The sequence below is a fragment of the Humulus lupulus genome, chromosome 9, assembly GCF_963169125.1.
Source record: "Humulus lupulus chromosome 9, drHumLupu1.1, whole genome shotgun sequence".
Lineage (NCBI taxonomy): Eukaryota > Viridiplantae > Streptophyta > Magnoliopsida > Rosales > Cannabaceae > Humulus > Humulus lupulus.
The window spans coordinates 147,212,830-147,284,918 of NC_084801.1; the positions used below are offsets into that span (position 1 = coordinate 147,212,830).

The window sequence follows — 72,089 nt, forward strand, 5'->3', positions numbered from 1 at the left end:
GGGTGGCTACGTCACGGATGACAATCTTCGACTGGTCGGGATGCTCGCGGCCACCCAAACCATCGTCATCCGAACCTTCGGGGCATTGCTTGCGAGAAGAACGTCGCCATCCAGGAGCATCTGGCCTTGGACCACATTGCCAGAGTGGAGAAAGCGGCGCGAGCCGACGCGGCCTAGCGCAAGAAAGACCAGGCCCCGACGGAGGCGGCCACTTCGGGGGAGCTGGAGGAGCTCTTCGAGGACGCTCTACCAAACACTGGGACTCCCGGGGCTAGCGTATCGGGGTGAGGTAACTCCCCTTTAATCTTAACTTATGCTCCCCGAGTCGGGGACTTAGCTAGGGATAGGCTAGTACCCCCGGGCCCCGCGTTCGGGGCCGACGGGGAGATGAGACCTTCTACCCCCGTCCCCGTAGGCTCGGAGGTCCTTATGTTCTTATCCGAGTTCCTCCAGTATGGGAATTTCCTGAACCCGGACGGCATGGGGGATCGAGTCCATTCATTTGCTTTAGAGGAGTTGAGTCGCGCCCGGGGCATAGATGAGAGTTCGTCCCGGGTCATTATTAGCTCTGACATGTGTTTTTGTTTCTGTTTGGTTTGCTGTACTAATTCCCTTTATTGTGCTTTTGCAGGAGACTCCGGCATGTCTACTCCCGCCAGCGAGATGAGGTAACGCCTCAAGGAAAGGGCGGCCAGGAAGGCAAACGAGGCGACGGGCCTGGAGCCCAACCTCAACAAGGAGGTGTCCGGGACGGAGCTTCGTCCCGGTGGGGGAGCCCTTGCCGCAGTCCCCGTTCAAGCGGTGGAGCAGGCTGTGGTCTCCGCCCCCGCCCAACACTCGGTAATCTACTTGGAGGCGGGTGCAGCGGCTAGCCGAAGCTCCGGAAAAAGGGGCCTGGACGCTGGTGCCGAAGAAGCCGACACCGGGAAGAGGCCCTGGACGAGGCGGGGTGTTTCGGCCGACGAGTCGTATGGTGAGAGTCGGCTCGCCGCGAAGGAGGTCCCTGCACTGCCCGTTCTCCCCATACGTCCGACTCTTCTCGAGGAGGGGGAGTCCGCTTTGCGGGATGAGTAGTCCCGGCTGATCAATCGGACCTGGGAAAACGGTCGGGGCTGGAGGGACGAAACTTACAGGGCCCTGACGATCCGCCGTCAGGTGGAATTCGTGGAGCGTCCGGCCGCGTTCAGCGCTTCTCAGCCGATCGTGGACAGGCCAGCCGCCGAAACGGGCTTGCGCCCCAAACTCGGACAGGACACGGCCCCCCTGGCGGCTGACCTACAAGACCAGGTGGGGAACACCATGTCCAACCTCCAGCTCAAGAGGTATGCCACGATAGCCAACCCGGACATGTTGTTCATTTCCCAGGCGCTCTGCCACCAGGCCACTGCGGTAACTTTTCTTATCTCTTACTTCCCCCCTCTTATTTGTTGATGAGGATTTTTCCTAACTTTTCTTTGCTTCTGGTTGATCTGTTGTCCCATCGAAGTGCTGATCTGGTGGTCGAGCTGGCCATGAAGATGGAGACGGCCGTGAATCAGAGGGAGGCCGCCAAGGAGGCCCTTGGCCGGGAGACTACCCACGCCTAGACGGAGCGCGAGGAGTTCGACCGTGCCAAGGCTGGACTGGAAGAGGCGTTGTCCCGGAAGTCAAAGGAGGCCGATGAGCGGGCAACACTCTTGGAGGCGGCCGCGGCTCAGTCCGTCCTGGACAAGGAGGAGATCCAGGCCTTGAAGGTTCGGGTTTGTGAACTAGGCGACTCTCTCCTTGAAGAGAAGGCGGCGCTCGAAACATCCCGCCGGGAAAAGGAGGAGGCCGAGGGCATGCTGGAGGTCACCTTCGACGAGGCCATTTACATGGCCTGGTGCAAGGACAAGAATATGAACCTCCTTGTCTTCCCTGATCCGGAGTCAAAGCGGGCCGAGTTCGAGGCCAAGGAGAAAGAGGACGCGGAGCTCCGGGCGGATGAAGTCTAGGCCCGAATCCAAGCCTTATATATATTTATTTTCTATATCTTCTTTGTAATTTTGACTTGTAACTAAGTTCAAAACACTGTCGTTTTCTCCGGTTTTTATATAAGTTTCTTTTCGTTATCTCGAGTGGAAATTTCACCTTATTGCCGCGCCTAACTGATTCTGAGGGTTTGGTCCCGGTTCCAATGGCCTGGGCTAGATCCACTGACTTAACTTGCCGAGTTTTCAGATCTAACCGCCAAGTTTTTAATCCTGGCTCCCAAGGCCAGGGCCAATGGGGCTAAGTTTAACTTGGAACCTTGTTCTCCTTTTATCAGCTTTAGGCCATGGCTTTGCCCTGGGGCAAACCAGATGCATCTATCTCCCAGACATCACTCGTCCGGAGCGGGACGAGCCTTGGGCTCGGTCCTCTTTATTTTTATACCCCCGGACATCGTTCGTCCGGGGTGGGACTGGCCTTGGGCTCGGTCCTCTTTATTTTTATACCCCCGGACATCGTTCGTCCGGGGTGGGACCGGCCTTGAGCTCGGTCCTCTTTATTTTTTTTATCCCCGGACATCGCTCGTCCGGGGTGGGACCGGCCTTGGGCTCGGTCCTCTTTATATTTTTATCCCCGGACATCGCTCGTCCGGGGCGGGATCGGCCTTGAGCTCGGTCCTCTTTATTTTTTTATCCCCGAACATCGCTCGTCCGGGGCGGGACCGGCCTTGAGCTCGGTCCTATTTATTTTTATACCCCCGGACATCATTCGTCCGGGGTGGGACCGACCTTGGGCTCGGTCCTCTTTATATTTATACCCCCGGACATCGTTTGTCCGGGGTGGGACCGGCCTTGGGCTCGGTCCTCTTTATATTTTTATCCCCGGACATCGCTCGTTTGGGGCAGGACCGGCCTTGAGCTCGGTCCTCTTTATTTTTATACCCCCGGACATTATTCGTCTGGGGTGGGATCGGCCTTGGGCTCGGTCCTCTTTATATTTATACCCCCGGACATCGTTCGTCCGGGGTGGGACCGGCCTTGGGCTCAGTCCTCTTTATATTTATATCCCGGACATCGTTCGTCCGGGGTGGGACCGGCCTTGGGCTCGGTCCTCTTTATATTTTTATCCCCGGACATCGCTCGTCCGGGGCGGGACCGGCCTTGAGCTCGGTCCTCTTTATTTTTTTATATCCCCGGACATCGTTCGTCCGGGGTGGGACCGGCCTTGGGCTCGGTCCTCTTTATATTTATACCCCCGGACATCGATCGTCCGGGGTGGGACCGGCCTTGGGCTCGGTCCTCTTTATATTTTTTTCCCCGGACATCGCTCATCCAGGGCGGGACCGGCCTTGAGCTTGGTCCTCTTATGAACCGGGGCTAGCCTAAGCTTGCGTCCCGCTGGGTAATCGCTTATACCCGGTATACCCCCCGCAAGTGAGCGGAGACTGGTCTGGGGTCACTTGAGAAAGATTAACATTGTTTTACAATATTCCTTTATGACGTTTTGCACACGCCATTTTCATTATTTGAAAAAGGGTCGCCCTGAGGCGTACATTGTTTACAACGAAAATATTAAACTGGGAACCGCTCTCCTGACTACTGATAGTATTTACGGAGATGCTCCGCATTCCAGGCTCGCGGGACTTTCGAGCCATCGAGCCGCTTTAAGCGGTATGTCCCGGGGCACACCTCGTGCTGGATCTCGTACGGCCCCTCCCAATTTGGGCCCAGAACCCCCACTCCCGGGTCTTGTCGGGTAGCTTAGGGGACACGCTTCACAGGCGGTTTTGCACCTCTTGCCTACTGAAACTTTCCTTCCAAGGCAAATTTCTATCCTGACCCTCCTGACACACGAATTCCGAGTAATCAGGGATCTGTTGGGAGCACAGGCGCGTGTTCATAGAACCGCGTGGTCTCACTCTCCACGGGCTGAGATTACCTCAGCTCGTGCAAAGGAAACACCCCTTTTGATTCTTCCTTATGCTCAGGTCACCTTTTCTGAAAATTTCTTCTTTTGTACGCTAGGTGACCAGATGGGACCCAAGAAGAACGCTCCAAAGAGGATCGCCGGCAGCTCGTCCTCCCAACAATCCAAGGGAAAAGAGGTGATGACGGACTCCCCAATTCCTGTCTTCAGGCCGGCCGTGGAGCAGGAGCTCGAGGTGGCGCCCGATGCTTTCTTCGAGGCCGAGAGGATCATCTCAAAGATCACTGACCAGGGGAAAGTGAATAAGATATTCCTTTCCCATCACATCGAACTGGGGAGGGGTGCCCTGATCGCCCGACCTCCCGCAGAAGGTAAGCGGAGCTGCGTGCCGCTCGACGAGGAGTTCGCGGCCTGGAGTGACGAGCACTTCAAGGCTGGGGCTTTCCTCCCGCTGGATCAATACTTCGCCGACTTCCTCAACTACGTGAGGTTGGCTCCTTTCCAGCTCCCCCCCAACTCCTATTGTTTGTTGGCGGGGTTGAGATATCTGTTCTTGAAACAGGAGTGGGAGGTCCCCACTCCGGCAGATATCTTATACTTTTTCTGCCTCAAGGCCAGCCCGGAGCAGCGGGGGCGAGGCGACGGGTTCTATTACTTAACCCGGTTTCCAAATACGGTTGCGGTCATCGAGCTGCCCAGCCACCCCAACGACTTCAAAGACCAGTTCTTTATGTCCAAGGGGTTTCGCAACTGCGACCTGCACTACTTCAACCGTCCTCGTAAGTACCTTTCATCCTTAGCTCATAAGTTAAGTATCGTTAGCTCCCCCCTGTATCCATTTCTGACTTAGAATAATTCTGCAGCTATCTTCGCGAGGACAGAAAAGTCTGTGATCCTCAGGAGCCAGTACGAGACACTGGTGGGCTTGCCCCCCACTGAAAAGGACTATCGCCAGCTCGTGACAGACGAGACGATGCTGGCCTGCAAGCTGATCTCCCCAGGCTAGACTTTGAATCTGAGGAGACCCCGGGTGCCTCCCCTAGCTCACGAGATGAGGGCCATCCCCGAGGAGGAGGTCGCGGGGGATGAGGACGAGGAGGACGGGGTGCCCCTTGTGAGGAGGAAGCGGGCGCTGGAGGTCGCCCAAAGGATGGACGAGGAGAGGATCCGGTCTGGAGCAGCTGCAGGTCCCTCCGGCCAAGGTAACCCATATCTGTTTAGGAACTTAGATAGGGCCACTGCAGACCCCCAGCTAGCTAGGTTCAATCCTAAACAGCTCGTCCAATGCCATCGAAGTGACCCAGACCTTGATATAACCTTGCTCCATTGTGTCGACCGGCTCGTGTTGGATTATGAAGATAGCCGCCCTAGGGGTACCATAGTCGTAGACAACACCCTAGCTTTTTAGGTCGGCCCTATTTGAGGAGTATGGGACCAACCTTCGGTCATGGCCATCACTCCGGGAGGGTACCGTAGCTCGAGGTCTTAGGCAGTATGTAGAGGAGTCTAGTCCTGAGCCAAATTCGGACCCAGAGCTCGAGCTAGCTCGCGTAATTATTGACTTAGATTCCCCAGCAGAAGCTCCGGGGTCGATGGTCGTGACCATAGATTCCTCTCCTAGCTCGGGGGGTAGGATCCCTTACGATACATGTTTTTGGATTCTGTTCCCCTTATCTTTGTTGTGTTTGCATAAATGCTAACTTGTGTACTAACAATATCTTTGTTTTGACAGAGGAGATGTCTCAGCTCGGAAACCTGCGAGCTAAGTTCACTGGAGGGAACTCCTCCGCTGGGGCTTCTGGGCCCATGGTGAAGAAGCTCCGGATGACCAAGAAGGCCATCGGGACAACATCCAAATCCACCGCCAAAGGGAAGGATCAGAGCCCTACTGCCTAGGCCAAGGTACCTTCGCCTCCGCCAGTGGAGAAGATGCCCCCGCCCCCTCCACAAGTTCTGTCCCCTGCTCGAGACATGGAGGCAAAGGCCAGGACTATGATGGTCGTAGTCTCGGAGGTGCGCATCCCTGTGGATCCCTGGGCCCTGAAGAAGATTCCTGATGTCTTCCGGGGGACGGTGTATGAGACGGCGAGCTACGCCGTCGACCACTTCTACCGCGCCACCGAGAAAGACCTACGGGCTATCGAAACATGGAGCCCGGAGAATGTAATGGATTCTTCATTGGGAATGGCTCTGACGGTAAGCTGACTTTACCCTTTTATGATCTTTGAGTACCATGCCTTGTTTTTCTCTTCTCTTTTTTTTTTTTTTTTTTTATCTAAGGCAGTTGCCTCTTTGTTTTTGTAGAGTGTCTTGGCCCTTCACCGGAGCATATCCAGGTCCAAGGCCCGGCTCGAGGACATGAGGGGCGAGCATCAAAAGGTTTTGGCTGCCCATCAAACTGCCCTGGCCGCCTTGCAGACGGCCCAACAGAAGGAAAAAGAAGCCACGGATGCCCTGGCAGCTGCGCGAGCTGAGCTGGAGGTAGCTCGTCCTAAACTTCAAGAGACCGAGGCCGCCCTTGCCGCCACGCTGGCTGAGAGAGATTCGGCGAAGACTGGGGCCGAGGATGCTAAGGTCGCCCTGGAAACGGAGAAAGCAGCTTCCAGCTCCGCCATGGAGGACATGCTCTATCATTGCTGGGTCTTCAACTAAGATGGCGACTTCTCCTTCTTAGGAGCGGACTGGGAGGCCCTTCGGGAAGGATTCAAAGCCCGCCTCCAGCAAGAGGCACCTTCTGAGATCGGGGAGGCATCCGTCGTAGCCAAGCAGGAGGGCGAGACATCGACCTCCACGGGGCTGCCCGGTGGAGCCTAGGGCCTTTCTTTTTTGCACCCACTCCTTTATTATTATCATTTTTTGTGTAACTTTGCATGAGGTCTTTCCACCTCGAGACAATTGGTTTTATCAATTTTTTCTTTTAATTGGTTTATTTCCTTTTTTGACTAATATTCTGTGCTTTTTAAGAAAAACACCGATTAATCAATTTAAATTAACATCTAAGTTTTATGACCTGGTTATGTCCAGGACCTTAGTTTGAAAACTTAGTTCGCGTTAATTTTGATCAATATCTCGTGCTCTTTATGAAAAGCAACGATCAATCAATTTGAATTAACTTCTAAGTTTTATGACCTGGTTATGTCCAGGACCTTATTTTGAAAACTTAGTTCGTGTTAATTCTTTGACTAATATCCTGTGCTTTTTAAGAAAAACACCGATCAATAAATTTGAACCAACTTCTAAGTTTTAGAACCTAGTTACATCCAGGACATTATTTTGAAAACTTAGTTCGTGTTAATTCTTTGACTAATATTCTGTGCTTTTTAAGAAAAACACCGATCAATCAATTTGAACCAACTTCTAAGTTTTAGAACCTAGTTACATCCAGGACATTATTTTGAAAACTTAGTTCGTGTTAATTTTTTGACTAATATCTTGTGCTTTTTAAGAAAAACACCGATCAATCAATTTGAACCAACTTCTAAGTTTTAGAACCTGGTTATATCCAGGGTAGAGCTTAGTTCGCGTTAATCCTTTATCAATATCTCGCATTTTTTAAGAAAAACAACGATTAATCGATTTGAATTAACTTCTAAGTCTTTAAGGCGACCTGGTTATATCCAGGCGCCATATGCCCCCCAAGTAACTAGGAAAGGGTCTTTCGTGGTTACTTTAGATTACACTTGCAAATATATTCAGTCATGCACGAAAAGTTAATTCTCATTGCTCAATACATAAAAAATGGCCCTTAGGCCTTACAAGGGTGTCATTGATAATATCTCTTCAAATGGATGGCGTTCCAAGTTCGTGGGACGGCCCCTCCATTGAGCCGAGCTAATTTGTAAGTTCCTTCTTTAATGACCTCGATGATTTGATATGGCCCTTCCCAGTTCAGTCCCAATACTCCATCTTTGGGATCCTTACCGGCTAAGAAAACCCTCCTGAGGACCAGGTCGCCAATGCTAAAGGCGCGCTTTTTGACTTTTGAGTTGAAATAACGAGTGATTTTTTGCTGGTAATGTGCGAGCTGAAGTTGTGAATCTTCTCGTCTTTCATCAACCAAGTCAAGGGAAGCGCAAAGTAGTTTGTGGTTGCGGTCCTGATCATATGCCTGGAATCTATGCGAAGGTACCTTAATCTCCACGGGGAGGACCGCCTCACTCCCAAAAGTCAGGGAGAAAGGAGTATGACCCGTGGGAGTCCGATGCGAGGTCCGGTATGCCCACAGAACCTGGGGGAGCTGTTCTGTCCAGACCCCTTTTGCTTCGTCTAGTCTCTTCTTAAGGCTCGCCTTTAGGGTCTTATTGACGGCCTCGACCTGGCCATTTGCTTGAGGATAGGCCACGGACAAGAAGCTTTTCACAATCCCGTACCTTTCGCAAAATTCGGTGAATAGGTCGCTGTCGAACTGAGTCCCATTGTCGGAAACGATTTTCTTGGGCAGTCCGAATCGGCAGATAATGCTCTTAACCACGAAGTAGAGGACTTTTTTGGAAGTTATAGTCGCCAAAGGTTCTGCCTCAGCCCACTTCGTAAAGTAGTCGATGGCCACCACGGCGTAGCAGACCCCGTTTTTTCCAGTAGGGAGGGCGCCAACCAAGTCGATCCCCCAAACTGCAAATGGCCATGGGGAAGAGATCATCTTCAGCTCGACTGGGGGAGCTCGGGCAACTGTGGCGAATCGCTGGCACTTGTCGCACTTCTTGACATACGAGATCGAGTCCTTGGACAGAGTGGGCCAGTAATATCCTTGCCTTAAGACCTTTAGGGCCAAGCTTTGCCCCCCAGTGTGATCCCCGCAAAAACCCTCATGCACTTCCTGCAGGATGGCCTTTGCTTCGCCTGGAAGAACACATTGTAGGAGAGGTAGGGAGTGCCCACGTCGGTATAGCATCCCATCTACCATCGTATACCTTGGGGCCTGGTACAGTACCCGCCGCGCATCATTACGCCCTTCAGGTAACTTCCCCTCGGTGAGATACTCGAGGATGGGGGTCATCCAGGTCGGCCTAGCGTCGATCATCTCGACCTCCGCCCTGACTTCTTCTATACTTGGTTTTTCCAAGAACTCTACTGGTACTAACCCCAAAGCCTCCGTCTCCCCGGAGGTGGCGAGCTTGGCAAGAGCGTCTGCATTAGCGTTCTGCTCCTTAGGTATCTACTCGATCGAGCCTCGCCCAAACGCGGACAGTTCGACTTTTACCTTTTCCAGGTAAGCAGTCATCTTGGTTCCTCGTGCCTGATATTCGCCCAACACCTGGTTTACCACGAGCTGGGAGTCACTGAAGCACTGAACGGAGCTCACCTTCAGCTCCTGGGCTATTCTCAGTCCGGCCAGCAAAGCTTCGTATTCGACCTCGTTGTTGGAGGCATTGAATCCGAATCTCAGCACCGAGTGGAATCTATGTCCCTCAGGGGATATCAAAATGATTCCAGCCCTGGAGCCGTTCTCATTGGATGAGCCATCCACGAAGATCTTCCACGACGCCTGGGCCGAGGTGACCTGGGGTGAGTCTTCTGCAGGATCCTCCCGGAATCCTGTGCATTCTGCCACAAAATCGACCAGGACCTGAATTTTTATAGTAGTTCGTGGGGTGTACAAAATCTCGAACTGACTGAGCTCGACAGCCCACTTTAACAGGCGTCCCGATGCTTCAGGTTTTTGCAAAACTTGCCTTAAAGGCTGATCGGTCATGACGTGTATTGAGTGGGACTGGAAGTACGGCCTGAGCTTTCGGGAGGCCGTGATAAGGAAGAACACCAATTTTTCCATCAATGGGTATCGGGATTCGGCCCCGAGAAGTCTCTTGCTGATGTAGTAGACCGATTTCTGAACCCAGTCTTCTTCTCGGACCAATACGGCACTAGCTGCATCCTCTGTGACAGCTAGGTAGAGAAAAATGGGCTCTCCTGCCTTTGGTTTGGAAAATACGGGTGGTTCGGCAAGATGTGCCTTCAGGGCGAGGAAAGCACCTTCGCACTCCTCTGTCCATTCGAATTTCTTATTTCCTCGGAGCAGGTTGTAGAATGGCATGCACTTGTCGGTGGATTTTGAAATAAACTGATTTAGGGCTGCCACCCTTCCTGTCAGGCCTTGGACATCTTTACGCGACCTGGGTGAAGGAAGCTCGAGCAATGACTTGATCTTGTCTGGGTTTGCCTCGATTCCTCGGGTATTGACGATGAAACCCAGGAACTTTCCAGATGCGACTCCAAAGGTGCACTTCTGAGGGTTAAGCCTCATGGCGTATTCTCTTAGTATCTTGAAGTATTCTTCCAGGTCAGAAACTTGGTTATCGGAAATATTTGACTTGACCAGCATGTCGTCAACATACACTTCCATGTTCTTCCCGATCTGGTTGGCGAACATTCTATTTACTAACCTCTGGTATGTAGCACCGGCGTTCTTCAGCCCGAACGACATGACCTTGTAACAATAGACGTTAGTCGGGGTCATGAAGCTGGTGTGCTCCTGGTCCGCCGGATTCATGGCGATCTGATTGTAGCCTGAGTACGCGTCCATAAAGGACATGAGCTCGTGCCCCGCCGTAGCATCCACCAATTGGTCAATCCTTGGCAAGGGAAAACAATCTTTGGGGCAGGCTTTATTCAGGTCGGAGAAGTTGATGCAGGTCCTCCATTTCCCGTTGGGCTTCGGGACCAGCACGGGGTTGGCGACCCAAATTGGAAACTTGGCTTCACGGATAAAGCCACATTTCTTGAGCCGGGCTACTTCTTCCTCTAAGGCATTAGCTCGAGTTTTTCCCAGGCGCCTCTGCTTCTGGAACTTTGTAGGAACGCTCTTATCCAAATGAAGGGTGTGCATGATGACATTTGGACTGATTCCCACCATGTCCTCGTGTGACCACACAAACACATCCAGGTTATCCTGCAGAAATTTGATCAGCTCCGCTTTCCTCTTGTTATAGAGGTTTTTCCCGAGCTTGACCATCCGTGACGGATTCTGTGGATCGATGTTTACTTCCTCGAGCTCTTCAATGGCCTGGAGCTCGGACTTATCCTTGCCTATTTGGGGGTCAATATCCTCACTTAAGACGATATTTTCCCCTTCGGTGCTCTGAGGTTTTTCAATCTCAAGGTCAGTTAAAGGTTCCTGAGATTCCTCTCCTCCACCTTGGATGGCCATTGCTAGCTGCCCGAGTTTCGATTTTCCCTTCATGGAAATGTTGTAGCATTCCCTGGCAGCGAGCTGATCACCACGGACCATGCATATCCCCGTGGAAGAAGGGAATTTCAGCGCGAGGTGGCGAACGGAGGTGGTGGCCTCAAAAGCTATGAGTGTGGGTCGGCCCAAAATAGCATTGTACGCAGCAGGGCAGTCGATGACCACAAACTCGAGGAGTTTGGAGACTGTCCGAGGCCCTTCTCCTAAGGTGATCACCAGCTCGATAGTCCCTATAGCCACTGATCCTTCTCTCGAAAAACCATACATCATCATGGAGGTCGTCTTCAGCTCGGCGAAAGTCAAACCCATCTTCTCCAGCATGGACCGGAATAGAAGGTTTACCGAGCTCCCATCATCGATCAGCACCCTCCTGACCCTCCGATTAGCGAGCTGCACTGCTATGACCAGAGGGTCGTTATGAGGGAACTGGACATGTCCAGCATCTTCTTCCATAAAAGTGATTGGTTGCCTCTCCAATTGCTGCTGCTTTGGAAGATGCTGCTCCGGGACAAATTCTACTCCATTATGCGCCTTAAGTTCGTTTACGTACCTCTTTTGGACACCCCTGCTCGCGCCAGCTAAATGCGGACCTCCCGAGATTGTGGATATCTTTCCTCCTACCACTGGAGGAGGGACGTCTTGATCTACCCGAGACCCGGGCTGGCTGATCGAGACTTCCGGAGCAGGTCGGCTTGCTGGAACCCTATTCCGCGCGTACTGAGCCAAGGGGCCGGCTCTGATGAGAGTTTTGATCTCATCTTTCAAATGCCTACAATCATCAGTATTGTGGCCAACGTCGTCGTGAAAACGAAAAAACTTGGAGGTGTCCCTTTTCCCCTTCTGGTGCTTTAACGACTCCGGCTTCTTCCAGGGGAGGCGAGTAGAGTTCGCTAGGAAGATGTTCTCCCTAGAGTGGGTGAGCTCTGTATAAGTCACGTAGACCAGCTTAAATTTGTCTACGGACTTATTCTTCTTTGGGCCGTGCTGGTTGCCCTCGCCGTTCCCCTTTCTCTTGCCTCCGCCGAACTGGTTATTCTGTGTAACGTTCTGGGTCGCTGTCACGACCTCCGTTCCCACTCCAGCGGGCTGCTCAGGGAGCTGGCTGGTTCCTGCAGCTGAGGCTTGGGCTTCCTCCAAGTTGATCCATCCTTGGGCCCTATTCAGGAATTCATTTACTGAGTTGACTCATTTCCTTTGTATTTTGTTCCAGAGTCCCCCTCCGATGAGGATTCCAGTCCTCAAAGCCATGAGCTTGGAGCTGTCATCTGCGTCTCTGGCCCGAGCAGCGACGTTCGTGAACCTGCTCAGGTAAGCCTTCAGAGGCTCATTGGGTTGTTGCCTCACGTTAGCCAGAGAGTCGGCCTTGACGCGGGCAGCCTGGGAGGCTCGGAATGCCCTTTTGAAGTCAGTAGAGAAAGTCTTCCAAGAGCTGATTGATTGTTTCTTGCTTTGTTTGAACCACTGTCTGGCTGGTCCAGTCAGTGTGGAGGGAAATATCAGACACCTCAGCTCAGGGCCAATGTTGTGGGCCATCATCAGGGTATTGAACATCCCCAGATGATCCGATGGATCTCCGTCTCCGTTGAATTTGGACAAGTGCGGCATACGGAAACGGGGTGGGTATGCTGTTGCTGCTATGCTGGAGGCGAAGAGCTCCAGCTCGTCCCCCGAATCATATTCGTCTTTCTCTTTCTCCGATAGGAGCTTCCTCATTAGCTCCTCCATTTGAGCCAGGCGCTCAAGGGTTTTGTCCTGATTTCCTTGGTTATTCCGGGGCTGCTCGACAGCTCCGGATCCATTGTATACGTTTGGTGGGTTATTGCCCCTCCTATCTTGAGATAGGTTATTTGGGGCGTTCCCGCTGTTACGCACCTCGGACAGGTCTCCCCCTGAGCGAGCATGGCTGCCACCTCCTACTGGTTCCCCTCTATGAGAGTTAAGGCGATCTCGAAGGTCGCCCCTCTGGGTGGCTTGAGGACTTTGCGCCGAGCTTAAGCGTTGACGCAGGTCTCCGCCAGAAAGGTCGCTCCGGCTACTGCCGGTCCAGTAGCTTCCGTTAGAAAAGCTCGAAGTCCGCCTTTGGGGGTGAGGATTCGGGCTCTCTCTCGGCGCCCTGCTACGTCGGGAAGGTCCTGCGGACGGCGGGTTTCTCCTGCTGCTTCCATAAGCTGGAATATCTCGGATGGGCCAAGGAGGAGACGGATATCTTATTGGAGACGGAGGATGCTTGACCGGAGATGCAATCCTGGTTCCGTCAGGGCGGATCAAGTTAGGTGAGGGCCTTTCGGCCCTGCCAACCTGCGGGTCCCGCGCTTGGCGATCTGGACGAGGAGTAGGACGGCTGGTGGGGACGGGCTGATGCTGTGAGCCCTCCCCAGATCTTCTTCTGGAATTCCCTCGAGCTCTCCTGGGTGCGATCGAGGCTAGTTGGGAGCTGGGAGTTGAAGTTCGGACCGAGCAGCTATACTGTTGTTCGGCTCTAGGCATTTCTTCGAAGTTTGCCTCTCGATGGTGCGATGAAGTAATAGAGTTGGATGTCGGAGGTCTGTCCGAGCGGCTAGGCCTGGACCGATTACCCCGGCGGGACTTACAAGTCTCGCCTTGCCTCTTTCTGACGTTAGCGTCGGTTGTAAGAGGGGGTAGTTGGGCCAACACCTCCTTAATCTGCTGACTAGCTTTCGCTAGTTGGCTCCTCAGCTGAGCGTTCTCCATTTCTACCGCAGTGTAAAAATCTGGGTTTGGATTAGGTGGCCGGGGCGCTGAACTTCCAGTGTCATCTTGGCCAACCGGCTGCTTGCCCGGCCGCTGCTGGACTTCAGGATTTTGCTCACCAGAGATGGCGGCATGATGAGCCTCCTGCCCATCATGTTGTTCCGCCTTGTTACCGTGTCTTGATCGAGTGGTCACCATAGTTGGATGTTTGTGATAGCACCAATCTAACTAGTTCTCAATGAAAGCACCAAACTGTTGACGCGGTTATTCGCCAACAGGTAATTAAGAAAATAAGAGGAAGGGATTAGTGCTTAACTATGAACCGAAATAGATGAATGATCTTTGTAAATGGATTGGTGACACAATTACGTTTTTTAGGTGGTTCAAAGGTTAAAATCCTTCTACTCCACCAGCCAATATTATTGTTATATGCTTGGTATTCTTTTACAAGGTATTTCCTTACACAATAGAATCCAACCCTTTGTAACTCCCAGGGTCTCCATATTTATAGGAGAGGGCACCTGTGAGTTGGTAAGAAGGTCATCCCGTGACCTTCTTACCTATCATGTCACTTCTGTGACATTCATGATTAATTCTTAAAACCTGACACATGAAGTGTGGTCTAATCAATAGGTAAGGAGGATAATGGGCCGCACGACCCAACCCACTCGTGGGTGTCTGAATACGCACGTTCATGCTGCGTGTCCGAGAAGTCAGGGATATATCAGACACGTGATGTCTGATATATGCACTTTTACCTTGCGTGGTTGACTTTATAAAAGGTCTTAGCCTCCAACTCCGGCTCGTACTACGAGCTGGATGCTTCCTCGACCTGTGGTCTTCACAGTCCAGACTCAGTCCTTAAGTAATATTGGCGAACCTTTGGATACCCCGAGCTAACGAGGTAGGATCTGACGACAACAGCTCCGGTCATGGGGGATCCACGTGGCTGATATAATTTAGGCCGTATCTCAGCTTGCCAATAGCCCGTTGGAAAATCAGGGCGTACACTAAGAATTTTCACTTTTATGGGTTTAGTTTCTCATATTTTTGTATAAAAGTTGGTTTATGCTATAGTTTCCTATCTTTATTTAGTTAACAATTGTGTTTCTCATATTTTGTTTTTTTTTAATAAATTTTCTCACACAAATTAGGAAAAGTATAATCCCCATATTTTTACTCAGTAATGACATAAAAGCCATATTTATGAAAAATCCCCATATTTTATAGTACTTTAATGAAATATTATGTTTGTTCTTAGAGCACTCCCAAGAGCTCATCTACTCTATTACTAAAATTATATTTTCTCTATTTTACAGTAAATCATATATTAGCTTCTCTATATATATATTAATTAAAATAAATAAAAAACTAATAGATTTGGAGAAATAAAGAAAGAATAGTGAATTAAAAAAAAAAAGAAAAACGTTTAAAGAAGCTCTTAAAATTATATAAATGTAGAGAATGAAAAAAAAAGAGCTCCAGAATAAAGAATGAGTTTAATGGAGCTACTCTTAGAGCACTCCCAATAGGTGCTCTACTCTATCATTTAAAATACCTTCCTAAAACACACATTTTTCTATTTTACCTCTAAGTTTTACATTATACCATACATCAACTTCTTTATATATTTCTCTACATCATTTAAATATTATATCTTTAAACATATTTTATTAATTAAAGTAAAATAAAACAATTGAAAAAGAAAAAAGAAATAATAAATATATACTAAATGGGAGAGAGAAAACTTATAAAGAAAAATAATAATATTAAAATACTATATAAATAATATGTAATATTATGTAAATGTAGATATGGATTAATTGGAGTTTGTGAATAGTTATTATAAATATATGTATAAATGAGATGATGGAAGATGTTTTTGTGAGTTTTAGCTAAATATTATAGAGAAAGTGTATTAGAAAATACATCACCAAAACATATTTTTTTTATAATTTACCTCAAACTTTTACATTATATTATACATTAGCTTATCTATTTTTTCTCTACATCATTTAAATATTATATTTTTTAAAAATATTTTATTCATTTAAAAAAATAAAATAATTAAATATAATAGTATCGCACTCATACATATACAAAAGTTTATAAAAAAATAATAAAATATTTATAGCTTGATGAATAGTGTTTTGCTACATATAGAGAAATGCTATTCATTTAGGTAAAAAAATATAAGTTTACATCACCCATTGAAAGACTATTTAACCATTTTTCTCTGTATTAGAGCACTCCCAATGAAGGAGGTAAAATGTCTAATTCTTTATAATATAGAAAAAAAATTGTTAAATAGTCTTCTAATGGGTGATGTAAAGTTATATTTTTTTACCAAAATGAATAGTATTTATCTATATGTAGTGAAACACTATTCATCAAGCTATACATATTTTATTATTTTTTTTATAAACTTTTGTATATATATGAGTGTGATACTATTATATTTAATTATTTAATTTTTAAAATGAATAAAATATTTTTAAAAAATATAATATTTAAATGATGTAGAGAAAAAAATAGAAAAGCTAATGTATGATATTATATAAAAGTTTGAGGTAAATTATAAAAAAAAATGTTTTGATGATGTATTTTGTAATATACTTTCTCTATAATATTTGGCTAAAACTCACAAAAACATCTTCCATCAGCTCCTTTATACATATATTTATAATAGCTATGTACAAACTCCAATTAATCTATATATACATTATAACATTTACATATCCTTTATATAATATTGTAATAGTATTATTTTTCTTTATAAGCTTTCTCTCTCCCATTTAATATATATTTATTATTTTCTTTTTATTTTTCAATTATTTTATTTTACTTTAGTTAATAAAATATGTTTAAATATATAATATTTAAATGATGTAAAAAAATATATAGAAAAGCTGATGCATGGTATAATGTAAAACTTAAAGATAAAATAGAAAAATGTGTGTTTTGATGAGATATTTTAAAAGATAGAATAGATCATCTACTGAGAGTGTTCTTATAAAGAATAAGACATTTTAACTAATAGAACAAAGTGCTTTTATCCAAAAAAAAAAAAAAAAAAAAAAAAATTCCCAAAACCAACCGTGCCACTTGAGAAAGAATTGGGGATTTTCTTTTTTTCTTTCTTTAGTTGTATATTATAGCCTTTGCGCATATATACAATTTTACAATGCGCATTTAATAGTTGTATATTATAGGACTTGGTACTTTCAATGCGCATTTAATTAGGGGTAAGAGCGTAATTTCAAATACACACATAGATCCTTGCCAATGGATAACATAACATGATAAAATGAAAAGATAGGAAGAAGTGAAGAAAGACTGGTGAGGCCGTTTTGGTGACAATAGAGAAGATGGCAAGCGCTGTTCACTCTTCATCTTCATGCTTGGCCATGGCCATGGCCCTTCCTTCCAAGCTCAGTACCCTTTCCATCAATGCTGCTTCTTCTAATTCGAGGTCTCTCAGTTTTTCCTCTGCACTTTCCCACGATTACTTCTCCAGAGGTAAAATCACTCGCTCACTCTACTGTAACTGTAACAACTCTTGTTTGGTTGCCCAGAAAACCAAGATAGTTTTTTTCTGTAACCCTTTTTGACTCTTGGGTTGAAGATTTAAGCTTTATAGAGTAATGGGTTTACTTCGGTTGTTGTCAGGGTGCTTGTCAATGGGCTCAATTCAATACCCAATTATTCGCCGTTCTATTGTTTGTGAGGCTGCTCCAACCAAAAAAGCTGATTCTGCTGCTAAGAGAGTTCGCCAGGCCGAGAAAAGGCGCCTTTACAACAAAGCTCGCAAATCCGAAATCAGAACTCGGATGAAAAAGGTTTCTCTCTATTCCCAAATAACTTGTGTGTTTGTTAATGGATTCTTATTCATCTTATCCTCTGCCCAGATAGGTTTAGTTTATGCTGTAAGGTCATGTTTGGAAAGAAGGATTTGATTAAGAGATAGAAAGTTGTTATCTCATACCAGGTGGATTGAGTAGGTTAGATTATTTTTTTCAATATCGTAAGTGTTCATGTCAGGTCAACACTAGTAAGTAGCAGTGCTTATTGAAATATTCTTGTTGTATATTAAAATATCATTTTTCCTAGCATGCTTCAAAGGTTTAGTTGAAAGATTTTGATCATTATGATTACTAGTTTGATACATTTTCACCTTTATACTTTCTGGATTTTGTAAGTACTATGTCTACTGTGGTTTGAGGATTTTAAGGTTCTTTGGATAGGAAATCATCATGAATGTGTTTATGTTATGTAAGATATGCTCAGTTAACTTCTCATTTCTCATCCTACGAACGACTGGGCATAGTAGTTAAGATTAATATGAAGATCTATTTGCAAACCAGAGAGATGATAACTTGTCCTTAAAATGCTCTATCCGTTTCAATCTCCTGATGTTTGTGGTATTCTTCCACTTATCAATGGCGTTTTCCTTAGATTGAAGGCAGATTTAAATACAAAAATAGTTGTGCGAGATAAGAGTTTGAACACTTTGAGAAATGAGAACAGCTTTCCCATTAATCATTTGGGAAGTGGGAATGAGCTGTGTGTTCCAGCAGTCTGTGTGTATATCATAATATGTTGTGAAGACATCTTTTATGCAATCATCATCTGCTGTAATAATTATTCATGAAATACTCAAGAGGGATGGAATTTCTGATATTACATTTCCTTAGAATTGCCTTAGCAGATTGTATGGTCTTCTTTGTGATGCCTTTTCCAGGTTTTGGAAGCTTTGGAGACACTAAAAAAGAAGCCAGATGCTCAGGCAGAAGAAGTTATTACAGTTGAGAAGCTCATTGCCGACGCATACTCCATCATTGACAAAGCAGTCAAGGTAGGAACATTGCACAGAAACACCGGAGCTCGCAGAAAGTCTCGATTAGCTAGAAGAAAGAAGGCTGTGGAGATTCACCATGGCTGGTACACCCCTGCTTCTGAAGCAACTGTCTGATTCAAAGCTCAAGTTAGTTTGCACTATTAGAAGCAGAAGCAGAGGAGAATACCGAATATGAGATGATAATTGTTTGTCTTCTATTACATACATTATGTCCCTTTTAGTATTGTGCATATAGTTTGCATCCACATCTCCTTCTCTTGACATCGCACATACAAGTTGCTTTTAGTGTCTTGAAGCAAATTTTGGCGATTTTAATGTCAGCAATTTGAACGTACTGGAGACTTCCATCAATGATTTAATTTAGCTTAACTGTGCAAATCAGATGTCAACATGGGCAATGGCAACACTTGGGACTTTTGGTTTGTGATTGGTTATACAGTTTTAAAGGAATGGTCAATTATGTATTCTAATTTTAAAAGAACATATATGCATTGTCTTTTTTTTTTCTTTCTTTAGGTAAACCCCAATAATTTCCTAAAACTCTAAAGCAATCAAATTTGAAAATTACAAAAAAATCAACCAGAATCTTCCTAAGTGGAGTGGTTTGGTACGCAAACTGGGGAGGTGGCATCAAACCAGGAGAGGCTGGGGCAACAAGAGGCAACCGACGCTGGTCCCCAAGAGGAGGGCCCAGCCACTAGAGCTGCCGCTGCTGGGCCCTCCTCGAGGCCGCAAAATCTGGACCTAATTGATACTATTGGGTGCATAACATGCAGATTTCTGTGCTTCGAACAGCATTTTTTTGGCTTAAAACTGGGCTGCCTCAGTGCTATGCTGTAAAAAATACTATTGTAATGAAAAACCTTTACACCCTCCAAATCCTATCATTAGCTAGTTTTAAGGCATAGGGAGCAAGGAATATGAAATCCTTGTTTATCATTCAATCTCTCCATAATAAGCCTTAATATACCCTTTCCTCAGTTAATTGACCAACAATCAATCTTCCAAACACTTTTTCTTAAGCTAAACATGCATAAAACTAACCAGAGCAGGCAAATGTAAACAATTTTCAGAGTACAAGCTAATTCGTGTTGCATAACACTTCTTTTCCAAAAGGGTAAGTTATGAACATAAACTTTGTAAAAATTGACAAAAAATTACCAGAGGAACTAGGACAAGGCATATCAACAACTACTATGGGCGTTAATTACTTTTAATGTGTTGGTTAGCCTTTACCACAAAACTTGTTAGCTCTTTCTTTTTTTATCTCATCAATCATGTTTTCAAGCTTGCTAACCCGATCTTCAAGTGCTTTTGCTTGATCTAAATCAAACCCAGAACGTGCATTGATTTCTCCTTTCTCCATTACTATTTCTTCTCCAGTTTTCTTATTTTCCTCCAAGGCAGTCACCTCCACCACAGTAGCAATTGGCCTCGGCATAATTTCCTCAACTTGTCCCATCTTTTTAGTAACCAACAAAGGGTCATCATCCCTTGGAATCTCTCCACCATTAGTAGCATTTTCATCAATATCTACAGTTTTAAACATTTCCTTTAGTGTTACCTGGTCTTCTGAATAAGGTTCTCTACTTTTGACATTACCAGACTTGGGAGGAAAACCAGGAGGACAAGACAGATGATTCTCTTCTCTCCATTCACTTTGCCTTCCAACACTCTTCTTCACTTCATCTTCACCGTCACCGAGTTTTGATAGATCATCCCACCACTTAAAGTATCTTAAGGTAACATCTGGATTGAAAAACTTAGATGGAATATACAGATTCACAGAGCCAATTGGCTTATTATATTCTTTCCAAGCAGTAGTATGAGTAGTCTTGTTGAACCGAACAACATTACCTGGTAAATCTTGATCCATGCCAAACTGCCTAGCTACACGATGTGGAAGATACTGCTCAATACAATAGACACCAGTAGACGCTACTCCCACCAACTCAGTTGGCCTCAAACACTTAACAAGTGACACTAGTTGTTCGTTCGAATCAGAATCAACTAAAAGCCACTCAGCTTTTTCTCTATAAAACTGGCTTAGCGCACAGTTACTATCCATTGTTGTGGCATATGGACGCCATGAAAAGGACCCTCCAGCAGAATCAAAAGCAGGCTGTTCTGATTTTTTCACCTTATGCCATTGAGCCAACCTTGGCTCACCAACTTGAACCACATTTCGTTTTGGCTTAAACATTAAAAACCTCTCCCAAACCCAAACAAGGACTAGTTGAAAAGGAGCCCAGAGAGTGAGTTCTCCCTCGGGCTCACTCGAACCAACCATTTTTCTTTTCAACAAAGTAAAATCCCTATATATAGTAGCCAAAACAGCAGGAGCCAGAGCGACTCTAGTTCCTTTAGCTAGACGAATCGCAAGTGGGAAAAGGTGTTTCAATATGGTAGTTCGAGAAGGACCAGGAAAAACAAACCTCGATAGCCATAGAGAAAGAAAAGCCACATGCTCCAAATCGTTCTCTTCCTCCATGAAACGCCTCATCCATGCAAGTTGACAGGCTTTCTTAGCTTTCGATCTGACGATTTCCAAACGAGCTTCATTAAGCTTTTCCTCCGTTTCTGTCATACGTGATGACTCGAGAAGAGTGAGAAAAGTTTCAGGAGGACTGAAAACAGGGCAACCGAGAACTGAGTAACCCCCACAAAGAGCCATATCTTCTAATGTCACGGTTGCTTCAGCCCAAAGGAACAAGAAAGTGTTGGTCGCAGGGCACCAATTCTTTGCTAGCTCCAAAACCACTTCTGGGTATTTATTGATTTTGTACGTAGACCCCATAATCGCATCAAAGATTCCAGCTTTCTCCCATATGGTTCTGTGCTGGAAGCTTAACCGTTCGACCCACGTTTTCCAGTTTTCTTGAGGGAAAAGCCACCCATTGAATGCCACCTCGAATGGCAAGCTCCCCCATTTCGAATTGGTGATCGAAGAGTGACGAAGGGTGTCTCTGCGGTGGAGGACCTTAAAGGAAGGATCTTTAATGGAGGTTACAGTTGGTTTGAGAAAATGGGCTGTTTTGAGAATTGGGTCATTTCCATTGGATGGAATCATGAGCTCTTTCCTTGCTTCAACAATGGAGTCTACTTCTGGTTCATCCATTTATTGATGAAGAACAAACAATGCCACTAAACAATAATCTCATATGAAAAGATTGCAGCTTTTTTTTCTTTTTCTTTAGTTTTGGACGTGAAATCGGCTTTTGGATTTATAAAGACGACAAATCAGCTCTCTGGAATCCTTTTCAAATTTTTATAATGGCTAATTATGTAATCGCTTGATCTCTCATCAGCTTTATAGCCGTTAGATTAAATTGTGGGGTTATTTCTTTGGTATCGTACGGTTACCATTTGTCCACCAAAAAGCAGGGGTTATTTATTTATTTATTTTATAATGGCCAATGTACATTATTTATTAAAAATTAAAATTACTAAATAACACAGTGAACAATTTTTAATAAAAATAGATGTTTAAATTTAAAATATAAAATTTAATACAATCTCAAAACATAAATTTATGAAGAATTAATTTATTATTATAATAGATGACTTTTTTAGGAAGAAATTTTTATTATTGTGTTGTTACATAAAGATTAAAAACACTTAATTTAAATAAAAAAATTATAATTTTTAATTTTATTAGAAATAAAAGTATACTATATGTATACAAATTTATAAATATATTTAAAGATTTAAATTGTACGTTTTAGTTATTCTATTATATGATACATTTGTAATAACTTTTTTTAAGAAATTGAGCATATTTATCCGGTTTAAATATAACTCCCAAAAGCAAAAGGAAACCCCATAACTAAAAAATAGATTCATTTATAACTACACCTTATATATTTCCTATATTAAATTTGAATTGTATAATTTTTTTATAAAAAAAAAGAAATTAAAATAAATAAAATTATGCACCTTATTCATCAAAAAATAAAATTAATTTTTTTAAAACTATAAATTTGAATTGTTAATGATTAAATAAAAAAAAATGAAAATTCAACACAAATCTCAAATATAAATTTATGAAAATATATTATAATAAAAAGGTGAATATGAGAGTAATTTTTCTTAATTGATTTATTGGTATGAGTTGAATAAGAAGGTGAAAATTATGACATAAAATTACATATATCATCAGTTCTTTTCGCACTTGACATTTTCTTTAATATCTACGAACATATTATTGATATAAAGAGAAAAATGAACATTAAATCAGCAATTAGTAACTAAGTCCTCCATTAGTTCACAAAATGCAAATGCATTGTATTATGTATAGCTTTCTAACAGGCACAATTACACAAAGGTTCGACAAAATTCAAACTTCAAAAGAAATACAAACCTTAATTGTGCTTCTTCTTTGTCTTCCTCAATTTGAAGACCACTTTTTCCATTTAGCTAATCCAAAAGCCAAATGTAGTAATATTTTTCTTCTATCCTTCCACCGTTTATATGTCAAATATGCCCTGAAATACAGTCACTCTTAACTCATGCAGCTTTTCTTTTCATCAAAATTCAAATTCATAGAATTTACTAATTTTTCTGTTCTTGGTTCTAATTGCAAACCCTTTGATTTCATCTCCCGGTAATAGCGCAAAGCGTCATCTCTTCTCCCTTTGTCACAGTAGCCATGAATCATGACAGTATAAGATCTTTGATCAGGCCCCAACCCATTTCTTTCCATCTCATTCCAAGTATGTATCACTCTTTCTTCACAATCCCATTCCATATACAACTTCAACAACAGATTATAAGTGTCACCAATCATGTTGCATCCATTTCTCTCCATTCTCTCCAGAAGGGCAGGAACCTCTTCTGGTCTTTTCAAGGACTTGAGCAAGAAGCTATAAGTGACATGATTTGGCAAACAATCGCCTTGTTTTCGTTCCATTTCATCCACAAACTCATAAACCTTTTCCATGCGCCGGATATTACAGAGGTACTTGATCAGGGTGTTGTATGTTGCAGCATTTGGTTGACAACCTCGCTCGTTCATTTCTTCAAAAACCTGCAAAGCATCAGGAATCCTCTTCTTGAAACAAAGTGCATTAATGATAGAATTGCATATTGTAACATCTGGGTTGCATCTTTTATATCCCCACATGGCTTGGAACAACTTCAATGCTGTGCCTAGTTTCCCTTTCTTGGTCAGGGCGTTTATGAAAATCCCACAAGTAAACAGATCGGGGTGGCATCCAGAAGCCATTATCTCTCTCCAAAACCTTTTGGCTTCATGCACATTCCCTCGTACACACCATCCATTAAGAACGATATTCCATGTCTTAATATCCGAGTAAATAAGCTCATGTTGCTTACTAAAAGAGTAAAACAAGTTTTCTGCCACTTCAACATGTTTATACCTGCATAGCCACATCAAAAGTGTTTGAAATGCTAACAAGTCAAGCTCCAACCCGAACCCAAACTCTTTCCTCCTCTTAAACACACCAATGGCTTCATCCACCATATGTGCAGCGGCATATCTATTAAGCAAAATCCCGTAAGTGACTTCATTCACCAGACCCTCTCTGTTAGACATATCGTCGAACACTTGGCGCACTTCCTTAAAACGTCGCATTTTGCCAAGAATGTCAAGAATCTTATTGTACGGCTCAGACCCAGGTGAAAACCCAGGTTTTTTACAGACCCAATTGAAGAATACATAAGCGGGTAGCCAGTCAGAAAGGTGCACGTGGAGTACATTCAAAACCAAGTCCTCTGTCAGCTCAAAACCACACCGATCAAGAGCTTGCTCGATCTCGTCGGTCGATTTTTGCCTTCGAAAATTGATGATGTTTTGAATCAAAACAGCCACTTCGCCAATAGGGTGAGTAGAATCTGATGATAACGAGTGAAGTAACCGAGTGTTTTGGCTGAAAATGAAGCGGTGATGATAACAGTAGTAGTGATTATACTCACGTAGACCAAGTAAGAAACTGATATTCCGTCGCATTTTGTGTGTGGAATTGTAATCCTTATTAACTAATCATACCACTTAACCATATGAACTACCAGCTGTCATATTAGTAGTTAATTTTGTTACAATCTGATTTTACCCTTGCCTCTATTAAAAGAGGTTTTTTCAGCTCAACTCAAGACACGGTTCATTTTCAAGAGATTGTAGAGAGAAATCGGGAAACACATTGAGTGAATTGTAAGGGAGTAAGAGAGAGTTGAGAGTTGTGAGAGAAAGTCCAAGAATTTATATTGTAAAATGTGTCTCGGTTCTTGCTGGAAGTTATTCACTTGTATAGGTGTTGAGTCAAGCTTTTGGCTTGTTGGTACAGTAGGCTGTGACACAGATTAAAATCATAGTGGAACTTCATTTGGAGAGGAAAGTGGATGTAGGCCAACATATTGTTGTCTGAATCAGTATAATATAATTCTGGTTGTTTTCTTTTCATTTAGTTGGTTTTGATTACTTGCTTTCATTTATTTAATAGTTATGTTTTCGTTGTTATTTTTGTTTTATTTGTTCTTGTATACTTTGAGTTGTGTTGTGTGTTTACAATAGTGGTACCAGAGCACTTGGTTCGGGTTGCAGGAGAAACTCAAAGTTTTGAAGACAAATTCAAGAATCTTGGGAAGAAAACAACATGGGTTCAACATATGCAAGATTCGACTTGGAGAAATTTGATGGCACCAAGGATTTTAGTCTTTGGAAAGAAAAGATGATGGCTATCTTGATTTATCAGAAACTTGATGGTGCTTTAATCAGTGATACAAAGGATGCTAAGGAAGAAGACCCGAGTAAGAAGGAAGAGAAGGATTTAGCAGCAAAACAAGCAAGATCTGCCATTGTTATGAACCTTTAAGATAATGTACTTCGGCAAGTCATAGGGGAAAAGTCAGCTTCAGGATTATGGGCTAAACTTGAACAACTCTTCATGGCAAAATCTACTGCATCAAAAATTTTCTTGAAAGGTAAACTCTATGGGTTCAAGATGAATGCAACTACATCTTTAGAACAAAATTTTGATGACATGAATAAGATTGTTCTTGCTCTTGCCAACATGGGAGAGGATATCAAAGAAGAGGATCAAGTTGTGATATTACTTAATGGTTTGCCCCATCTGTTCAAGGAAATGAGGACTGTGATTATGTGCAGACGTCACACATTAACTCTTGAAGATGTATTGAATTCTCTACGGTCCAGTGATGCAGAAATGACCTGGGATAAAGCAGCCAAACAACAAAGAAATGATGAAAGCCTCATTGTTCGAGGGAGATAACCAAGAAGACACTTCTCTAGAGGTCATTCCAAGGAAAGAGGTCATTCCAAGTTTAATCACAGATCTAATTCAAGACCAAAAGAAAGCAGAAAATGTCATCATTATGGAAAGTTGAGCACTTGATAAGACACTGTTGGGAATTAAAGAAAAAGAAAAAGGAAGAAGAAGCTAAGACATCTCAAGAAGTTGAAACTACTGGAGACAACTATCATAGCACAGATGGAGATCTCTTAGCAGTGACACCAAACCGAAATATCAAGGAATGGATCTTGGACAGTGGTTGCACATATCACTGTGTCTTGTTAAAGAATGGTTTATGAATTTTCAAGATGTTCATGGTGGTAATCTTATGGGAAATGATCAACAATGCAAGGTCATTGGAATTGATTCTATAACTATTAGAGGTTCGGATGGTACTGTCAAAATACTCAACAATGTGAGGTATATTCTAGATTTGAAAAGAAATTTAATATCATTAGGAACTCTTAATGATGAGGGCTATGACTACAAGATTAGCAATGGTATGATGAGGATTACCAAGGGCTCATTAGTGGTCTTTAAAGGTATCAAGAAGCATGGATTATATGTTCTAGAAAGCAACATTGTACCACCACCACAAGCAGCCTTTGTACGACACAATGATGCAGATTCTAAGTTGTGGTGATTAAGGGTCAAAAATGCACATTTATTAATTTTAATTGTCAAAATAAATTAAGTTTTAACTAATATTTTCATGGAATTAATGTGATATATTTTATAAATGAAAATATTTAATTTGGATTTAATTTGTTTTCATTTTGTAGGAAAATGATACAATATTGGTTGAATAAAATAAAACAAAAAGAAAAGGAAGTAAAAGTGGAAAAAAATGAAGAAACTTGACATTTTGAAGAAGTCAAGCCCAAATTGAGAAAGCCCAATCCAATTCATGAAGATGCCATGTTATGAATCCATGCAATTTCTTCTCTACCAATAAGAGATGTCAAGTACAACTCATTCCAACAAACATTGGCAATTCATGTGTTTCATTTTCAACCAAAGAAGTGTCTTCTTTTCAACAAAAATTAGCAACCCATGTGCTTTCCTCTCAACCAATGGTAGCTTTCCACATGTCATTTCCACCATAGTTTATTTGTATTGTACACCTATAAATAGGATGTAGTTTTCATTTGTAAAACACACATTTTCTACACACTTCTCTCCCTGCCATTTTTTCTCTCTATTTCCTCTTCTCCATTTTATCTCTAAGCCTAGTCTTCTCACATTTTCAATGGAAAATGTGAGAATGACTTTTAGCTTAGGCTAGAGTTTTCTCTTGGTGAGGATAGGGGTGGAACTTTGTATTTTGTAATCTTTTTATTTTGAATTTATAAAAGTGTTTTAATGTTCAAATATTTGAGTTTTATTATTTCTATTATTATTTATGCAATTAATATTTATTATTAATTTTATATAGATTCAGTCAAACTTTTTCTATGTAATTTTGCTAAAATAATTTATATTGATTTTATTATTTTGTGGGTAGTTTTTTACTGCATTATCGCCAAGATGGTATAATGTCGCTTCTAGATTTCTCATAACAATAGTATAAGCATGAGATATTAGTTTGTTATTTTGTGAGTAGTCTTTTATTGCATATTGCCAATGGTATTATGTCGATTCTAGGTTTCTCATAACAATAACATATGCATGAACTTTAACTAAGATATTTTATTACTCAAATACATTTGCAAATTATAAAAGTAAATAGGTGACCAAAATATATTGTGGAACCCCGATGCCTCACCAAACCTCTTTTATCATTTATTTCCTTTCATTTCAATTCTTCAAAACCACAGGAATATAATTTCTTTCACTGCTTTCACATTACTTACCTTCTAACCGTTTTATTTGTTCTTTGTTTCTTTACTTTCTTGTGGAATCGATCGCCCATCTATACTATGACTACCGCTAAGTGGAAGTCACGTTTGTGCATTAATCATGTGGCATCTTTGAATGAGACATTTGAGTGAACCTGGCCTTATGGAACTCTCAAAACAAGGTATATTGTCAAATTATAAACATGTTAACTTACCTTTTGTGAAGTTTGAGTTCAGGGGAAACAACATAGGCTCAAATTCAGTCATAACAATTACAAAGCTAAAAGGATTTTGGAATATGTCCATTCAGATTTGTGGGGTGCAAGTAGAACAGCCACTCAAGGAGGTAACCAATACTTTCTTTCAATAGTAGATGACTATAGTAGAAAAGTATGGGTTTATTTACTTAAACACAAAAGTGAATGTCTAGAAAAATTTAAAACTTGGAAAACTCTTGTAGAAAACCAAATAGGCTGCAAAATCAAAACAATTAGGATAGATAATGGACTTGAGTTTATAAACCAGGAATTTGATGAGTTATGCATGAAATCTGGTATACAAAGGCATAGAACTGTCATTAACACTCCTCAACAAAATGGCACTGCTGAAAGAATGAATAGAACATTACTAAACAACGTAAGATGCTTGCCAATTGAATCTGGTTTAAAGAAAGTTTATTGGGGTGAAGCTTTGTATACAACTTGTTATTTGATAAATCGAAGTCCGAACAGAGTTATTGACAACAAAAATCCTGAAAAAAAATGGACTGGCAAGCCACCCTGTAATGCCCTGGATAACCAAGATCGTTACACTGTGTGTTTATAAAGGTGCAAGACTTGCTAATCAAGTCATTTAGTTAAAAATGTGACACTAAAACCATAATTGAATTAAGGTTAAAAGATTTTGGTCATAAAAAGATAAATTTCATTTAAATAAATGTTTGATACGTGGGATCCCAAAAACAGGGTTTAAAGGACAGTTTACAAAATTCCAAAGGTTATGTACAATCATAAGCCACTCTAATGGCAAAATATGTATTTTAGGTTCTCCTGTCCCTGTACCTAGGGGTGAACATTTGACCCAAAAACCCTGCAAACCCGCCCGACTCGCAACCCGAAAAAACCGTTTTTTTGGAAAACCCGTCGGATTCGGGTTCGGGTTCAAACCCGAAATCCAAAAAAATGGTATTTTTGAAAATAGTGTAAAAAATGGTATTTTTGCAAAATTTGGCTTTCGGCCCAAAATTCAATTGGCCCAGTCCAACCCAAAATCCGAAAAAATGATATTTTTGAAGATAAAAAATGGTATTCTTGAAAAAAAAAAGTGTAAAAAATGGTATTTTTGCAAAATTTGGCTTTTCAGCCCAAAACACAAATGGCCCAGCCCAACCCGAATCAAACCTGAACTCGAATAAAACTCGAAACTCGCAACCCGAAAAAACCCAAAAATTTCGGATCGGTTTCGGTACCATTTTTCTCAACTCGCAACCCGTAAAACCCGAACTCGATGAACTCGAAACCCGAAAACCAGACCTGTGTGCACCCCTACCTGTACCATCCCTCGGCCGCGGTGGCCGAGCTGCTGACTATGTACATTTCGCCCCTAGAGCTCTCCAATTCAGGGTTGGTCCACCTTACCCTTGCCTTTACCTGCACCACGTAGCACCCGTGAGCCAAGGCCCATCAAGAAAACCATAATACATAGCATAAGCAATAACGATAATCAAATAATTCACAAAACAATAAGCAGACATTCAAAAGACCATAGCGTTCACATAATTAGTGATATCAATAAGCAAATCAACAATCTATCATTCAGGTATTCAACATGCCATAATCATCAGATTAACAACAGTAAACATATCATACAATACTCAAGGTCGATGCCCTTAGGCCGCACCCTCTGTTTAACCCACTGTCTCCGGCTCACTTAGGCCGAGCTTAGTGATTATTTAATTAACCTCAGCTACCAGTGGCTGAGCCGCGTCCTGTGCGCAAATATCAGTCTCGACACTCTTAGACCGTTTGTTTCATGCTCACATGGCATAATATAATTATACAACAATTGTATTCAAATATAGGGAATCTCAGTCCTAACACAACCACACAAAGGGTGTAGTTTTCTTACCTTTGATTTCGAGTGGAGAAGGTGAATTGGTTCCAAGCACGGTCCTTAGCCTCGAGCCTCGCCGATAAACCTAGTCACAAGGGCCATTGATATCCATCAACTTCCAATCAGAAATAAAATACCTAGGGAACAATAGTTAGCCTCCGGGACCTCAATTTCTACTAAACCCTATAGTAGGAATTGTCCCAAGCATCTAGGTTCGAACCCTCGAGCCCTAACAATACTTGAAATACTTCCAATACCAAACTTCCCAGGCGGGTCGCGACTTGGCTCATCAAGTCATGACTTGCCCCAAGTCAGAGGGCAAGCTCCCAAGCCAAAGGCGAGGTGGGTCGCGACTTGGCAAAGCAAGTCGTGGCGCGCCCCCAAGTCAGAGAGCATCCAGGCTTGAAGAGCCACACGTGCCGTGGTGCCCCACAAGCTAGGTCGCGGCGCGCCCTGCGAACCCTGAGGAAACCTGGGTTTTCTCCTCCTTCTCCCAGCCAAGAACACTCAAACCTTGCCTAGAATTTTCCCCACTTATCCCTTTAATTCAACACCAGTTCAGCTACGAATTTAGACCCATACTCACTTATTTTCATCAACTAACTCCCAATAACTAATACAGAAATCTCACCTCAATTCAGACATAATAATCGCAGTAATATCCCTCAATCACTGGCTTAATATAACTAAAATCCATACCCTAATTCAGCTACAATCATCACTTGAATACTCAAAATTCTACCTAGCAAACCCAGTAAAATTCAGAGTTGAAAACCAAAATTCTTACCTCAATTGTGACTGAGTTTCTCTCTGTTTTCAGCTTCAATTCCAGCTTAAATCCTTCTCCAACTCCTTCAATGGTCACCAGCCCAAAAACTAGCCTAAGCCCTTGCTCCTTAGCTTCAACTTAAGTGAAAGCAAGAAAGAGAGAGAGAGAGCTTTCTGTTTCTTTCTTCAGTATTCCTACAGCCTTCTCCTATATTCTAACATAAAACATGATTATAACCTTCAGTAACAAAAGACCATTTTACCCTCCCAAATAAAACTAACCCTTAATTCAACCTAGGGGTAGAATAGTCATTTGTTCCCAATTCCCACTAATTCCTCGAGTGTTCCTAATATTTACCACTTAAATCCCATCATCCATTTAACCACCAATTGTTTACCCAATGTCTAATAATCTCCAATATATTTCCTAAATTCCCAAAAAATACCCCCAGGCTTCCCCGAGCCGGGTATAAATCCCCGTCGTGACTATTTCGCCAAACCGCTCACTAGGACCGTCTCGAGCCATATGCTACAAATATATCTACATAATAATGTGGTCTCTCAACAATTTATCACATTTACGCCCTCAACAGGCTAGAATTACAAATATGCCCCTAAAAGCTAAACAAGGCCCACATGCATATTAATACTCATAAACATGCATTTCACATATCCATATAACCATATAATCATGAATTTAATCATTTAATTCACACATAAACCAATTATGTCCTCCTGGCACGCTAATCAAGACCCTTAGGCCTTATTAGTGATTTTGGGTCGTTACAACTATCCCCTCATACTGAGAATTTCGTCATCAAAATTTACCTGAATAACTCGGGATACTGATCCCGCATTGCTGACTCAAGCTCCCAGGTCGCTTCCTCGACCTTGATATTCCTCCATAACACTTTAAATATAGGAATCGTCTTGTTCTGTAGAAGCTTATCTTTCCTGTCTAAAAATTGAACCGGTTCCAAGTCTTCATACTTCAGCACATGTGTTATATCTGAGACGTACTTCCAAAGCATAGAAATGTGGAATACGTCATGAACTCCCGCCAATGACGGTGGCAAAGCTAACCTGTAAGCCACCGGTCCGATCCTCTCCAGGATCTCAAGAGGTCCAATAAATCTAGGGCTCAGCTTGCCCTTTTTCCTAAACCTTCTCACCCCTCGCAGTGGTGAAACTCGCAGAAACACATGGTCCCCAACCTGGAACTCCACGTCCCTACGCTTAGGATTAGCGTAACTTTTCTGTCTGCTCTGTGAAGCAAGCATTCAAGCTCGGATCTTATCGATAGCCTCATTAGTCTTCTGAACCATGTCCGGTCCCAAATATTTCCTCTCACCCATCTCATTCCAATGAATGAGCGATCTACATATCCTCCCATATAACATCTCATATGGAGCCACTCCAATCATTGATTGATAACTGTTGTTGTATGAAAACTCAATCAATGGGAGATACTTACTCCAAGATCCTTCAAATTCGATCCCACATGCCCTAAGCCTATCCTCCAACACCTGAACTGTCCATCATTCTGAGGATGAAAGGTCGTGCTGAACTTTAACTGAGTCCCCATAGCCTTCTGCAAACTACCCCAAAACTTGGAGGTAAAGATAGGATCCCGGTCTGACACTATAGACTTAGGATTCCCGTGGAGACGTACGATCTCCCTCACATACAACTCTGCATACTAATCCACCGTATAAGTCATCTTCACTGGAAGAAACATAGCTGACTTGGTGTATCTGTCCACTATCACCCACACCGAGTCATGTAGCCCCACTGTCCTAGGTAAGCCTCCCACAAAGTCCATCGTAATATCCTCCCATTTGGACTCTTGTTGAAAGACCTATAAGGCAGAAAGTAGTTGGTTGTAGGTGGATTTACAAGCTCAAACATGAGATTAGTGCATCGGATCCTAAGAAGTTTAAAGCTAGGTTGGTTGCTAAGGGATTCACACAAGTTGAGGGTATTGATTACTCACAAATTTTCTCACCAGTTATCAAGATGAAGACAGTAAGAATGATGCTAGCTTTGGCTGTACAATTTGACTGGGAAGTGGAGCAAATGGATGTTAAGACAACATTCTTAAATGGAAGGCTAGAAGAAATGATATACGTGGAACAACCCAAAGGCTATGAGGTAAAGTCTCACACTCAAAACCTTGTGTGCTTACTTGATAGATTACTATATGGACTAAAACAATCACCTAGACAATGGTATAACAAATTTGACTCAGTGGTTATGTAACGACCCGAATTTGCTAATCGGGCTTAGGGCCTTGATTAGTGTGCCTGGAGGGCAATAAGTGATTTAATATGCTTATATGTGGATTTATGTGAATATATGATAATGATGCATGTATAGTTGAGTTAAATGTGCTTGTGGGCCCCGTCTGGATATTAGGGGTATAAATGTGATAAATGTTATATATATGTGATATGTCTGCGCAGCATGATCTGAGACAGTCCTGGGGAGCGGTTAGCCAGAGAGTCACAATGGGGTTGAAATTCCGACTCGTGGCGAGTCGAGGGGTAGTTCGGGTTTTAGATGTGTTATGGGGTTATCGGGATATGAAAATAAATATTCGGAGATATATTTGAGGATAGAATGTCTAGGAGGGAATATTGGGGAAATTTACCATTTTGCCCTCGGGGACGTTTTGGTACCCCGAGCCTTGAGGTAACCCTATAGACTTAAGTTAAGTAAAAAAAAAAGGAAGAATCACTTAGAAACCTTGGGAAACCGACCTATACTCCTCCTTCTGAATTAAGGATAGCTTCTCACCATTCTTATCTCTCTCTCTCCTTCATTCTCTAAGAAACAACTCAAGGAAATTCTGGTGTAAGCTAGCTTGAGCAAGGGATTGGGCTGAGAAAAACTTAGGAGCATAAAGCTTGAGGATAGAGGATCAAACTTAGGGACTAAGCTCTGCAAGGTAAGCTCTAATTACCAAGGTTTTGACTAGAATTGCTGCTGGTTTGCTAGAGTTGCATGTTAGTTAAGCTTGCTCTGTTTTTGGGTATTCTAGCTAAGTTTTGGAGCAGATTTTAATGAGGTTTTGGTGCTGTTATTGAGCTGAAATAATTGTGTTGGTTATCTAGGATTTTTAGCCAAGTTTTGGGTAGATTGGCTTGAGGAAAGGTGTAGAAAGATGGTGAGAAAATGTGGGTTCAGAGGTGAGGGCCGTAGCCCTAGGAGGGGTACGCCGCGGCCCGTGTGCGTGCGCGGCCGAGGAGTTCATGCGTGCTGCGGCGCTTGGTGTGCGCGCCGCGGCCCGTGTGTGTTGCAGGGGTGAGCTAGCCTCTGTTTTGAGGCTAGCTGCGGCGCTTGAGGGTGGGGCCGCGACTCTTAGTGCTAGTCTGCATTTTTAAGGGAGTTTAGGCTTGGGAATTCAATGGTTAAGGCTCGGGATGGATTTTATCACCCGGATTGATAGAATTCAAGGTTCCAGAGGTTAGGGTTATGGCTCAAAGTTATTTGTTGGATTAGAACTTGATGGATGGATATTGATAATGTGTTGTGACTAGGGTTTCGACGAGGATTAAGTTAGAGGACTATGCTCGGGACATCGGTGCTCGGAGAGCTCAGGACTCAGGTAAGAAAACCCATGTTCCCATATATCTTGTATGCAGGGCTGAGCCCCTTGTTTGAATGGAATTGGTATGCAGGGCTGAGCCCATTGTGTTTGAACTGCGGGGCGTAGCCCTTTAACTGAATTTGCTAGAACTCTGTACTTGCTTGATATGCTATGTATGCTATTATGTAAATGATCGGCGAGAGCCGGAAATGGTATAGGCTGAGAACGGCTGAGGCCAGGAACGACGAAGGGCCGGGAACGGGGACAAACACGTTGGGTGCAAGGCCGAGTATGGCAAGGGGTCGGGAGCAGCGTTGAGCACGTGGAGTGAGAGTTTCCAGGGCGAGTCCCTAAAAGGATACCTGGGATATCCTCACGGCGTGGTCCGCGAACCCAGGGCTTGGTAAACGCTTGGGATGGCTAGGCCGTATGTGTTTAGCCTATTGATGGCCTATTTATATGCTTGATATATGTGTTGCATATGTTATCTGTTTGTGGGTTTTCTTGCTGGGCTTCGGCTCACAGATGCTCTGTGGTGAAGGTAAGGGTAAAGAGAAGGCCAACCAATCATGAGTATAGCAGGCGTGAGGCGGCGTGTACATGTTGGGCCAGCCTAGCTGCCACAGCCAGAGGATTTTGGGAGATGCTTGTAAATAAACCTAGATTTTGTCGTTTAGTCGACTTGGTTCAGTTTATATGTTGTAAATATTTCCAAATTGTATTTTGGGATCCCAAGTGTAAAACTTTTAATAATTTTCTATGGAAATTGTTATTTCTAAAGTTTTTCCTCTGTTTATGGCTTAATTACACTATTGACTCTAAAACCTCGATTAGCGAGTTGAAAGCACGTTTTTAAACTCACTTAGTAACGACTCTAAGGAAGTAGGGCGTTACAGGTTACCAAAGTTGGATACAATAGATCAACCTATGACACATGCCTATATTTTACTGACTTGAATTCAGCTACACCAACTTTTTTACTGATCTATGTAGATGATATGTTAATAGTGGGGAAGGATTTCAATAAGATTCGATTGCTTAAGGATGTTCTAAAGAGTGAGTTTGAAATGAAAGACATGGGAGCTGCTAGAAAAATCCTTGGGATTGACATATTAAGGGATTGAACAGAACAAAAAATTGTTTTATCTCAGAAGCAATATCTGAGATCTGTTATAAACAAGTTTAAAATGAATGAAGCTAAAGATGTAAATGTTCCTTTAGGAGGACACTTTGACTTATCTGCTGAGTACTCACTCACGACAGATGCTGAATAGAAAAAGATGTCAAAAATACCATATGCAGAAGGCATTGGTAGTGTCATGTATGCAATGATTAGTGATAGACCTGATATTGCTCATTCAGTGAGTGTCTTAAGTCAGTTCATGTCAAATCCAGGGAATGAACAATGGAAAGGAGTTAAATGGCTTCTCAGATATCTAAGAGCTACAATAGCTACTGGTTTAGTATTTAAAAAGACAGGAACTAAAGTTTAACTTGAAGGGTATGTGGATGCCGATTATGCATTAAACAAAGAGATACAAGAAAGTCTTTGACATCCTACTGCTTTCTTCTAAATAGCTGCTGCATTTCTTGGAAGTCTCAGCTCCAACCAATTGTATCTTTATCCACTACAGAGGCAAATTTTGTTGCCACCACTGAAGCTTTTAAGAAAGCAACATGGTTGAAGGGAATACTAGAAGAAATCAAGATGATGAAGGAAAAGATGGTAGTCTATTCAGATTCTCAATCTTCTATTCATTTATGTAAGAATCCCGTATATCATGAAAGGAGTAAACATATTGATGTGAGGCTCTTTTGGATCCGTGGCAAGATTGAAGAAGGTGAAATAGAGCTTGAGAAAGTGCCAAGTGAAGAAAATGCTGCAGATGTTGGCACTAAGGTGTTACCTATTCATAAGTTTCAGCATTGCTTGAAACTTATGAATATTGGGTCCAAGTAACACTACTTATTATCTTCCAATGAGGTAAATATTTAGTTCATAAGGATTAAGGCTGTATTTTTGGAATTGTAATCCTTATTAACTAATCATACCACTTAAACATATGAACTACTAGCTGTCACATTGGTAGTTAATTCTGTTACAATTTGTTTTTATCGTTGCCTCTATTTAAAGAGGTTTTTCAGCTTAACTCAAGACACGATTCATTTTTAAGAGATTGTAGAGAGAGATTGGGAAACACATTGAGTAAATTTTAAGGGAGCAAGAGAGAGTTGAGAGTCTTGTGAGAGAAAGTCCAAGAACTTGTATTGTAAAAGGTGTCTCGGTTCTTGATGGAACTTATCCACTTGTATAGGTGTCGAGTCAAGCTTTTGGCTTGTTGGAATAGTATGTTGTAACAAAGATTAAAATCATAGTGGAACCTCATTTGGAGGAAACTGGATGTAGGCCAACATATTATTGTCCGAACCAATATAATTTTGGTTGTTTTCTTTTCATTTCAGTTGGTTTTGATTGCTTGCTTTTAGTTCTTTAATAGTTATGTTTTTGTTGTTATCTCTGTTTTATTTGTTCTTGTATATTTTGAGTCGTGTTGTGTGTTTACAACAATTTTAAAGACATTTCTTCTTTCAGTTCGCGCATTGCATTACCTCAAAACATGTTTCTAATTGTTAACAACATACCCATTACAGTACACGATGAACTCATCAAAATTATAATAAGAAATTTCTTACCTATGGTTAATTTGTAAGGGAGCAAGAGAGAGTTGAGAGTCTTGTGAGAGAAAGTCCAAGAACATGTATTGTAAAAAGTGTCTCGATTATTGCTAGAACTTATTCACTTGTATAGGTGTCGAGTCAAGCTTTTAGCTTGTTGGAATAGTAGGTTGTAACAAAGTTAAAATCATAGTGGAACCTCATTTGGAGGAAACTGGATGTAGGCCAACATATTGTTGTCCAGAGCAGTATAATTCTGGTTGTTTTCTTTTCATTTCAGTTGGCTTTGATTGCTTGCTTTCATTTCTTTAATAGTTATGTTTTTGTTGTTATTTCTGTTTTATTTGTTCTTGTATACTTTGAGTTATGTTGTGTGTTTACAACAGTTTTAAAGACATTTCTTCTTTCAGTTCGCGCATTGCATTACCTCAAAAGATGTTTCTAATTGTTAACAACATACCCATTACAGTACAAGATGAACTCATAAAAATTATAATAAGAAGTTTCTTACCTATGGTTAAATCACTTGACATGTCAGCAACTAACTCAAAGCTGATTTGGAAATATGATTGGTAGCAATTAAATTTGTTATCCTTCTTCAAAGTGGCACAAACTATAAATTCATGCTTTGAGAGTCATTTGTTTACTTCTAAAAATTTGTTCCAAGAAGTAGAGAGAGAAGAAAGATTTAGTGTTTCCGTTGTAAGTAGAAGCTCAAAAATTCTGGTTCATGTTGTAAAGCTCTTGTGGCTGCTGTCATCTTGTAATCTCCATTGATCAATAAAGATAGTATAAAGCCTATAAGGCTGTTCCCGTGGATGTAGCGTATCTACCCGTGAAAAGCTACGTTTTTTATTACTTTGTCATTTTAGAAGTTTTTGCCATTTTATAGTTTGATTGTTAAGTTTCTAGTTTAGTAATTGTTCTTGTTTTGTGATTGAATGATCACAACAATTGGTATCAAGAGCTCAAGTTTTTAGATGTTCAAGAACATTAGTGGAATATCAAGAAACCTTCTAGCCAAAGTTTGAGGTAAATAAGTTTACGTGAACAAATGACTTTATTCTATGGAAGATTAAAATGAAGGCCTTACTGGTTCGTTAAGGGGTTGCCGAGGCTATTGACAACAAAGATCTTGTTGAGCTTGGTGATGATAAGAAGAAACAACAAGACATTCAAACCAAGGCTCATAGCACAATCTTGCTGGGTTTGGGAGATGAAGTTTTGCGTGAAGTGTCAAATGAAGAGAGCTATTGAGATATGGAACAAGTTAGGATCAATCTACTTGAAGATATCCTTGGCAAACAAACTGTATTTGAGAAGAAGCTCTACACTTTGAGAATTGATGATGCCAAAGAATTGAGAAAGCACTTAGATGAGTTCAATAAAATTTTTCTTGATTTGAACAATATTGGAGTGAAGATAGATGAAGAAGAACAATCAATTATCTTGCTGAGTAATTTTCGCCTAAAATGTATGAACACTTTGTTGATACAATTATATATGGAAAGGATACATTGACCATGTCCGAAAAAAGGAAACATTGAATTTGAAAGAGATCCAGAAGAAATCAGACGACAAAGTTGATTCTAGTGGTGAAGGGTCGTTTGCAAAAGGTAGAAACGAAAAGAGAGACTCAAAGGCACATAAGAACTATAATGGCAAAGGAGGACATAGATCAAGATCCAAATCTAGAAATGCAACTAGAAAGAAGTGTTATTATTGCAAGAAGGAAGGGCGTTTTAGAGATGAGTGCTATGCATTAAAGGCCAAACTAAAATGAGAGAAGAATCGGGACAAAGGAGAAGCAAGTGTAGCATCTAATGGATATGATTCAACTGATGTATTGGTGGTTTCAAGCACTGAATCAGGCTAAGAATGGATTTTGGACTCAGGATGTTCGTTCCACGCGTGTCCAAACAGAGAATTGTTTAGTAATCTTGAAGAAAAGGCTGGAGGGATTGTAAGTACTTGAACTTACGACACTAAATAAATGCGGAATTTTAAAGTTTTTCATAATTTAAATGACACTGAAAATCCATAAAAAAACTTTTGAAAGAAAATCCGGAAAGTTCTCCTTGCTGTCAAGATTTGGCTGAGAGGTTTTTCTTGGCCAGTTAAGTTCAGGAAGTGGATCCAGTGGCTGGCTTTGCCTCGGGATGGATGGTTCTCAATGATTCTTCATGCAACATGCGCAGCAGCGGTGTACCATATTTGGCTGAACAGGAATCAGTGCTGGCTTAATCATTTCTGTTTGCCGGTTTACCAGATAGATCACTTGATTAGATACTCTATAAAAGCTAGAGTTTTGAATTTAACTGGTAGTAATTGTACTTATAGACAAAAACAAATGCTTAAGTTTGCTTGTAATCTGTGATGTCTGTTCTGGTTTTTGTTTGAGGAGGGTTGTTCCTTTTCCTTGTGTTAGCTTGTATTTGCTTAGTAGTTAATTCTGGTCTGGTTTTGGCTGTAGTGGGTTGATCCTTCTCTCAGCTTTGGTTGTATTTGTTTAGTTGATCAATAAAATCCTTTCTTTGATAAAAATAAATAAAAATAAAATTAGTGTACGCACAATTAACAACAACTTAAAAGAAATCATTTGTTCAAATTCCTTACAACAATTCAAAAGTACTTAATCAAAATAGAAAATACTTAAAACTCAAAAGATGTTCCCACGGTCACCCCACATGTACATCTGGAAAGTCAGACTTGGGCGTTCACTGTTCCGCCTTGCCTTTCAACTTACCTACAACATGAAACAACTACATAAGCGATAGCAGTTAGTAAAATCAACTAACAAGGAAGAAGTACCAGAGATAGATACAACCCACAAAAGTACCATATACAAAATAACTACCAAGGATAAGAGCTTAAACCTTACCGGAACTCAAGACATAAAAGGGGGTACACGTCATACTACGATGACATGTATAGCACATAAACAAAATAATCCAAGCATTTTATTCAACTAACCATATGCTAATCATACCATAAGAAATTCTTAAACAAACATAAGAATTAAAGCATATATAATAACTACACAACAAACATAACCTTAACTTATCTTACCATAACGGGTGTACTACTTAGACACCGATTTACTAGGACTCTTGAAAATGTATCTACACACTCATTTTTAACCATATTATCATGGTATTGGACCGGACTCCTTAAAATGTCGTGGGTGTTAACCTGGACTCCATATTATCGCGGGCGTTAACCCGAACTCCTTAATGTCTCGGGTGTTGAACCGGACTCCTTAATGTTGCGAGTGTTAATCAGACTCCTTTATGTCGCAGGTGTTAATACAAGCTCCTTAATGTCTCAGGTGTTAAACCAGACTCCTTAATGTCGCAGGTGTTAAACCAAACTCATAATATTGAGTACGAGTACCTTTCGGGACTACGGTCACTAGTAAACCTTCTAAAATATTTATGAGAGACGGGACTTAATGATAAATAAAATTGAACTATTAGTAATCTCATATTGCAGCCACAGAAGTAAGTAGTTGACTTACTTGGATTCCGTAGCAAAAGCGGGGTTTCTCTTATTTGAAGTTGTCCTGTTCCGCTAGTGATTACTGTAGTTAGCCATACAGTTTAATTGGATAAATTATGGAAATTACTTAAAGTTTTTCAACATTAATTTGGGCATTATTTAACATAAACTAATTAAATTGAAGCATCATAACTTATACAGGGTTTTCTAATGATTAAGCATTTCATAACCAAAGCGTAAATCATACGTGATACTAAGATCTTGGTCTTAATTTTTAAGTCTTACAAAAAAAGCCCAAAACCTAACGACGCCGGGTAAACTTATGTTCTTAAATTCGTTCTGAGGTCGTAAAAGAGAACACGTTTAAGTTTCCAATGAAAGAATCATTTTTTTCACAAGTTTAGGAAAACTTAGGGCATTAGGACCCAGTTTTCTAATGTAAGGAAAAACAATCCCTTAATTAATTTACTTTAGATTAATAAATTATATTACCAATAATTTATAAGTCATAATTTCATTAGTTCCAAATATAATATTTTTAGCTCTTTAGTTTTGAAAACCTTAAAAATTCTAAGTGTTGGAAATTGATTGTTTTAAGTGAAACGACTAACTTTGAGACTTCGCCTTTTTAAAATCGTTTGAAAAATTCTTACAAGTTTTTATGGGATTGAACCTTGATATATAGACAAGGATTACGCGAAAGATTTTAGTCTAAAATGTCCTTTTTCAATCTGATATAAGTTTTCAAAACCCTTAAACCAGACTGTCCAAAAATGAAATTTTTTAGTTTTAACAACCTCATTTGTAAAATTTATAACCCATAAAATAATAAGAGTTTTCACAAAATGTTTAAGAGACATCATTTTCAATATATCGAAAGTGGTACAAAAAAAAATAGCTCCTAAATTCGTTTATAATCCGCTCAAATAATTTTTTTACAAAAATGCACTACAAGCTGCCAGATTTATTTTCAGATTGTATATCAATATTTCAAGGACCTTAAATTCTAATTAAAAAATCCGTTTTGAGTGGTTCTTAAGTCTAAAATGATGTATTCTTCTTATTTTACTCACATTTTACAAAATAATTATTTTTGGACCTTCAAAATGCAAATCTTACAGAGCACTTAAAACTGATAAAACTATTTCAGGTTTGCACATTGATCCCAAATTGCTTATAACTCAAAGAATATAAAATATTTTTAGGTGCTTCTTGATTCTAAAATTGTGTACTCTCTCTGAACTACACAAATATGATACCCTTTTTATCAAAACAGTTCATAAATTCATGCTTGACCGCTTGGAAGTCTGGTTACGATTTTGATAGCAAGCAGAGTTTTTCCAATGTCCTAAGGAACTTTGGATTCCAATTAACACAAAAATAATATAACCATGCATGAAACATGAAAACAAAGGTAAAATGCATGTTTTTTTTTTTTTACCTTTTGATGTTTGAAAAATGGGTGTAAGCTATTAAGGTTGGCTCTAGACTTTCCCCAAATGTTTCTCCACCTCTAACAACACTCCCAAACCATCAAGATCAAATTATACTCAAAGTGAGTATACACCGAAGAGAATAAGATTTAAAACTCTAGAAAAGACTTTTACCTTAAACTTGGTGCTTGAACTTGTGCATGAAATAACCAAGCTTGAATGTACTTGGAATAAGCTTTATGAACATTAGCAAGTTTTGTTCTCCTTCAATGGAGAGCAGATAACATTAGCAAGAGATTAAAAAAATGGAAAGAGATGGAGGAGGAGCTGTGGTGTTCAGTAGGGGTGAACATTTAATCTGCAAAAATCGAAAAATTGACCAACCCGAGCTTGAGATACCCAGTTTTGCTCAAAATCCAAAAAAATTGGGTGCACCCGAACCTATCCGAACCCAATTGGGTTCAAGTTTAATGTTTTAGGTGTGTGAGGGTTCAGGTAAAGCCCGAAACCCAAAAGGAAATCCAAAAAAAATGCCCAATTTTTTTTTTTCTAAATTCCTAAGTCTAACTAAACTAAGCCCTAAGCCCCAAGCTCGTGTACCTCTCTTTCTCTTCCCCGACCGACCGCAACCCCATCGGCTAGTCGCCCCTCCATCCCAAGCCCAACCCACAACACCTTCGTCCCTAACTCCAGCCGCCCCTTCGTCCCAAGCCCAGCCTGAGCCAGCCCCTCGGCCCCTCTTTGTCCGTCTCCTCTCTCTCGACCTTCTCACCTCTCTCTGTGTACCGCCCTGGTTACTCCAAGACCGTTATGGTGAACTTTGAACCGTGAATTTAACTCGCTAACCGAGTTCTTTGGTTAAAAACGTGCTTCTAGGTGTTATTAATAGGTTAAGGTGGAAAACCAATCAAAAGGAAATGATACATTTTATTTAAAACATAAAACTGTTCATGGGCCCATAAAAATGTTTACAAGTTATTTACGATACAAAATGGTCATTACTGTGTAAAATTTACAACCTGCCGATCTAAGTGGCAAAAATAGGGTAAACCCCCTAGTTCCCCTGAGAACTCCTTGGTCGTGGTGGTCAAGTGGCCGCCTAAGTACACATCACCACCTAAGCTCTCCACTCAAGGCTGGTTGAGCTTTTCTTTCCCTTTACCTACACAACATAGCACCCATGAGCCAAAGCCCAGCAAGAAAACTCAATAATGCATGTATATAATATCAAATGATGATCATGATAATCATACAGAGCTCATAGCCCTGAATAGATGAGTGAATATCACTTTGTAATTACGTTAACCATGAAGGAGCTTATAGCTCTAATCAGATGAGTGATTTAACACTTGAGGTTCTGGTAAACCATAATGAGTGACTAACGAGCAAGTCACTAGCTTAAATAGATGAGTGACTGATGGGTAAGTCACTAGCGTAAACAGATGAGTGACTAATGGGTAAGTCACTAGCTTAAACAGATGAGTGACTGATGGGTAAGTCACTAGCTTAAACAGATGAGTGACTGATGGGTAAGTCACTATGGGGCTCGACACCCATAGCCATGTGACTAAACAGTCACCGGGGCTCGCAGGCCCTGGCTCCAAATGACTAGCCTTTGGCTAGACAAGCACTTTTAGTTTTCATCGAACTTGAGGTCGGTCCGGTATTAATGCTCATTTGAGTCATTCAATGCAGATGTCGATTAGATCTAATCTTTGTCGGCTTGCGTTAACACGCTAAGACCATTCTTGACTCACGAGTCAATACCATGTGACCAGTGATCAGTACTACTGCCGAACTTGACTAATGAGTCACAGCTTCACAGTTGATACTGACATCATTGCCAATTCTGACTATTTAGTCAGTGCCATACACAAGTGAGCAAAATTTGCTAAGCATTCAATATTCAATCAATGTACACATTTAAACATTCAACATGCCTCATGAATAACCATGCATGTCACATACGGGGTGCAATTTTCTTACCTCTGATTCGAGCGAGAATTAGTGAAAGAACGACCCTTGAGAACGATCTGTCTTTTAGTTCCTTAGCGGTTACCTGGTCATAACCAATTATGGGATTTCATCAATAAAATGAATAACAAAGGTTCTTGAACCAAGACCTAGCCTCAGGGACATCGAATCCTAGTAAACCGGGTAGTAGGAACGATCCCGAGGCCTAAGGTTTGAGTTCCCATGATCAAAACACTATTTCGGCCTCAAAACCCTCAAGCGCCGCGACCCCCATCACTCTGAGCTGCGGCCCCTAGCCAAGACAGGGGCACCTGAAGCAAGAGTCGCGGCCCATCTTCCCTAGTGCCACGGCCCCCAGACCTCACAACTCCACCGCCCATCTGCAACCTGCTCGGGCCGCGGCGCCCAAGAATAGGGCCGCGGCCCCACCTGGGAAATCAGCCATAACCCTGATTTTCCACCTTTTAGTCCTTCCAAAAACCTACCTAAACATCTCCAAATCCAAAAATCAAAGTTCCCAAACATCCCAATGATCCAAAATCATCAAATCCCAAGGCTCAAACAAATCAAAAACTCATCAACACACAAAATCCAAATCAAAACTTAGAAACTCTAAAACTCAAAACTTAGATTACCTTTGATCAAGTTATTTCTCGCTAAATCCTTCAGTGAAGAAGCTTCTAATCTTTCCTAGGATCGCTATGCCTCGATCCTCGCTTGATTCCGACTCCTAAAACTCAAGTTTTCTCCGAAATTGCAACGAACGGTAAAAAGGAATAACGGGAGAGAGAGTCAAAGTGTTTGAACGTAATTTTCTTTCTGACAGGCTACTTCAAGCTTAAGTAACCTCAAATAAATCCTAATGCTTGGGGTCCCAAAAACACCCTCGGGGAAAAAATAGTCAAAACTCCCAGAATTCCCTCCTGATCTCACTAACTCCCAATATATCCTCAAATAATCATTCTCATTATCCAATATCCAAATAATTGACCTCGTTATGAAAAAATCGCTAACTTGCAACCTAAGATCGTCTCATGCCGAATAGCTCGAATACATCCACATAATAATGGGATCTCACTCATAAATCACAACATGCACCAAAATATACAAATATGCCCTCAATGGCCCAAATTACCAAAATACCCCTGTGATAAAATGTGGACCCACATGCATGAATTTAACATCATATTATAATATAATTCACATAAACATGCATATAATCATTTAATGGCATAATAAAACAATAATGTCCCTCCCGGCCTACTGATCCAGCCATTAAACCGCATTAGGGATTTCAGGGCATTACACTCTGTATCTCACACTCTGCTATCCCTCCATCCCAAGCTCTCTTGTCTCTCACCTTTCTCTGTCTCTCACACTCAGGCAGGTCGGCAGATCAGAGGCACTAGGCAAGGGAGATCGGCAGACAACACCACTCACAGCAGTGACTTGGATTCAGGCAGTTATGTAATATATACTATACAATCTTAAACTAATATTAAGTTTACAAATATTATTGTTTGATATATAAGTGAAGTTTAATAGAATATGTTAATGGTTTTAAAAGATTTTTTGGTGTAAATAATATAGAACATATGCAACCATTATCAAATCAAATTGACATATGCATATCATTATTTGTGTGTTTAAATCAAAGGAAGCCACTATAATAGATCCTATTTTTGTTTTGTTTTGGATTTATTAAATCAATATAAGTATTTGGTATGTATATATATATGTCTAAGGCGATATGCTAAACTTTTATTGTTTATTTTTGTGAATTTACAAGTTGGTGGTAAGTTTGAGAAGAAGGTGAGTATCGAGTGGTCGATAAATTTGAAGAGGTCGCTTCTACTCAAAAGCTTGAGGTAAATCGTATTCTATTATCTTTCTTTTAGTGGATTCTAGGCTTGTGTGTGAATGAGTGCTGCTCTATTGTGGTGGATTCCAGGCTTGTGTGTGGATGTGTCTTTCTCAGTTGTAGTGGATTTTAGGCTTGTGTGTGAATGCGTGCTGCTCAATTGTGTCCGAGGTTTGGATTTGGACATTCAAGTTTCAAAATTTGGAAGGAGAACAAAGGAAGGACAAAGACCTTTGTATTTTGGAAGAACTAAAGTTTGTTTAGGGACTTATTTTTCTTTGGTAATATCTTTAGTTCTTTATGGATTATGGATTTTATGGTTATATTTTTTGGACTTTATGAACCAAATATTTTAGTGTTTAGTATTTACTATTAAGACTTGGACATTATGATAATATGCTTGTATGTATTTTGGACTCTGGACTTTATGACTTCTTTTCTTATGTTTGTAATTGCATTTCAATAAAATGTTTTTATAGATTTTTGTTTTTCAAGTTTTGTGTGAAATAAAACACTTGTTTAACAAAAAATAATTCAACAATTATGCTTTTGGATGTTGGCATGTTGCTAAAAAGTATTTTTTTTTGGTAAAAATACATTACAAAAGTAAAAAAAAACTCAAAAAATGACATTTTTACATAAAAAAATTGTCAAAGCCCATTCAAGGCCCAAATCCGAAACCAGTCCATTTGACACCCGAACTCGAACTAACCCGACCCGATCCCCCCCGACACCCGAAACCCAAAAACACCATAAATCCAAAATTGTATCGGACGACATCTGTACTATTTTCTTGCACCCCAACCCAAGAAATCCTGCTTGATGTTCAACCCTAGTGTTCAACTCACATAAGAAAAAAGAAGAAGGAAAGGATCAAAGGATTTACCTTGAACTATGCTTGAGCTCTAGGGTTAGAAGCTTCACTGGAGTCTTAGCATTTTGAGAGAGAGAGAGAGAGAGAGAGAGAGAGAGAGAGAGAGAGAGAGAGAGAGAGAGAGAGAGAGAGAGAGAGAGAGAGAGAGAGAGAGAGAGAGAGATCTGATTTTTTTTTTCTAATTTGTTTTCTTTCTTTACTTGTTGAAATGGTACTTGAAAACTACTAAAGTGCTAGGAATAGGTGTAGCTAAGAGACCTTTCATTTATTTTTTTCCTTGTTTTTGTTGAAGAAATAAAACTAATCATGGCCTTTTAGGAGCACATGACCAGCCACCCCTATAAATTACTTTCCTACCCCTATTTTTATTAAAAAAACAAAAGCTTTAGAAATTCCACAAGGCCAAAATGGTCATTTTGCTGCAATAAATTTCCTACACACTTTTGCATAGTTTTATGAAATAGAACCTTAGGGTAAAATTTTAAATAGAATAAAGTATGACGCCATGAATAAAATAAATTCAAGGTCATAAATTAAAATGGCACTTTAATTAAATTATGTAATTTGCCACTAAACATTATTCATACCACTTAAGTGACATTTCTTAATAAATGTCCCTAATTCTAATTTTGTTTACAATTCATGAGAGACATAATTTATTAAATTAGTTTATTTTATCTTCCTTATTGTATGCCCAATAATAATCTTTGTCATAATTAACCAAATTCTTAAAAATATGCAAATCGAGAATTTCCCAGTTAGGGATTTTTGACTCGATTAAAAATCAAGAGTCTCGTTAAAGTTATAAATCTCATATTTCCCATAAAGGCTAACATTTAACATACAAGAACTAGGTTCCCACATAAAAATACATAAAATAACCTTCCAACTATTATTCACATAATATGGGTACGTAAACAGATAGAGCCCAAAAACGGGGCGTTACAACACCTACAATTTATATAAGTTTCATCCTAGAAGCTCAAAACAATTGACGGTACAACTCACACATCTTATCCTCGGGTTCTCAAGTTGCTTCTTCAACCCTGTGGTTACACCACTGTATCTTGACCAGTGGCATAGTTTTGTTTCGTAACACCTTATCTTTTCCAAAACTTTTATTGGCTTCTCCTAGTAACATATCTTTGGATCCACATCTAGCTGCTCGTAGCTAAGTACATGGATGGGGTCTTTGACAAACTTCCTCAACATTGTAACGACCCTCAAAACACACAAGACCAAAAAATGGAGAAATCTAAACTTTTACTTTAAATTATTGTACCAAAAATCCATAAAAAAAACTTTTAAAAAGTCGTGTGCGCACACTTTTAGTTTAGCAAACAGAAATACAACTTCTCTTCCACAGAGTTATAACAAAACAATTATCCCAAAAGAAATAACAAACTTCTAGCTTTTTCTTTTCAAATGGTGATCCATCAAAAACCTCCCCAGGTCAAGCCACATGTACATATCCACAAGCAGACTCCAGCGCTCGTTGCTCCACTTTACTTTTGCACTTACCTACAACATGAAACAACTAGGTAAGCGAAAATGCTTAGTAAGAATAGCCTTGCACACAAATATACTAAACCCAGTAATGGGTTGCCTAAGGTAGGTATTACTACCGATCACTAGGGTATTGGATAAATTCCAACCCTATCATACAATTCATAATAATAGCCATACAGAAAATCAAGTACATTGGTTGCGCCCAACAACCCATTTTCATACATATCATACCAATCTGCATTCAAGAAAATCCCCAAAACATACAATATAGAAAACCATATCCGAACAATAACTTTAATTGTTTCTAACAACCAAGTTCATACATTACACAATAACCTACACTCAGAAAATTCCTAGAACATACCATATGGATAACCATATCTGAACAATAACTTTGGTTGTTTCTAACAACCAATTTCACACATAGCACGATCACCCGCACTCAGAAAATTCCCAGAACATACAATATAGATAACCATATCCGAATAATAACTTTGGTTGTTTCTAACAACCAAGTTGACACATAGCATGATAACCCGCACTCAGAAAATTCCCAGAACATACAATATGGATAACATATCCGAACAATAACTTTGGTTGTTTCTAACAACCAAGTTGACACATAACACGATAACTTGCACTCAAAAAATTCCCAGAACATACAATATGGATAATCACATTCGAACAATAACTTTGGTTGTTTCTAACAACCAAGTTCACACATAGCACGATAACCTGCACTCAGAAAATTCCCAGAGCATACAATATATCACTCATATTGTAATATCCTGCACTCAGAAGATTCTCAGAATATTCAAATATATTTAACACACATCATGACTAAGCAATTAAATCATCAACAAGGGATATGGGCCTCAACCTGGTTCCACCGTTAATGTCCTGGCTCCAACCCGGACTTTATTACCATTGTTCTGGCTCCAACCCGGACTATATATTCACCATGTCCTAGCTTTTACCCGGACCATGTATTCTTACTGTGTCCAGGCTTCAACCCAGACTATATATTCTTACCATGTCTTGGCTCCAACCTGGACTATATTATGCTAAGGTTCTGGCTTCAACCCGAACCTACTTACCATTTAGCCACAGAATGCAAAAGCATTGCAAGAGTAGGTATTAAGCATACCTTGGTCTTAATGACCCCAAAAAAACTAGTTTAATCTACTACTACAAGCACACACTAGTATATTCATGTTGTAGTCAAGAAAGAGAAAGGCTAACTTACTTGGAGTCCTTAACTCCTAGCTGGATCTTTAACACCGCTGTTCATTTTCCTTTTCGCGGTTACTGTAATTAATACAATGTACTTGGATTAAACTATGACATACTCTTATAACTAATATTCTATGATAGCTACATGCAATAAAGTTCTCTTAGAGACTCTATACTATACCCTCTTATACACCTTACAGTGTATAAGGCTGGATTTCGTTTCAGTATTTATAGTAACATGAGAAAATTAGCCTCACCAAAACACGCTCTCCATGTCGTGCATCTTAATATTCTTTAACTAAAGAACTCTCTTATCGGATAACTCGTAGTTTGATTTTAGGAAAATGAGTTTTACTCAGCTCCTATCTTTAGAAAAATACCAACTTGTTGTCCTCTTATGAAAGTTTACCGTTTTCTATCATTTACCAACATACTGCTTTTTGACCCTTTACAAATAATATATGACAAAGTTATCCCATCCTTACCATTTTTATCCATAACCTAGGATCTCTTTTATGTTATTTTTGAAAAGAAGGGCAATTGGACCCTTAACTTAAAAACGGTAAAAATCAACTTTAAAATTAACTCAAGCTAATTTTGGATTGATTAAGTCTCCAAATCCTTAGTTATCTTCGCAAGGAACTATTTCTTTTCATTTCCAAGACTTACTTCCACTATTTAACTTAAAGTGGTAAAGTCTCATTTTTAAACTTTTGCCCTAAGTTGAGTTTTGGGCAAAAACCCTTAAACTATCGTTCATGTATTATGTGTCATAAGGATGGAAACTAAGTGAAAGTCTCACGTCAAAAACTTGTTTTCGGTTAAGAGAACTAACCTCCCAAAAATCATTTTTTGTTAAGGTTCAAAATTACAACTTTTCAGATTTTAGGGAAAACTTAGAAAACTTATTTCTCTTAAACTGTGAAATTTTTTTCTCTAAAATTTTACTGGAGTCCTTATACACATCTTAAATAATTCCCCTCAAAATTTCATAATTTTTGGAATGGAAAAATCCATTCAAAATTTTAAAGAATTCTGGGCAGTGCCTGCTGCCCAAAAGTTTTCCCAGATTTTAAGGTAACTTTGAAAATTCACTTATCTTACACCATAGCCCAGTTCTTTCTAAAATTTTACAGGGATCTTTATAAATGTCTATATTAGCTTCCCTCAAAATTTCATAATTTTTGGAATAATAAAACTCATTAAAATGTTTAAAGCAATCTGGGCAGTGCTTGCTGCCCAGAAGTTTTGTTTCCAGATTCTAGGGCAAACTTTGAAAAATCATATCTCTTATACCTTAATAAATTTTTCTCTAAAATTTTATAGTGACCCTTATAAATGTTTAAAATAACACCCTACCAAATTTCATAGCTTTCTGATTAGTAAAACATGTTCAAAAGTCAAAACAATCTGGGCGGTGCATGCTGTCCAGAAATTTTCCAGATTTACATCAAAATGCCAAAACGTTCATAACTTGGGTTTAAAAATGCATTTTTACGATTTTCCAAAGCCTATCATCAAGTACTCACAAATCACTATGCAACTAAACAAATATTTTTCACAGATAGAGGCAGTAGAGTGCGATTTTACCCGTTGGAAGCCAGACCACGAAATTTTGGCAGCATGCCACACATAAATCATCATACCACACATAAATCTCAGCCTTAAGCATAAAATAATCTCAAAGCTATTGAAACACCCTATACAACCAGATCTACAAGAATCACCACAAAACATAAAGAACTCAACCATAGATTCTACCTTTCGAAGCCCTAGCTTGGAGATATGTTCCTTAGCTCTTCAACACCTTTCCTTAGTGCTATAAAATCTCAAAACCTAGCCCCAAGTTCCACATGAAGATTTTTAAGAGAAGGATTAGGGTAGAAAACTTAGATGAGGAAGAAAACATGCAAACTACCAAGATTTATTACCTTGCTTCCACTAGATCACCAAAGTGTTAACTCCTTGAGGTACTACCCGTACAAGCCTCTCTTGAACCCTAGAACACAAGATCACAGCCATGCATGACTATTATATCACATGAATGCAACATAACCCATAGGTTTTCGAGTTTGAAGAGGAAGAGAGGAAAAAAATAGAGTAGGGTTCGAAACTTACTCTTCCCTAGTGTGCTCTTGAGCTTCTCCCTCCTTCAATGGGGGAATGAGTGATCTTGGCTCTTGGAGAGAAAAAAATTGCAGCAATGAAGAGTAGAGAGAGACTAGGTTTCAGTTTTGGGGAGAGAGAATGGAAGATGTTTTTTTTTGTCTTTCTTGAGGGAAAAGGAAATTAAAAAAAAAGATTAGATGTGTAAGAGGGAAATGATTGGGGTTTAGCCAATGAGGGGGCTAAGGCTCTTACTCTTCCTAGGGTAGATGTCCTAGGCTCTTGAGAGCCCTAGGCATAGCCTTGCTGCCCACTCTCTCTCTCTCCTCCCTTGGAAATGACCTTTATGCCCTTGCTCATCTTTACATCTCTCCTTAGACACTCAAGAGCCCTTTGGTAATTTTACTCATCTAAAATTCCCTAAATTTTACCCTATAGTTTTTAAATATCTCCAAGCTTAATTAATTTAATTAAATGTGACCCAAAAATAAGATTTGTCACATATCACATAATTTTGGTAGTTTTATCAAATTGACCAAAATGCCCTTAGAGGCTCGAGCAAGAAATTCTCATTCTTAAGCCCGGTTGATTGGAATTCAAACCTCAATAAATTTTTCTTAAACTTATTGGCTCGACTATAAAGTCCCAGTTGCCAGACAAAAATTAATATTTTTATGCCATAGTATTTCTTATTTCATTTAATCCGAGATTTTTCTCCCATTAGGGTTTATTCCTTAGTTCGAGACCAATCTTTCTTTGCATAAAGCTAGATTCTTTACCGGATCATTACAGCGGCTATAAAATTCACATATCATTGCCAATTCATATAATATCATTTATCAAAATAATATTTCACATAATTCTTCACTGGCTCCAACCGGCTACTAACAGGTGTTTAAAACACGGGATGTTACAAACATAGATACATGGAAGACGTCATGTACTAAAGACAAGGTGGGCGGAAGAGCTAACCTGTAAGCTACCTTCCCTACTCGCTCAAGTACTTTGAAGGGCCTTATATACCTTGGATTGAGCTTCCCTTCCTACTCAATCACATAACTCCTTCTAGTGGGGCAATCATCAAAAGAACCTTATCTCCCACTTCAAATTCCAAGGGCCTTTGCGTAGGTCCACATATTTGCGTTGCTGATCTTCTGAAATCTGTAACTATTGTTGAATCTTTTGGATGTCCTCGGTAGACTAATCCACCTTGTTAGGACCCAAGAATTTCCTTTCACTGGCCTCATGCCAATGAATAAGGGATCTGCACTTTCTCCCGTACAATGCTTCATAGGGTGCCATCTTGATCAAATCGTGGTAGCTGTTGTTGTATGAAAACTCTACCAAAAGAAGCTTTGTGCCTCATGATCCTTGAAAATTCAGCACCCAAGCCCTCAACATGTCTTCCAAGGTCTATATCGTACGTTCGCTCTGCCCATTGGTTTGGGGATGAAAGCTATGCTAAATTTTAACTTCATCCCTAATCCTTCTTGTATTCCCTTCCAAAATGCCAACGTGAAACTCCCATCCCGATCAGACACTATGGATATCGAAACACCATACAGATTTATTATCTCAACTATGTATATTTTGACCAACTTGTTTGCAGAGAATGTGGTCTTAATGGGAAAAAAGTGCGCTGACTTGGTCAGCCTATCCACAGTGACCCATACAATGTCTTGTCCCTTAGGAGTGGTAGGTAAGCCTGTAACAAAGTCCATCGTGACCATTTCCCGTTTCCACTCCAGGATTTCTAGAGGTTGTAAAAGTCTAGCTGGTCTTTGATGTTCGACCTTCGTCTGTTGGCACGTCAAACAGTGTGCCACATACTCTACCACATCCTTTTTCATCCCTGGCCACCAAAAATACTTTCTTAAGTCTTCATACATTTTCATGGTGCTAGGATGCATGGCATAGGGTGCATCATGAGCCTCGTACAAGATTTGTCGCTTGATCTTCGCATCGTCCAGTACATAGATCCTACCCTTAGACCCTAGTACTTTGTCATCAGATATATGAAAGTCTGACCGCATTTCCTTGATGGTCTTGTGCTTAAGCGTCACCATCCAATGATCCACCAGCTGTCCTCCCTGAATGGCTTCCATAATGGTGGGTTTGACTGTTAAGTTCTATAAGCGTCCCATTAAGATTTCTATATCCATGGTAGAAATGTCATTTTGTATCTCTTGAGGAACCTCATGCACTGTCATCACATATGCCATCGGTTGCCGACTTAAGGCACCTGCTACTTTGTTGCCTTTCCCCGGATAGTATAGGATATCGCAATCGTAGTCATTAAACAGCTCCAACCATCGACGTTGTCTCATGTTCAATTCCTTTTGAGTGAAGAAATACTTGAAACTCTTGTGGTCTGTGTAGATATCACAGTGAACGTTGTAAAGGTAATGTCTCTAGATTTTTAGCACAAATACCAGAGTTGCCAGCTCCAAATCGTAAGTGAGGTAGTTTTTCTCATAATTCTTCAATTGTTGCGATGCATATGCGATCACCTTCCTGTGCTGCATCAATACGACTCCTAATCCTTGTCTTGATGCATCACTGTATATAATGTACCCCTCTGTTCCTTTTGGAAAACTTAGGACCGAGGCAGTGGTTAGCCTCATTTTTAACTGTTGTAAACTCTTTCCACACTTCTCAATCCACTCAAATTTGGCATTCTTGTGGGTAAGAGCAGTCGGTGGTGAAGCTATAGTCGAGAATCCCTCCACAAATCTTCGGTAGTGCCCAGATAAACTGAGGAAGCTTCGATTTATTGGGCATTCTTGGGCTATTCCCACTGATTTACTGCCTCGATCTTCGCAGGGCCCACTGACATTCCTTCTCTAGATACCACATGGCCCAAAAAACTTACTTTCTCCAGCAATAATTTGCATTTTGAGAACTTGTCGTACAATTTCTGATCCTTTAACTGTTGTAGAACCATCTCCAGATGCGTAGCATATTCTTCTTTGTTCTTGGAATAGATCAAGATATCATCGATAAAAATGATGAAAAAATTGTCGAGATATTTCTTGTAATGACCCAACTAATTCTAAGACTTTGGACCATTAAAATTACTATTCATAAGAAAACATACATAACTTTATTAAAAAAACTATAAAGTAAAAGTTGAAATACATAAATGCGAGGTATGGGATCCCATTGTTTGAAAAATAAAACATAACTTTAACTTAAATAAATTAGTTACAAAATTTAAGTGCAGAAAATACATAGAAAACATAATTAAAAAGACTGAAACAACGTCGTTCACGTAGTCAACCGAATCCATTCTTCCTCAATACACAATCCCAAGCCGCCAAGAATCTTTCCGCCGCCATAACTATTTTCTTGCACATATAAAAATAAAGGAATGCGCCTAATGCCCAGCAAGGAAAATCTACTAAAAGCATATAAACATAAACATAAACTATAAACATATGACTATAAAGACGTATACCACATAGGACTACAATATTAATGGCCATTATGACATGTGATAAACCATCTACGTCCCCTGTCTAATATTTGAGGTAGGTTAGATCACATGATAGTATATGATAACCCATCTAGGTCCTCTGTCTAATATTTGAGGTATGGTAAATCATAACTTTAAACATGAAAATAATAAACACTAGGGCTTGCTAACTAAGCAACTATGAGCCCTAGATAAAAACATAACATAGCATAACATAAAATTATCATAACATATTATACATAAACATGACATATAAACATATAGAATCTATCCTATTTTCCTTACCAAAACCGGGATGTGAGAACAAGGACGGGATTTTGAAACACTCCTAAAACCAACAATGAGAAGGTGAGTATTTCTAAAAGAAAAGAGATGAAAAGGAATGAACTAAACCACTGAGAAGAAACTTACTGACAAGAAATCTTAAGTTCAAAGAACTTAAATACCTAACCAAGAATGGAAAACAACAAGTTAGGATTTAAGTAGAGAAAACTAAAAGAAACTAATGAAACATACATAAATGAACTAGGAATAGGAATACCTTTGAATGCACTATTACCGAACTACACCTCGATATCGAAAAAACACACTATTAACCTTACTTCCCAAGTGTTTAATAGGCTTAAGATGATAAAGCTTATAACCCCAACCCAAGTGTTTAACACTCTAAAGTAAACCTAGCAGCTTGAAGGCTCTTAACTCAGCTTGAAGAATGAAAGAAATGGCTGGGTACTAGGTGCTATTTATAGAGTTCAAGAATGAAAAAATCTTCTTTTAGCTTGAATAAAAATAATGAATATTTAATTGAAAAATATTTGAATATTCGTTCAGGAGAGGCTTAAGACTCGGTCAAAAGATTCAAAGGCTTGCTAAGAGGTTGAGGATTAAAATGAGCTCAGTTTCAAACCATTTAAAAATCTTGCCCTAGAGCCGATATATCGCCCATGGTAGGCGATATATTGCCTGGGCTTATATCCTGAGGCTCGTCGAAGCGTTCGTGCAAAGTTACGTGTTTTCGTATTCCCCATGTGGCGATATATCGCCCCTAGAGTTGCAATATATCGTCATACACTGAAATATTATACACGTAATTGCACTTTTTCAGCTTAATTTGAATTGAGTAAACAACTTTGACTGAGTCATATAACGATTTTAAAGCCGCTGGCAGATTCTGGGGTTTTCAAATATTTCTCTTATAAAACTATTCCTCAAAAATACTTAATTTCTCAATAAACATGCACATGACAAGTGCCATGATCTTATTAGTTCTATCTAAACCTTATAGTATAATAAATATCATCTTTATAAGTAAGTAAAATTCTTGGACTCTACAATTCTTAAACACCTGGTTCATCAGAACCATGAACGCTGCTGGTGCATTGGTGAGCCTGAAAGACATCACAATGAATTCATAATGACCGTAGCGTGTGTGACAAGCCATTTTGGGAATATCTGCCTTCTTCACCTTGAGTTGATGGTAGCTGGATCGTAGGTCTATCTTGGAAAAGACTGAAGCTTCTTGTAACTGATCGAACAAGTCTTCGATCCTAGGTAGCGGATAACGGTTCTTGATGGTCACCGTGTTCAGCTCCCGGTAATCTATACATATCCTCATAGAGGCGTCCTTCTTTTTAACAAAGCCCACTGACACGCCATGGAGAATGACTTGGCCTTATAAACTTTTTATCTAACAACTCCTGTAGTTGTGACTGCAATTCCTTGAGTTCTGTCAGTGCCATTTGATATGGAGCCTTCGAAATGGGTGTCGTCCTAGGTATTAGCTCTATTTTGAACACTTCCTCTCGATCCGGAGAAATACTTGAAAGATCATTAAGGAATACTTCCGCAAACTTACATACGATGGGCACATTTGTTGGTTGTAGTTTTGTCTCCTTATCCTTATCCAGTATGCTTGCCAGATACCCAATACATCCATCGTGCAACATCTTCCTAGCCTTCATCACTGAAATCATTGCGAATTTCTTCTCCTGAGACATTCCTTGGAAGATGAACGGTTTTTCTCTCTTTGGGTGAAAAACCACTCTGCGTCTTTTGCAATTTACAACCGCACCATACTTGGATAATCAATCCATACCCAATATGAGTTCGTACACACATAATTCCAAGACTAACAGATCAACTGTCAGCTCGCGACCCTCTATCCAAACAGGTACAACTCTTACCTAGAACCGTACCAACAAATCCTCCTCAGAAGGAAAGGATATCCCACATACAGTTGGTAAAGGTACAAGAACTAAACCTAGCTTCTTAACAAAGGTCGTACTTATAAATGAGTGAGACACACCTGTATCCATTAAAGCATAAGAAGAAGTTTGAGTGATAGAAATCTGACCTGACACCATTTCCGATGTGCCTACTCCTTTCTCTCCTTGGGTAAGTGCAAAAACTCGCGGGGGAGCTCTGATTTGTTTCTGGTGAGAGCTACCTCCTCTCTTGCCTGAGTTTGGGAATTGTTTAGTAAAGTGCCTTGGTTTCGCATGGGCATAACATCCCCCAACCCTACATTCACCAGGATGATGTCAACCACATTTGTTACAGAAGGAACAATTTTCAAAATCTCGTCTAGGCTATTTATTGGGACCATTCATTCCTGGGGTTGGAAGGTCCACCCTTCCCCTTGTTCCCATTATTACGGTTGAATCTCGAGCCCCCTGATTACTTGATCTTTTGGAAATCTGGTTGATCCTGGGAGTGAACCTCCCTTTAGGACCAATCTGATTGAAATGAGATTGCCCAGAATAGTTAGGAGCAAATCTCCTCTCTTCACTCTTTTGAGGTTCCCTTTTTTCAAAGTTGGCCCACGCTTCTTTGCGGATAGCTCTTTCCACCACTTCAACATAAGTTTTTGGCCCCGTCTTTCCAGTGTCAAAAAATTTGACAATGTCTCTTTGAAGCCCTCGCATGAACCTGTTAAACTTGGTAGCTTCAGTGCTAACCAGATCCGGTGCAAAGTGAACTAGTTGATCAAACTTCCGAACATAGTCTTGTACACTTATAACACCTTGTCTCAAAAAGGTAAATTCCTCCACCTTGTGATCTATCATAGTCTTGTTATAGTACATGGTATTGAGTAGATTTAGGAATTCTGGCCATTTCATTTCTACTACCACACGTCCCTTCTTAATTGCGTCCCACTAGATGTGTGTGTCCGACCTTAATATATAAACAACACAAAGCACATTTTCTCAGTCAGAGATTTCTGTGAACTCAAAGATCCTCTCAAGTATGCTAATCCATTCCTCAACTACCATAGGATCAGTTGACCTTGCAAAGGTAGATGGATTATGTTTGCTGAATGTTTTCGATATAGGTTTCGATCGAGTGACTCTTGGAGCTTCAACTGGTGGATCGGCTTGTCCGGCTCCAGCCTGTTGCTCAAGGACTTGGAAATTTTCCACAGCTGGTACTCGATTGTTAGGAGCATTATTGGGTGCCACCAGAGGCCGTTGTAGCAAGGTTTGATACATTCTACCTGGCGAACCTCAGCATTGGCCTGCCTTTATCTATCATGCTCCCTTTGTTCCAACTGTTTCGCCATTGCCCTCTGCAAGGCTAGTACTTGTTCCACCAAAGTGGGTGGATTCTCTTGTGACATGTATCGTTACTAGCGTGGAAACTCTTAAACAAAGCCAAAAGAGAAAGAATCAACACTAGAAACCAAACAACTACTTATCATAAAATTTAAGTACACAAAACACATCATTTAAGAAAACATGCATAAATTTCATTAACAAAAGGACAACCATAAAATTCAACAAAAAAAGTACCCCAATACAAAAAGATCAATCTTTGCCTAGTCAAAACATTACTAGTTTTGGGTAATTAACTTAAAACTAGTCACAAAATTAGTTATATCAAAGAACTTAGGGTTTATTTCTACCCTACTAATATCCAAAAATAGGCTAAGCATGGTAAGTCTAAACCATGTCTTTTGTACAAAAGTCGTAACCCTCATAGACTACTATTCTAGGCATCTGGCATGTAATGCCCTGGGTAGCCAAGACCGTTACACTGTGTATTTATAAAGGTGCGGGACTTGCTAATCAAGTCATTTAGTTAAAAACGTGTCACTGACATCACTAATGAACTAGGGTTAAAAGGTTTTGGTCATAAAATATACATTTCATATAATTAAATGTTTTACACAAGGGATCCCAAAAGAAACAGTGTTTGAAAGTCAGTTTACAAAATTTCCAGAGTACAATCCACCGCTAGCCACTCTAAGGGAAAAACAGACATCTATGGTCCTCCCGTTCTTGGTTCTTCCTCAACCGTGGCAGCTGAGTAGCTGATCATGTACATTCTTCCCTCAGAGCTCTTCGATCCAGGGCTGATCAAGCTTGCCCTTGCCTTTACCTTCACCACGTAGCACCCGTGAGCCAAGGCCCATCAAGAAAATATAACGTTATGGTACAAACAATAATAACAATTGAATAAACTTTAAAGCATGTTCATATACTTAGCATACCACATTAATCACATAGTCCATGGACATAACTAGAGAATCAATAAACCAACACTCATCTATTCAACATAACAAATTCATCAATCAATAATAATAATCAATTCACATGATAATCAGGGTCGACGCCCTTAGGTCGCGCCCTCTGTTTACCCCACTGACTCCGGTCTGCTTAAATCGAGCTCAGTGAATAATAAGCTATCCTCAGCTACCAGTGGCTGAGCCGCGCCCTGTGCACCAATGTAAACTCTAGCACTCTTAGGCCGTTCATATATTATTTACATGGCATAATACCATTGTAATGCCCCGAAATCCCTAATGCGATTTAATGGCTGGATTAGTAGGCCGGGAGGGCCATAACTATTTAATTATGCCATTAAATGAATATATGCATGTTTATGTGAATTATATTATAATATGATGTTATATGCATGCATGTGGGTCCACATTTGATTATTAGGGTGTTTTGGTAATTTGGCCCGTTGAGGGCATATTTGTGTATTTTGGTGTATATTGTGATTTGTGAATGAGATCACATTATTATGGAGATATTCGAGCTATTCGGCATGCGGCGGTCTTATATTGTGAATTAGCGATTTTGTCATAATGGGGTCTTTTATTGGGATATTGAGAAATGGGAATGTTATTTGATGATAAATTGGGAGTTATTGAGATCAGGAGGAAATTCTGGGAGTTTTGACTATAATGTCCCCGAGAGTGTTTTTGGGACCCCGAGCACTAGGTTTTATTTGAGGTTACTTAAGCTTGAAGTAGCTTGTCAGATAGAACCGCACGTTAGAAAATCCTTTTTCTCTTTCCGTTAGTTCATTTTACCGTTCGAGGCATTTTCGAAGAAATCTTGAGTTCTAGGAGTCGAAATCAAGCGAGGATTGAGGCATAGTGATCCTAGGAAATATTAGAATCTTCTTGACCAAAGAATTTGTCGAGAAACAACCCAATCAAAGGTAATCTAAGTTTTAAGTTTTGAGTTTTTAGAGTTTCTAAGCTTCGAATTGGATTTTGTGAATCGTTGAGTTTTTGGTTCGCTTGAGCCTCGGGATTTGATGGTTTTGGATAATTGGGAAGCTTGGGAACTTTGATTTTTGGATTTGGAAGTGTTTAGGTATGTTTTTTGAGGGTTTGGCATGATGGAAACTGAGTTGTGGCTGGTTCTGGGTTGGGGGCCGCGACCCTGTTCTTGGGCGCCGCGACCCTAGCTCGAAGAAGCAGCTAGGGAGGTTTTGGGCTTGCTGTGCGTTGCGGCCCTGGGTATAGGGCACCGCGGCCCTTGCTCCTGGAGTGGCTGGGGGCCGCGGCTCAAGGTGCTAGGGCCGCAGCCCTTGGTTGGTTTTGAGCCCGTTTGAGTGTTTTGACCTCGGGAACTTGGTTTTAGGCCTCGGGATTGTTCCTACTACCCGGATTAGTGGGGATTGATGTACTGGAGGGTAGGTCTTGATTTGGGAACCTATGTTAATTATTTTATTGATGGTGTCCCATATTTGGTTATGGATAGGTGACCGCTAAAGGACTAAAAGTCAGATCGTTCTCAGGGGTCGTACTTTTATTCATTCTCGCTCGAATCAGAGGTAAGAAAACTGCACCCTATGTATATGCCATGCATGATTGTTGTTGAGGCATGTTGGTTGATAAATGTGGACATTGATTGCATATTAAATGCTAGAGGATGTTGTTTACGTGTGTATGGTACTGATTAGTCAGGGACGACACTGGTCGTGTATCACTGACCTAAGAGTCAGAAACGACATAAGCCCTGAACGCAAGGCTGAATGAAGATTAGATCTAATCGATATCAGCATTGAATGACTGTAAGGCATTAATGCTGGACCGACCCTAAGGTCGATGAATCTTATAAGTGCTTGGCTAGTCTAGGACTAGTTACTCAGAGCCAAGGCCTAAGGCCTAGGTGACTACTTGTCACATGGCTAGGGAACAGTGTTCCATGGTTATGAATCTATGGTCATGAGGTAGGTTATGTTGGTGACTAGTCATCATGCACCTAACCTGTTTAAGCTAGTGAAAGGATCACTTATTTCTAAAGCGCCGGTGACCCTATCATCACATGGCTATTGGGAATGGAACCCACCTTAGTGACTTTTCAATTGTCACTCCTCTATTTTGGACTAAAAGTCCTGAATGATTATTATGATCATTGTAGATATTATATCATGCTATATTGTGTTTTCTTGCTGGGCCTTGGCTCATGGGTCCTATGTGGTGCAGGTAAAGGGAAAGAAATCTCACCCAGCCTTGAGTGGAGAGCTTAGGTGGTGATGTGTACATATGCGGCTGCTTGACCACCACGGCCAAGGAGTTCTCAGAGGAACTAGGGGGTTTACCCTATTTTTGCCGCTTAGGTCGGCGGGTTTGTAAATTTGAAACAGTAATGACCATTTTGAGTTGTAAATAACTTGTAAATGTTTTGATGGGACCATGAACATTTTTATGTACTTAATAAAATATATCCTTTCCTTTTTACTGGTTTTCCACCTTAGCCTGTTAATAACACTTAGAAGCACGTTTTTAACCAAAGGACTCGGGTAGCGAGTCAAATTTCCGATTCACCGTAACTGTTCTGGGGTAGAGAGAGAGAACCATTTGAGAAAGGAAGAGAGAAAAACTGAGAGTTTTCTTCTACTTATTTCTTTCTAATTCCCTTCCACATGCCCCTAGAATTAGCTGCAAAAGGTCCAAAATACCATTGAGCTTATTTAAATCCTTAAGTGCCTTCAAGGGAAATTTAGTCATTTCACCCAAATCCTGTTAAGTCCTCAAATATTCCTATAAATCCCCGACATGTCTAAACCATTACTAAATTACTAACTGCTACTGTATAATTCCCGAACATTTTATAATATTCCCAAAATACCCCAAGCTCCTCCCGAGCCGGGTATTTGACTCCGTTGTGACTTTCTAGCTAGATGACTCCCTAGGACCGTCTCGGGTTGTGCAATGCAATTATATCACCACTCACACGTGGTATCAATCACAGTATATACGAATATCACATTTATGCCCTCAACGGGCTAAAATTACAAATATGCCCCTAGCAACCAAATGGGGTCCACATGCATATTTCATATATTCATATAATCATACAAGCATGCTACACAAAATCATGCATTAAACTACTTAATTCACACATAAACCAATCGTTCCCTCCCGACACACTAATCAAGGCCCCTAAGCCTTATTAGTGATTTTGGGTCGTTACATGGCATGTCCAGGTCAGTATTGGTATCCTCGTTCGAGTCTTCCGAAATCTCATAGACAATCCTTTCTGCTTCAGCATCACTTTTTGAGCCTTCATCAGGGTCCTCCTCTGGGTCTTCTTCCTCGGAGTCCTCATCTATCACTTCCTTGTCCGAAGTTGTTGCGACGATCCCACTATTTCCTCTCAAATTTCCCTACAGATGGCCTCATCTTCCATTCGAAGGTTGTGCATCGCCACACCCATTTGATATTCCCTATACTAGTTATACCGTATGTGAATGGTTTTGTAGGCTGGTTGTGTGGAGATCCGGAACTCGACCCATGAAACAGTGAAATGTGCTAAATGTCACGTCTGGAACCAACAAAAAGCTCCACCTCGCAAATAAATACTGGCCAGTCTCACTCAAAACCCTACATGAGTGTTGATCACGGTGAAAATGTGATCTAGGCTATAGGTCCAATCCCATACAACAACTTTCCTCCATCCGAAGGAAGACTCAACATAGGAGCGGTAATTAGTCGTCGCTTCAGTTCCTGGAAGCTACTATCACACTTGTCTGACTAGGTACACTTCAGATTCTTCCGTGTCAATTCTGTCATCGGTGTAGCAATCTTTGAAAACCCTTCCATGAACCGTCTGTAATATCCCGGTAATCCAAGGAAGCTCCTAACCTTCGAGGAATTCCTTGGCCTCGACCAGTCTCTAACTGCCTCTACCTTGGTTGGATCTACCTTAATCCCATCTCCACCAACAATATGTCCAAGGAATGTCACTTATGGTAACCTAAATCACACTTCTTAAACTTAGCATACAACTCATGCTCTCTCAATCTCTGTAATACCTGTTGGAGATGCTACTTATGATGTCATCGGTGTCATCTCAATCTCTGCCTCTGAACTGGAGTAAACCAAGATGTCATCGATGAAGACAATCACAAACTGCTCCAAGAAGTCCTTGAACACCCTGTTCATAAGATCCATAAATGCAGCTGGGGCATTGGTTAAGCCAAACGTTATGACCAAAAACTCATAATGCCCATACCTCGTTTGGAATGTCGTCTTCGAGAATACCATCTTTCCCTGCAGCTGATTGAATAGGTCATTGATCCTTGGTAAGGGGTACTTGTTCTTGATGGTCAACTTGTTCAACTCCCTGTGGTCTATACACATTCTCAGAGTCCCATCCTTATTCTTCACAAATAAAACTAGAGCACCCCATGGCGAGAAGCTAGGTCTGATAAACCCCAAATCTAAAAGCTCTTGTAACTGTATCTTCAACTCCTTCAACTCTACCGGAGCCATTATTTATGGTGCCCTCGACACTGGCTCTGTACCCAGCGCTAACTCGATGACGAACTGAATCTCCCTGTGTGGCGGAAATCCCGGTAAGTCTTCAGGAAACATGTCCAATAACTCACATACCAGTCTAGTCTCTCCTGGCCCCACTGGCGTAACTCTAGTGGTATCCACCACACTAGCCAGAAAACCTATACAACCTCTTTGTAATAGGTCCCTAGCCCTTAGTGATGATATCATAGGAATGCGGGGTCCATGCATAGAACCCACAAAACAAAGGGGTCTTCACCTTCGGTCTCAAAAGTCACCATCTTTGTCACACTTGTAATATATTATTGAGAGTCACAAAAATTGGACACATGTGTGTGCCAAAATGTGACATATTTTGGAGTTGCAAAAATCAGTTACAAATTTGTAACTCCCAAATATTACCCAATAATGTGTATATTGTATGTTACACATTTGAGATTGGATTTCACAAAGCCATTATGAAATATGGCTGTTGGAGACATGTTTTTAACTCCCATTAAGTGTCTGGAGGTTACAAAATCATGTGTGAAAGGATTTGAGACATTTTGGAACGTTTTGGAAAAATGACATTTTGTGCTGAAAATGGCCTGTGGCCGCGGCCACTGACTTTCCCTGGCCGCAGCCGGGGGAACAGAGGCCAATGGCTGCGGCCACTGATAGTCCTGGCCGCGGCCAGTGAGGCTGACAGCCAAATTGTTTTTTTAGTTTTTCCCAATTTTAACGGTTGTAACATCCCAAGTAACTCCTAAATCTCCATTTTAATTCCACAAACATCCAATTAAACATTAGTTACAACCATGGGGGTTGGTGGAATTTGAAATTCAAAGGGTATCTGAAAACTCTATAAATAGGAGCCTAATGCTCGCTTGTAAGATAACTCTATTTCTATCCACTAGGGCACTTGGCTAGAAATACACCAAAATACTTGATTATTCCAGAGAGCTATTTCCAATATTGAGAGAATCCCTTAGCGCTTGAGATAGGGGGAAATAAGTTTTTGGGCAAAGGTTGTAAACCTTGTTCAAGTTGGTGACCCCCAATGCTGTTCACTTTGGTTGTGTGAGTGAGAGTATTTTACTTTTTTTGTTCTTGTTACTTTTTCTACTATTGCTTTTGTCTTCTCTTCTTATATTTTATATTTACATATTTATTTGTATCCTTTGTTTTAGAGTTGTAGTTCTTATAATTTTCTTCTTCCTCTTATTTCTACATTTACTTGTATTTTGTGTATTGAGTTGTAATCTTATTTAATCAATTACCTTGTCTATTGTATTTTTGCATAGAGTTGTAATAATATTTCTTATTTTCCATTGAGACAATACAAATATCTCTAACAATCAAGTCTACTGATAATTCCCTACTATATACCATCACTGGCAGTGCTCTAATCCATCTCCTAGAAACTACCAGTTCCCCTGTAGGCAGTATAGTCCCAAACCCTGCAGTATAATACTCACTAGGTCTACACAATCTATCAATTACCATACTAGAAACAAACAAATGTGTAGTACCAGAGTCAATCAATACCGTATATGAAGATCCAGCACTAGAAAGCTGACCTATCACTACCGAGGGACTAGCCTCGGCCTCTGCCTGCATCAAGGTGAACACTCAAGCTGGAGTCAAGTTGTCCACCTTCCCTGGTTCCTCTTTCTTCAATGTTGGGCAATCCTTCTTGAGGTGTCCAATCACACCGCAAAAGTAACAAGCCTTTGCCCGACATTCACCTGATGGCGCTTCCTACATCTTGTACACTCTGGATAACTCCTCCATGTTTCACCGCCTCCTTGGTGGCCACCTTGGACACCCCGACCCCTCCTATCAGTACTAGCAGTGGTCGAGGTGTCAGAGGTCTTCCTCTTCAGTTCACTGGGGTCCCGACCCCTCCTATAAGGACTAGCAATGGTCGAGGTGTCAGAGGTCTTCCTCTTTAGTTCATTGGGGTCTCTGCCCCTACCAAACCCTGTATATGGAGGCACTGCCCTGCGAACATCCCGTCTCGTAGTGTACTCCCTCGAGATCTTATTCTCTGCCTCCTCAACAGTAAGAGCCTTATCAATAGTCTAGGCATAAGTCGTCTGCCCAGTAATGATGTAATCCTTACATCCCAGACTATAATAGCATTAAGCCCTCGAACAAACCTATCCTGTCTGGACGCATCTGTAGGTACTAAGTCTGGTGCAAAATTTGCTAGTCTATCAAACTTCAGGGCATACTCAGTAACTGTCATGCTGCCCTGTACCAACCCCATGAACTCATTCACCTTTGCTACCCTGATGACAACGTTGTAATACTTCTGATTGAACAGATCTCTGAACCCATCCCCACTCAAAGTAGAAACATCCCGAGTCTGTGATGTTACCTTCCACCAAATACGAGCATCCTCGCTAACCATATAGGTGGCATAAGCCACCCTATCATTTCCTTCCACCCACATGAAATCCAGGATGGAGGTGATCATACTCATCCACTATTCAGCCTTCAGTGGATCTGACCCTCCCTCAAAGACTAGAGGATGCTGTCTCCTAAATCGTTCATAAAGCGGCTCCCATTTGTTCCCAACCTCAGGTGGCTGTACAGCTGGTGCGACGACAGGTGGCACAATAGATGCAACACTCCTTGACAGAGCCTGTTGTCTCAAAAGGTGAATTTGCTCTTCCTGACTCTGTAGCTTGGCTTGCATATCAGCAAGTATCTACTGCCAGTTCTCAGGGAGTGGTGGAGGGTTTTGGCCCTGTTCATCATCTCTAGCCTCAACTTCTATGCTGGCTAGTCGTATTGATCGCCTTGGACGCATAACTGTCCAAGTATATCTGCAATCAATGGCTCGGCAGTTAGGCAATGATGACAAGTTCACTCTTTCCATGGTCCAACATCAAAATTCAACCAACAATATGCAATCAAGATGCAAACAAGCATTTAAACATTTATTCACACATAGTAGCAATGCTATTAAGCATGCCTCATCATATTCACATAGTAGTTAAGGGACAAGCCCTATCAGTATCTCATGCTCCCTATTAAACGTGTAGATAAAACATTTACGGTTCATTTAAGCATTTAAGCATACAATCACATATATATAGTTACCAAATCCTGAGCCAAGCTTGTATTTAGCGGCGAGTGTAGATGCCCAGCCAGTCTTTAGGAACCCTTAAACATAGACCACTCTGATACCAAGTTGTAACGCCCTGGATAACCAAGACCATTACACTGTGTATTTTAAAATAGTGCAAGACTTGCTAATAAAATCTTTTGAACATAAATGTGATCCTAAAGTCAACTAACAGATTAGGGTTAAACGATTTTGGTCATAAACGATTAATTTTCATTAAAACAAATGTTTGATACATGGGATCTAAAAAACAGGGTATAAGTGGTAAATACTACTCCAAAAAAAAAAAAAAACTGATACAACAATAGCTAGTCTAATGGAAAAATATAGTTTAGAGCTCTATTCCTGTAACTTTCCCTCGGCCATGGCGGTCGAGCAGCTGACGATGTACACTCTGCCCCTAGACCTCTCCAACTCATGGTTGGTCCAATTTCCCTTTGCCTTTACTTGCACCATACATCACCCGTGAGCCAAGGCCCAGCAAGAAAAAAAAACAAATATGAATAACAATAAGAGCACGTAATCATCTTTAATCCAACCAGTTCAATTAATTAGCGGAATACAGATACAAAGCCATGCAGCAATAAACATACACTTTCAACATATATTTCAATCAATAACACAAACAATTAGGTGTCGGCGCCCTTAGGCTGAGCCCTCTGGATATATACCTGACCTCGTCTCGCTTAGGCCGAGTTGCGTTCAGTATGCTTATCATCAGCCTAGGTGTGAACACCGCAAATTGGATATGATCCTGAAAGGCCCAAGCCTCACACAAGGTATTCGTGAGACTGACTTGTCTCGCCTCACGCGAAGCCTAAGCACACTTCGCCTTGCGTGCCCAGGCCTGTGCCTCACAGGGAGGCCTCATGCCACCAGCCGCGTGCCTCGCTCACGTTCTCCACATGAGGGCCTCGCGCCACCAGCCGTGTGCCTTGCTCACATGCTCCACATGAGGGCCTCGTGCCACCAGCCATGTGTTTCGCTCGTGCACTCCACATGAGGGCCTCGGGCCACCAACCGCATGCCTCACTCACGCGCTCCACATGAGGGCCTCTCGCCACCAGCCGCGTGCCTCGCTCGCGCTCTCCACATGAGGGCCTCACGCCACTAACTGCGTGCCACGCTCGCGCGCTCCACATGAGCCCTCATGCCACCAGCTGCGTGCCTCGCTCGCGTGCTCCACATGAGGGCCTCGCGCCACCATCCGCGTGCCTCACTCGCACTCTCCACATGAGGGCCTTGCATCACCAGCTGCATGCCTGGCTCGCGCGCTCCACATGAGGGCCTTGTGCCACCAGCCACATGCCTCGCTCGCGCGCTCCACATGAGGGCCTTGCACCACCAAGCGCGTGCCTCACTCGTGCGCTCCACATGAGGGCCTCGCGCCACAAGCCGCGTGCCTCATTTGCGTGCTCCACATGAGGGCCTTGTGCACCATCCTATCTCACGAAGCCATGCCTCGCAGGCCTCGCCCAAGTGCCCAGGAACGCGCACCGGCTCGCGTCTTGCAAGGCCGCTCCTAGGTGCCCAAGCCCACACACCATATCACGAGGCCACGCCTCTATGACATAAGTATATGCCCCGCTGAAGAGGCCCTCCTCTATGTCACCAGCGGGGCGCGACTCTCACATGCTTATCTCACTCAAGGCTATAAATCCTCTTATATTTAGCAAAGTAAAAAAGGGCTTTGAATAAGGGTGTATCTTGGATATACGAGGGAAACCTTCAGGTACAAGGTACGTGTATGGGAACAGGTTGTATGACCATGGGGAGCACAGAGGTGTAACCCTGACATCCATCTATGGCAAGTAGTGGAAGTACAAGGAGTGGTGACATGGCCTGCATGTCTCTGACCATATATCAGAATCGACACCACAACCACCTGTGCCACTACGTCTGGTACCACTTCTCTGACACCCGTACTAAATAAGTAGTGGAGGCATCCCCACAGACCCTAACTATGTACCAGAGCCGACACCACGACCTTCTGCACCACTACTACCTGTGCCACCACACTGACGATGTACCCATGTACCATATGGTCCCCCGGGACCACAATGTATCATAAGCCATTAGAGCTTCACTATAAATTGATCCTGACCCCTCAAATAAAGGGGTTGGAAAATTCTTGTAAGATCAGATTAATCTAAGAGAAAAATACAAGTTTTCTTTCTATTTCCTACTTGCAATTTTCCTTCAATTTTCTATAAGTTCATTTGTGTTCATTAGATATTGATTTAAGTTTTTGAGTTTTCCATCCATATTTCATTGACGAGTTCTTACCGTCAACACTAGGCACTCTTAGGCCATATTCTCATATTGCATACAACAACCATACAGTCACACAATACATATATTCAATTACAGGGAACCTTAGTCCCAAACACAACCACACGGGTGCAGTTTTCTTACCTCGAATCCTAAGTGACAAATAAAGAGCATTCTCGAGCATGATCCTCAGTCTAGAGCCTTAACAATAATCCTAGTCACAACAACAATGGGTAACTATCAATCTCTAATCCAAATAAATGTTTAGGAAACAAATACTAGCCTCCGGGACCTCGAATTCTACTAAACCGGGTAGTAGAATTCATCCTGAGTGCTTAGGTTTGAATCCCCAAATCTCCCCGAGCCTAAAAACCTTGGCTGCCATTTATTTCTCATTTAGGGCTGTGACTTTCCCATAAGGACCGTGACCCGCCCCTAAGACAGAGACCCAACCCTCCCTGCTGGAGGGCACGGGCTGCGACTTGCACCCCCCTGGGTCGCGGCGCACCTGTCGAATTAGAGGCATCCTAGCCTTTTCAAGCATGCGGGCCGCGACGCCTGAAGAATAGGGTCGCGACCTGAGGCCCCAAACCCAGAAATTCCACTTTTTCTAGTGTTTTTCCTTGAGTCTAAACATTAAAATTCAACCCTAATCAACAACCAAACTCAGAAATAAGCTTAGAATCTTACCCCTATAGCCCAAATATCACAACCAATCCATAAACCAATTCTTACACTTATCAAACACCCAAACTCAGCCTGAAATCCACTGTCATGCACACTCTAAAATCAAATAACAATTCACTAGAATTCAGTAATTAAAAGTCAGATTCTTCCTCAATTCGTAGCGTGAATCCCCTAGCTATACTCTGTCTACACCAGCCTCAAATACAAGCTTAGTTTCCCTGAGTTTTCTCCTTCAATTCTTCAAATTTTTCCTTAGGTTCTAGAGTGGGAGAGAGAGAACGTGAGATGGAGGAAAGAGAGAGAGAGAGCTGAGGAATTAGTGTTTTCTGGTGGGTTCTAGCCAAGTCTAGACTTCCCACTGAGTTATCACTTGCATAAACAAAGACCAAATTGCCCTTAAGCTTTTCCAGTCCTTTAATTGTCTCTAGGGATAGAATGGTCATTTTCCGATTCCCGCTAATTCCTCAAATCATCCTACCAATTCCCAATTAATCCCTACATGTCCAAACAATTACCAAATACTTACTTGTTACTCCATAAATCCTAAGTATACATTAAACTTCCAAAAATACCCCTAAGCTCACCCTGAGTCGGGTATTAAACCCCGTTGTGACTATTCTGCTAATCCGCTCACTAGGATCGTCTCAAGCCATATACTACAAATATATCAACATAATAATGCAGTCTCATTCATTTATCACATATAATCGCATTTATGCCTTAATGACCAAAATTACAGATATGCCCTTATAAACAATAAAGGGCCCACATGCATATCTAATGCTCATAAACATGCTTATAGTATAATCACATCATCATATAAGTCATGCATGTGACGTAGTCACACATTTAACCAATTACACACACATATTTCCATTTATGCCCTCCTGCATGCTAATCAAGACACTAAACCTTATTAGTATTTTTGGATCATTACAACTTATTTGTGGTTGTTTTGGTATCAAAACTTGATGAGAAAACATCTTGAAATCGAATTTTGGGGTCTGGTATAGCTGGGAAAATCGTGGGTAGCGATTTGGGGAAGAACACTTTGAATTCTGGTTGATTTTGGGTTTCTGGCAACCTGGCGTGATCGCACTAGGGTGTGGCGTGATCGCGCTAGTGTCCCAGAAAGTGAGGGATTTTGGATTTCGATTTTGGGTTTCCAGGCCATTGGCGTGACCGTGCCAGGGGTAGACGCGACCACGCTAGTACCCCAAAAACCCAAATATTTATGTGGGCATGACCGCGCCAGGTGCCCCGAATTGATGATTTTCTAAATTTTGGGAATAAGTGTAACACCCTAGATAGCCAAGACCGTTACACTGTGTGTTTACAAATGTGCAAGACTTGCTAATCAAGCCATTTAGTTAGAAACGTGTTATTGAATCTACAGTTGAACTAGGGTTAAAAGATTTCGCTCTCAAAAGTTTTTTCATATAATCAAACATTTTTACATGGGATCCCAAAAGTAGTAGCGTTAAAAGACACTTTACAAAATTTTAGGAAAAAAGTACAGTTACTAGCCACTCTAAGGGCAAAACAGTCATTTAGGCTTTTCCCGTCCTGTACTGCTCCTCGGCCGTGGCGGCCGATCTGCTGACTATGTACATTCAACCTCAAAGCTCTCCATCTCAGGATTGGTCCACTTTTCCCTTGCCTTTACCTACACCACGTAGCACCCATGAGCCAAGGCTCAGGAAGAAAACACATTAACAGAACATAATCATCAAACAAACAACCAGATAACTCATACAGTATAATCATATACTCAACATTCCAAATATTTACATCAATCAAGTATTCAACATACCAAGCTCATCATTTCATACTAATAAACAATTCACAAATAATAACCATGATCAACGCCCTTAGGCCTCACCCTCTATTTATCCCATTGACTCTGGCCTGCATAAACCGAGCTTAGTGAATAATAAGCTATCCTCAGCTACCAGTGGCCGAGCCGGACCTTGTGCGAAATATTATTTACGGCACTCTTAGGCCGTTTATCACATGTCCTATGACATAATACCATATATGACATCATACAGATATAGGGAGCTCTTAGTCCCAATACAATCACATAACCGGGTGCAGTTTTCTTACCTTTTGGATTCTGGTAGCTTTGATCAA

At 41.0% G+C, this 72,089-nt stretch overlaps 3 protein-coding genes and 1 long non-coding RNA gene across 5 annotated transcripts; 1 reads left to right on the top strand and 3 right to left on the bottom strand.

The window, feature by feature from the left end:
• The first annotated feature begins 17,078 nt into the window (after positions 1 to 17,078).
• On the top strand, positions 17,079 to 19,007 carry LOC133800544 (small ribosomal subunit protein bS20c). Its single transcript, XM_062238544.1, has 3 exons — positions 17,079 to 17,290; positions 17,441 to 17,610; positions 18,513 to 19,007. Exons 1-3 carry the CDS (start codon positions 17,140 to 17,142, stop codon positions 18,741 to 18,743), a joined length of 552 nt encoding a protein of 183 aa, XP_062094528.1. The 5' UTR covers positions 17,079 to 17,139; the 3' UTR covers positions 18,744 to 19,007.
• Positions 19,008 to 19,854: 847 nt separating this feature from the next.
• On the bottom strand, positions 19,855 to 21,747 carry LOC133800151 (uncharacterized). Its single transcript, XM_062238113.1, has one exon. The coding sequence runs from the start codon at positions 21,745 to 21,747 to the stop codon at positions 19,855 to 19,857; it is 1,893 nt and encodes a 630-aa protein (XP_062094097.1).
• Positions 21,748 to 22,869: 1,122 nt separating this feature from the next.
• LOC133800545 (putative pentatricopeptide repeat-containing protein At3g15200) lies at positions 22,870 to 24,987 on the bottom strand. Its single transcript, XM_062238545.1, has one exon. The coding sequence runs from the start codon at positions 24,595 to 24,597 to the stop codon at positions 23,131 to 23,133; it is 1,467 nt and encodes a 488-aa protein (XP_062094529.1). The 5' UTR covers positions 24,598 to 24,987; the 3' UTR covers positions 22,870 to 23,130.
• A 22,368-nt stretch (positions 24,988 to 47,355) lies between these two features.
• Positions 47,356 to 51,523, bottom strand: LOC133802126 (uncharacterized). Of its 2 annotated transcripts, XR_009877154.1 has the most exons (5): positions 51,381 to 51,523; positions 51,194 to 51,261; positions 51,024 to 51,098; positions 49,276 to 49,337; positions 47,356 to 48,041 (listed from the first exon to the last, which is right to left on the bottom strand). It is a non-coding gene; the product is annotated as an uncharacterized LOC133802126 (long non-coding RNA). The 2 variants fall into 2 exon arrangements; XR_009877155.1 differs by lacking the exon at positions 49,276 to 49,337.
• Positions 51,524 to 72,089: the final 20,566 nt, after the last annotated feature.

Excerpts from the sequence above, each read along its gene's own strand:
- LOC133800151 (XM_062238113.1), bottom strand. The coding sequence starts at position 21,747 with ATGGATGAACCAGAAGTAGACTCCATTGTTGAAGCAAGGAAAGAGCTC.
- LOC133800544 (XM_062238544.1), top strand. The coding sequence starts at position 17,140 with ATGGCAAGCGCTGTTCACTCTTCATCTTCATGCTTGGCCATGGCCATG. Across the intron at positions 17,291-17,440 it reads CCACGATTACTTCTCCAGAG|GGTGCTTGTCAATGGGCTCA; the intron begins GTAAAATCACTC and ends GGTTGTTGTCAG. Across the intron at positions 17,611-18,512 it reads TCAGAACTCGGATGAAAAAG|GTTTTGGAAGCTTTGGAGAC; the intron begins GTTTCTCTCTAT and ends TGCCTTTTCCAG.
- LOC133800545 (XM_062238545.1), bottom strand. The coding sequence starts at position 24,597 with ATGCGACGGAATATCAGTTTCTTACTTGGTCTACGTGAGTATAATCAC.